The sequence below is a fragment of the Apium graveolens genome, chromosome 4, assembly GCF_009905375.1.
Source record: "Apium graveolens cultivar Ventura chromosome 4, ASM990537v1, whole genome shotgun sequence".
NCBI classification, from domain to species: Eukaryota; Viridiplantae; Streptophyta; class Magnoliopsida; order Apiales; family Apiaceae; genus Apium; species Apium graveolens.
In genome coordinates this window covers 106,195,138-106,267,226 of record NC_133650.1, presented here as the reverse complement: position 1 = coordinate 106,267,226, position 72,089 = coordinate 106,195,138, and the positions used below count along the sequence as shown (strand labels likewise).

The window sequence follows — 72,089 nt, the reverse complement described above, 5'->3', positions numbered from 1 at the left end:
TGGAGAAGAAATACCTCGGACTTGGCACGCTCAAAACCTGAAAGTTTACTACCTATAGATTATACTTACTATAGTGGTAGCAAGGTTCAAAAGCACCTTGAAACTTTTCTTGCTTATGATTTTATATCTCGATTTTAGTTGGATTTACATTTTAGCTTGTGGTTGTTAAGGGTTGAACCCATGTTATGTAAGGTTTTGGAAAACCAGACTATATATTACTGAGTTGAAATTATTTCAATCTTTGGATGTCCAAGTTGTAATAGTACTTTGTTTGATTTTAGCAAAATTCATGCTTTGATCACTAAAGGAATAAAACTTCAAGAATTCTTCCATTATAAGAATGCCATGAGCAGCATTGGCGAGTCTATCATATTCAATGCATGACTCTTAGAACTGAGTAGTTCGAATTATTGATCATCTTCCTTAGAAGTATAACACTTAGAAAGTGCTAAAAAACTTAGAGGGAAGGTTATGAAAAAGGAAATAGCATAAATAAACCCTGAAGGGTAATAAGTTCCAAGTACAATAAGTCAATACATAGAAAGCCATGATGGGCCAATAAGAAAAGGAAACTAATCTAGATCCTTAAACAAATCATCATCATTATTTCCCCCATCAGTAGCAGTAGAAGGGTGAAGAGGCTCGTCTTCCATGGGATTAGCATCCCGAGAAGGAGAAGTTATGGCCTCGACAAACGTAGTCATAATAGGGGAAAGAGGAATATCCTCAAGAAGTGGTCATGGCCCGGGAATAGGAGGCACTTGATAGGATGCAGGGGTCACCTCCGGGATCTTCTTCCCAATCTCCTCCACTATCTGCTCCCAGCAACTGGAAATGGTCTCGGGAAAGTTAGCATCATACTCGGCATTCAGGACTTCCTGAAAGTCTTGAGATGCTTTGTAATCAGCTATCACCTCAGCTCGACCCTCTGAGCATCCAGTTCCATCTTATGAACCTTCTCCTTCTCCTCAGCCAATTCCTTCTCCACCTCACGGAAGCGAGTGAAGTTAGCCTCTGAGGCCTTAAAATACCTGTCCCTATCCCTTTCAACAATGGTCAGGCTAGTCCTCACCTCCTTCAGGTTGTGAAGGGCAGCCTGGAGATATGTATTCATTTGCACAAACATGTTCAAACACAATAAGTATTATATAAAGAACGGAGAAAGATTGTAAAAAGAAAAAGATATGGAAGAGGCTAACTGAAGCTACGGCCTGAGCACCCAGACGCTCGATCTTTCGGTCGTCAGAAGACTATACTATCTTGGCCCTGTCACGAGGCGTAACCACGCTCTCGGACCAAAGAGCAGCAACCTCAGAGCTCCCCACTACCGTGCCCCTCATCTGAAGGCCCCAAGTCACACTAAAAGGAGAAGTATCCTCATCGAGGCTAAGGGGCCTCTCGGATATGAAAGTAGGGACGACCTTCTTAACCGTGACTTAAGGGCCGTCTCCAATCCTTATCCGCTTGTCGCGGTGAGTCTCAACAGCGGAGCCGTTAGCAGCGCGGGCCTCCCTTTTCTTAAAGGTAGACTCCAAAACTGCCTTAGCTGTAGGGAAATATACAAACATTAGAAAAATAATGAAAATATTGAAATGAAAAATGAAATAAAAAGGGGAAAGAAGTACCCTCAGGACCCAGTTCGCTAAGACCTAAATTTTGCAAGTTGCCCTCTAACAGAATGAAAGCAGAGTTCTGCAAATTATCAGCAGTAATGGCCCTGATGGCTGCATCTTCATCTACTCCCAGTTTTAAATATCTTAAAGAGCAGTCTACACTTTTTGAGTAGTTGGTCCGGAAAAAATGGTCCCAACTCTCCTCGGCATCTAGGTATACATAAAACTACTCGTTTTTCCAAGTTGGATACGAGTCAGGATTGGTACCGGAAATGAAGTAAGAACGGGCCAAGGATCTATGAACTATTTTGACCCATCCTTGGTCCTCAAGAGCATTCAAAAATTTAAATAAATTGATAAAAATGCACACATTGGGCTCAAAACCATATTTACGGGATTGGGCATATAGCAGTGAATAAAATGCCACGAGTTGGGGGTAAGTTGGGTTCGACAGACTCAGGCCTCGGCTAAAAGGCGGAAAATAAAAGCGTGTGGAGGAAGATGTAAACCGGCATAAAAGGTTTCCTTATAGACCCGAATGGCCCCAGGCTTTGGGTAACATGCCCTATCATTTGGGCCTGGAGCCACGACCCTATAAGGGTTTGAAATACCAAATATATGGGCTACAGTCTCTAGTTTATTAGAATCAAATCTAGAAGGGTAATTATATGCATATAAGTGTAGCATATTAGGGAAGGCTTGCCCAAATTCGGTTAAAAGATCCCTAAGAGAAATAACTGAAAAATGGACTAGAGATTTTTTTACCTCGGCTGGCCTTAAAAGCACGGGGAGCAGCTTGGAGAACCTGAGAGTGGGATGACTCGGAATCCGCCATGGATGATAAAAGCTTGAAACCCAAAAAACTCTTGAAGATGAGGAAGGAGATGAAGATTTTAAACAGAATCTTCAAAGAAAACCCAGAAAACGGAAAGAACTACGGCAGAAATAGAGGCCGGAAATCTCCTGGCAGTGGCAAATAGGGAGAGAAAATATTGTAGAAGGAAAGAAGCAAGGAGAGAATTTTTGAGAGGTTTAATAGAGTGTGAGAAATGAACTTACACTCCACTCTTTATATAGCCTCCCATAAGGAAGCTCAACCGATTATTAGGCCGAAGGAAATGGGCTTGATAAGGGCGGGAAGCCCATAAAATTTGAAAATTGAAGTATCCTTCCAAATTCGGGAAGGATCCAGAATGTTCTTTGCCAAAAAACCTGAATTCTGTGAAAAATCACAAAAAGAAATATGAAGGGTCAAACCACGTCTAGGAGACTTCATTCCTAGGCGTGGTTAAAAGCATATCTCCTAGGCTAGGGTTACCCACGCCTAGGATATATTGAAGCATAGAATCAAGGGTCAAACCGCGTCTAGGAGACATCATTCCTAGGCGTGGTTCAAACCATGTCTCCTAGGAGGGGGTTACCCATGCCTAGGATTTATTGAGGCATGAAAGCCAACCACGCCTAGGAGACATAATTCCTAGGCGTGGTACAATGGTTGCTTCATAGGTGGGGGTGACCCACGCCTAGGATTTATGGAGGGATGAAACCTAACCACGCCTAGGAGACACAATTTCTAGGCGTGGTAAAATGATTGCTTCCTAGGCGGGGGTAACCCACACCTAGAATTTATGGAAGGAAGAAACACAACCACGCCTAGGAGATACAATTCCTAGGCATGGTAGGCATTCTGTCTCCTAGGCGGGGGTGACCCACGCCTAGGAAGTAGGGGAGGGAACCAATAGTGCCTATGAGACAATGTTCCTGGGCGTTGTTGGTAACATGTCTCCTAGGCGGGGGTGACCCACGCCTAGGATGCATGGCACTCTAGAAGCCCATTACCTGAATTATTTAATTAATCAGAAAATGGGCTAAAATAAGGAAAATTTCTAAAAATTCCCAAAAAATATGGAAAAATACGTAAAAAATCCCAACAAATCAGGAAAATTAAAAAATAATTTTCAAAAATAATTTTTGATAAAAAATTCTTGAGAAATTAAAGGAAAATACCTGTGAGTATCAGAATATTCCTAAAAATTAAGGAAAAATCAATAAAAATACTAGAAGGTACACAGAAAATCCCATAAAATTAGGGTAGCCCGTAGGGATGGATCCCAAAGGGAAAATCGTTGTAAATGTGTAGGTCGCTCCACACTTTACGGTAAAAACGATAACCATGAAAGGTATAAACTTCAAACTTCGGCAAAATCTTCACAAGGATTCGCAAAAGTTGTGGGGCTAATGATATGGTTCTAAAATTAGCCTAGAAATATAATCAATGTTGAATTAATTTGACCTGATACGGTCCAATAACGAAGCCCAATTAACGAGGAATGAAGCTTTGATTATTTATTAATTTCGTTAATAAATAGGGAGGATTACCAGCTCATTAAATGAGTCTTATCAGTGATATAAATCTATAAAAGATAGCGTCAAGGACACTTACACCAACAAGGATTTTGATTCCTTTATTCTAGGACTTCAAAGTCTACCTTAAGTCTGAGAACTTGTTGAACAAGTATCCTAACCCTAGTCTAATTCAAGGACTCCCAATGCCTATATAAGGGGTCTCAGCCCCCAACAAATCAGAACTACGTTTTTTGGCTTGATTCTCTAATTCACAGAGATACGTAGGCACCTCGTAAAGGCAGGGTTAAGCTACCTAACACGAGAGCAACCGTTAAAGGCCTTGAGCTCTCGAACCCTAGCAATAAATATAGCAATTATTATACCCTAGTTTTTTTAGCCATAACACTGTGAGAATTACTTATGACACAACAGACATGTAGAATCTCATATCGGGTCTGTCCAGCACTATGTACATTTACATATGCATGTGTTTTTTGACTTTAGTATCACTATACCTATGATCAATGAGATGTGATCATCAGTAAACAAACACACCAGTCTTAATGCATTATTATTGTCCCTTAATAATAATACTCGACTAGGGACCTTTAGGAATATTGATACTATTCTCATAATCTCATTTCTAAGTCACGTACTTAGAGATATAAATTTGCATATCATATTCCAAGGACATTTATTAATCTAACATTTATATCGGAGTAAATTAAGAATTAATAAATTATAAAGGGAATAATCAATAGAACATAAACATTAATAATCCAAATGTCTTAAACTAAAACATCATAGTGTTGTCTCTAGGGCACAAACACTAACAATCTCCCATTTGCACTAGAGCCAATCACCCATGTATCTAATACTCATGGAACTAGTATGACCAACGTGCCTCTGCTGTGACAAAGCCTTAGTCAGTGGGTCTGCAATATTATCATTACTATGCGCTTTACATTTATATTTCCTTGATCATTAATCTCATTAATAAGGTGATATCGCCTAAGGCCATGCCTAAACAGTCTCCTTGGCAGTTTCAAAAATATCAATATATTCGGATTCAATTATAGAATCATCAATGTTCTTGCTGTGAACTATTCCAACTAACATCACTTATATTAGGCAAAACATAAAATAGACATAAACACGTAATCATCCTTGTCTATGCAGAAATTAGGTTCAGAAACCAGTATTTGTGTAACCCTTTACAACCAGTTCCCTATCTTCTCCGTACACCAAAAATACTTTAAGTACTTAAGAATATTTTTGAAAACTATCCAGTGACACTCACCTAGATTAGACTGGTATCTGATCGTCATGCTCAAAGGATACGAAACATCAGGATAAATACATATCACTATACATATTATAGATCCAATTGCTGACGCATCTTAAACTTTCTCCAATGACCTTTATCATCTAATGATTTAAGGGGAAATTATCTTTTGAGATCACTATACCGTGAGACATCAAAATATATCATTTATTTGTCTCTTGCATCATAAAATGATGTAATACTTTATCAAAGTATGTACTCCGTCTAGCTCGATTAATCTCTCCAGTCTATCTCTATAGATCTTGATCCCTAATATATAGGTAGCATCGCCTAAGTCTTTCATCGATAAACTATTTCTCAACCAAGTCATAACAGCCTTTAGAGAAGGTATGTCATTCCATATCTGGTATATGTCATCTACATATAATACTAGGAATGTCACATGACTCCCACTAACCTTCTTGCAAACACATGGTTCATCTTGGTTTTGAATAGAGCCAAACTCTTTGACTGTTTTATCAAAATAAATATTCATTCTCCTTGGGCTTTCTTCAATCTATAAATAGATAGAAGCAACTTACAAACTATCTTAGAAAATTTTGGATCGATAAAACTCTCAGGTTGTATCATATATACATCCTCTTCAAGGCTCCCATATAAGAAAGCAGTTTTGACATCCATTTGCCAAATCTCATAGTCAAAGTAAGTAACTATTGCTGACAAAATCCTGATGGACCATAGCAACTGGTGAAAAAGTCTCATTATAGATGTTAAGTGGCATTTATATCCACTTAGAACACTTCGTAAAGGCTCGAATTGGTGTTTTGTACTCAAGTTGTTTGTGTATTTGATGTGTTTTTGTAGTGCTTTGCATTTCAGGGCATAATCGGTAGAAGGACTGGAAATTGCATTATTTATGCTTGGAAGAGTGTTAGGATGGACCCTTGGTTGATTGCACAAAGAAACCAGCAATTGAAGTCCAGAAAATAAGAAAAATCAAGTTTTTCCAGAAGCTCAGAGCGGCCGCGCTGGGTTTGGGGCTGCCATGCTAGGTCATTTTCTCAGAATCCTGTTTCTACTAGGATATTGAACGTTTGAAGGCCCAGGTCCTCTAGAAGCCTATATATATAAGTAAAAAGACATTTTCCATAGAACGGAGAGAAAGGAGAACACAGGAAGAAGACCTAATAGCACAAATTCAACGAAGGAGAAGAAGAACTTGTTTTACTTGTGATTCTACCCTTAAGTTATAATCTTGGATGCTTGATTTCTTTATTGTTGAAACTAATACTCTTGGTAACGTACTTTGTCTTAACTCAGTTATTTCAGACTTAGTTTATCTTGATTTATTTACCATGCTTTCATTGGAACCAATGGTGACGATGGTTTCATTTATGAACTAATCATTATCGCGGGGTTCGAACGGATTTACTTATGGATTTCTATAGTTAACTTGTTCAATATCTTGGTGTGTGGTGATTGTATGATATCCTAGTATCGATTGTGCTTATTTGTCTTATGTGCGTCATGAGCATATAAAATAGCGTGTTAATCTTTTTTGAAGCGACAGTGAATATAGAGATTTAGAACTTGCCATGCTAGCATCGGTTCATGTATTTGTTATGCATGAGTCATAAATAATTTTAACCATCTTACTTGCCCTATGTAATCACGATCGATTACTTTTTCATTAAACCTTCATGTTGTCAAATTCTATAGACATATAGGGTCTCAACATATTTGGTGTCTATTCAGCTTCTATCTCTTTTGTGGATGTCTGGTAGTAGGGTATTCGTGCAATGAAAGTTGGCGTTTACTAGTTTCGTATTATCTGATTAGTTGTCATCACCATTGTATGCTAAGGTTAAGAACAATGACTTTGAATGAAGTATTTAATGAAGTTAGAATCCCATGTTTGTCTCATATTGTAATTTAATCAGTTTTAATCTCTTACTTAATTGCATGTAGTTAAATATTAGTTGTAAAATATCTCAATTTGTTATTGTCTTAGCATTCAATGATAGCCATACTATTTTTGCATAAGTGTTTAATCTTAAATTAACCAAAAGAGTCGCTGTGGGTACGAATCTGATTTACATCTTATACTAATTGTGAATGCGTATACTTGCATGAATTTTAGCGCATGTTTTTATCCTAACAAGTATTTGGCGCTGCTGCCGAGGACTCTGTGTTAATTTTTAGTTTATGTGCTTGTCATCAGTGGTCGTTAAAGTTCACTGACTCGGATATTTCACTTACTTGGGTACTTGTTGTGTTTAGAAAGATCTTGTGAGAGGATTGCCAAAGTCAGTATTTGCTCCTGATGGCCTTTGTGATTCTTGTCAGAAGGCCAAACAAAGAAAATCTTCATTCAAGAGCAAGACTGAATCATCAATTCTTGAGCCTTATCATCTACTACATGTTGATCTATTTGGTTCAGTAAATGTCATGTCTATTGCAAAGAAGAAATATGCATTGGTCATAGTGGATGAGTTCACTAGATACACATGGGTGTATTTCTTGCACACAAAAAGTGAAACTGCATCTATCTTGAGTTATCATGTCAAACATCTGGATAAATTGGTCAAAGATTCTGTGAAAACAATAAGGAGTGATAATGGCACTGAGTTCAAGAATTTGATAATGGAAGAGTTCTGCAAAAACCATGGAATTAAGAAGGAATTTTCTGCTCCTGGAACTCCACAGTAAAATGGAGTTGTTGAAAGGAAGAATAGAACTCTCATTGAAGCTGCACGTACAATGCTTGAAGAAGCAAAACTTCCAACCTATTTCTGGGCTGAAGCTGTGCAGACTGCTTGTTTTACTCAAAATGCAACACTCATTAACAAGCAAGGAAAAAACCATATGAGATGGTGAAGAAAAAGAAGCCAAATCTGAAGTACTTTCATGTATTTGGATGCAAGTGTTTTGTTCTCAAGACTCATCCTGAACAGCTATCCAAGTTTGATCTAAAAGCTGATGAAGGAATTTTTGTTGGATATCCACTTTCCACAAAAGCCTTCAGAGTCTATAATTTGAGAACAAAAGTGGTCATGGAATCTATCAATGTCTCTTTTGATGACAAGAAGATTACTGGTCTTGAAGATTTTATTGATCATGATCAGCTGAGATTTGAAAATGAAGACTCAAATTCTGATACTGAAAATACTGACAGTCTAAGTCCTGATACTATAAACTCTGATGGATTAAACTCTGATGTTATTGAAACTATGGTGACTACGCCAAAGGAAGATGCACCTATGCAGGGGGAGCATACTTAAGATCATACCACATCTCAAGAAACATCAGAACATACATCTGGCTCTTCAAGTTCTGATTCGTCAAGTTCTGATAAGCTAAGTTCTGATAGTGCTGAAAATCTAAATTCTGAAGAATCCAACTCAGAGAACATAGTTTCAGGAGGAGCATCAGAAAATGAAAATGAAGACAGCATGGATCATGGGGGAGCATCTAGTTCTAGAGAAAACCTTCCATCTGCAAGGAAGTGGACAAAATCACATACACCTGATTTGATAATTGGAAATCCTGATGCAGGTGTCAGAACTAGAACAGGTTCTTCAAACGAATATCTTTACAATTCTTTTCTCTCTCAGACTGAGCCAAAGAAAGTGGAAGAAGCTCTTCAAGATGCTGATTGGGTGCAAGCAATGCAGGAAGAGTTAAATGAATTTGAAAGAAACAAAGTCTGGACCCTAGTGTAAAGACCAAAGAATAGATCTGTTTTTGGTACAAAGTGGGTATTCAGAAACAAAACTGACAATGATGGCATAATTACAAGGAATAAGGCAAGGCTGGTTGCAAAAGGATATTCTCAACAGGAGGGAATTGATTATGATGAAACATTTGCACCAGTTGCTAGGTTAAAAGCCATAAGGATATTTTTGGCTTATGCTGCTCACAAAAAGTTTACTGTCTTTCAAATGGATGTGAAAAGTGCTTTTCTCAATGGAGAATTAGAGGAGGAAGTATATGTTGAACAACCTCCAGGCTTTGTAGATTCCAAACATCCAGATTATGTATACAGGCTTGATAAAGCACTTTATGGACATGGTATGAGAATTTAGCTCAGTTTCTTCTGGAAAGTGGATTCAACAGAGGAACAATAGACAAAACACTGTTCTACCTCAACCATAGAAAGGACTTACTTCTGGTCCAGATTTATGTTGATGATATCATTTTTGGGTCTACAAATGATAGACTTTGCAAGAAGTTTGCCAAACTGATGCAGTCAAGGTATCAGATGAGTATGATGGGGGAACTTAGCTATTTTCTGGCCCTTCAAGTCAAGCAGAATGAAGAAGGCACTTTTATTTGTCAAACTAAGTACACCAGAAACTTGCTGAAGAAATTTGGAATGCAAGATTGTTCAAGTGCATCCACTCCTATGGCCACTGCAACAAAACTGGATAAGGATACTGGTAAATCAGTAGATGTTACTGATTACAGAGGTATGATTGGCTCTCTACTCTATCTAACTGCTAGTAGACCTGATATCATGTATGCTACCTGTCTTTGTGCAAGATTTCAAGCAGATCCAAGAGAACCTCACTTAACAGCTGTGAAAAGAATTTTCAAGTATCTTAAAGGAACAGCTGATCTGGGATTGTGGTATCCTAGAGAATCAGATTTTAAACTAATAGGTTACTCATATGCAGATTTTGCAGGTTGCAAAATTGACAGGAAAAGCACAAGTGAAAGCTGCCAATTTCTTGGAGGCAGATTGGTTTCTTGGTTCAGCAAGAAACAAAAGTCAATTTCCACATCAACTGCAGAAGCAGAGTATATTGCTGCAGGAAGCTGTTGTGCACAGATTCTTTGGATGAAGAATCAGTTACTGGATTATGGGTTAACATATTTCAAAATCCCTATTTACTGTGATAATCAAAGTGTTATTGCTATGACAGGTAATCCAGTTCAACACTCTATGATAAAGCATATCAACATCAGGTATCACTTCATCAGGGAACATGTGGATGGAGGTACAGTGGAATTGCACTTTGTTCCAACAGATCAACAACTAGCAGATATCTTCACAAAACCATTGTGTGAAGCCACTTTTACAAGATTGGTAAATGAACTTGGAATGATTTCAGGTTCTTTCTCTAAATCTGCTTAGTTTTGTTCTGTTATATCAGACTTTATGATCAGTATTTACAGAATTTAATCTCTTTGTGCATTCTGTGCTTAATTGACAAATGTGTTTAAGTACTGACTGTTGTCTGATATATGTTTCTAAACTCTGATAAGTGATATATCTGTTTAAGTAACTATTCAATCCTATGAGGATAACTGTGCTAGATGCTGACCTAGTAGTCTTCAATAAACAAAGGATCCCATATAAGAAGTAATTATTTCTGTGGAAATCTATTGACACAAGCAAATTCTGATAATTGAGCTTAGTTGAGTTTACTTTGTCTATCTTATTACTAAGTCACAAATTAGAATAATGCTACTCATCTGTTAAGTTCTGATACTAGTAAATCTGCTGAATGCACTAAGTGCTGATAAACCTCACTTATCAAAAGAAAAAGCAAAAGGATCAAAGAATAAAATCAGGTACTCCTTTGAGATCTAGAGTAAAAATGTGGAAGGGACGACCCAAGTGCATTGCTGGTATTAAGTAATATACATCAGAAAAGCAACTAAAATATTTTCTTGGTGACTTTTCACAGTCTATGATTACTGGAGAAATACTCTGATAATAGCATAAATTCTGATAAGCAGTCGTGACTCACTTACACTGAGAAGCCACTGTGAAATGGACTTTAAAAAGATGCATAAAATTAGCACAAAATAGTTGAGGTGGACTCAAGCATGAACTCATTGATCAGTAGGTTTCAGGATAATGACAGCTCTTTAGCAAAGTTTTAGTTATGCCTTATTTCTAAGATGTACTGAAGTGAATCAGACTTTACTCTTTGTCTGATATTTAGCTTAATGCACACACTAATCACTCCATATGAATGATGAAAATTACTGTGGTGATCTATGTTGTTTTAGATGAACAATCATTGTGTTTCATTGCAAAAATTCTGAGGACAAGTTCTGATTACATATTCTGATGATTAAGTTCTGAAGAATATAAATCAGAATTTGTGTGAGGACTTCCTAAGATAGGCATTCCTTTTTTGACTTAAGAAATTATGTTCTGATGACTGTTAAGTTCTGATATAAGTCTAAGTTCTGATATTACAGTCTAATTCTTTACTTGACTTATCTGTGGATAAAATTTAATAACAGTCTCGGTTCAAACTAAAATATGTGAAGTGGAAGATTAATAGTCACTATGGTTAGGGTTAGTGATATTCGTACTTGAACAGTCAACTTTTACTTGCTTCTTGTGCGCATTAAACCATGTTTTCTCTTTCCAATGAATGTTTTTCTTTTTCCAAGTCTGGGGAGACGAGGTAGAATTAATTCTACATGTCAACATTAAATTTCTTTGCGTCTCCTGGAATTCTCCTGCCTATATAAGCAACCACTTCACATCAGCCTTCCCATCAAATATTTTCTCACAAACTTACCTTCATACTTTTTCTATCAAAAACACCATGGTCAGATACAACATGTTTTTGAACTACGAAACCTTCAATATGGAGCTAAGCTGTGCCGATTGGCGGTAGGAATGGCACGTCACTGCCATTCCTGATGAGATATGGGACTCTGTCCCGCAGGAGGTACTCACCCACCTCCTGTTCTTCTATATGGAGGTTAGACCTGACACTAAATGCTGATAAATGCTGACACTAAGAAATCAGTGGTTAGACCTTTACAGATTCCTCAATCTGTAAAACAGATCTTAGTAAATGATGATCCTGATACTTATAGATCTGTTTATTCTGATGTCCAACCAACAACAACCTCCCAAACACCACAACAACCATCAGCACCTACCACCCATTCTACTCAACCAACCCTCAGGCAATATATCAAATCCTATCTCTCCACTTCACAGACAGTTCAACCCTCAACCTCCGTACCTACTGTGAAGCCTTCATCTTCCAAGCCAAAGAGGACAAAGACTGTTCCTCAAACACCTCAAAAGCGAAGGAGGATTGCCTTGAGAGATGAATCTGATACTGAGGACCAGGTTCCTACTTCAGAACCTGTTATTGATGAAGCTGAGAAAGAGACTTCTCAGAAGGATTCTGGAATTGGGGGATCTAGGCTTCTCAAGAGGCTTAGAAGAATGACAGTTCCTGAAACTCCCAAGGAATCCAAATCTACAAAGAGATACAAGAAACAGAGGGCAAATAGGCCAGTTTCAGATGATGAAGAGGAAGCAATTAAGGAAGGGGATCAGGAATCTCTGATCTCACAAGAAAAGGAATTTGCTAAAGTCACTTCTTCTCCATCAACTTCATCTCAGAAAGCTGTTTCTGAAAAGGCCAACACACCATCTGTATCTCCTGTTGATCCAGGCACAAGTGCTGATATTGATGTTCAAAACTTGGTTGTGCCTGAAGTAATTTTCCTAGAAGCTCCAACAGCAAATAATCTATCAACAACACCTGTTACTGATGTTGTTCAAACTCCAGAGTTATCTACTACACCTTCTCTGCATCTAAATGCCGATGATCAGAATATAGGTGAGCATCAGGATATGGCTGTTGATCAGACCTTTGAACCAGATCAGCAATTAGAGGATGCTGAAGCCTCCATTGCTACTCACACTGTTGTCTTATCCGAAGATACTGATTCTGTAAGTTCTGATGCTGCAAATGCTGGAGATATTGGTGATGCTGCTCCAAATGCATATGCTGATACAGCAGGTCCTTCAGGACATGCTCCTCAACAAACTATTCTTTAGTCTGAACTTGTTAAGAAGTTTGTTACCAGAGAAGCACCAGTGCCTTGGAGTGAAACTCCTGCAGGACATGAGTGGACTAAGGAGTGGAACTCAGTTTCCTGTGTTCCAACTGAAAAGCATCTTGCTGAGCACTTGACTAAAGCTGATGAAATGTTAAATTCTGATGATTTCAAAACCCAGCTTAGAGTCACTGCATTGAGTACTAAACATCTACAAGGTCTTCATTCAACTACTCATGTAGAGCTACATAAGATTCAGGAAGAATTCATCAAACAGGAACAAATTCAAAAGATTGATAAGAAAAAGTTCTTCCAACCTACCTTTGACAGGATTGCTTATATTGAGAAGACTCAAGAGAAACAACAAGCTCAGATTAATGATATTCTGACAAATCAAGCTTCTCAGCAATCTCAACTTACTGAAATCCAAGCCTCAGTGGAATTGCTTGTCTCTCTTCTACTTCCCGCTGATGCCAAAAAGGGGGAGAAAGTAATTAAGTCCAAATGCAAGACTGACAAGACACTGAAAGGGAAGGATAATGAAAAGGATGATCAAGGATGCTCTAGAATGGGTAGAGGTCATAGTCAAGGTAGAGGTTTCACATCAAGAAAAGCTGAAATCACAAGTCACAGGACAAGTTCTGATACTGGGAAAATAATAAGTTCTGCTACTGGTAAAAGGATAAGTTCTGATGAACTTTTAGATCTTGATGAGGAAATGTCAAGACATTTATTTCTTCAGGAAAATCCAGGAATGGACTTGGAGAGTTTACTGGAGGAAGAAGCCAGACTTAAATCAGAGAAAGTCACATCTAAATCTGAAGCTTCTGGTAAAAAGCCACTTCCAAAACTCAAAGGCATTGTGATAAAAGAAAGGACAAATGCTGAAGCAACATTGGCTAAATCACAACCGCAGATAGATCCAAGATCCAAGGGTAAAGAAAAGGTTGGAGAACCTATCAAGGTTTATGTGCCTCCCGAGGATGAAGAAATTACTGATGAAAAGGATGATCTTGCTCTGACTTCAAGAAAAGTTCTTAAAACAACCTCTGACATGGCTCAAGTTTTTCAGAGTCAAGATAATGTAAGTTCTGATATTTCAAAGAAGCAAGTAACCTCTGACACAGCTCAAGTTAACTTGATATCAGAAGTTAGACCAAAGACACTCCTACCAGGATTCACTAAAGCAAAACAGACTCAACCTTTGAAGACTGTTGCAAGTGGTTTTGAAGCAAGAGTACTTACTGGAAAGGAAGCAAGAGATAAAACTGGATTGGGAAGTTCTGATGAAAGAAGAATACAGAACACTACCAATGATCCAACTTCCTTGAGTGAACCAGGTATTGGAGCAACTCCTGAGAGATTGAATCAACTAGAATCTGTACAAATGGTTTACCATACCTACTTGAAAGAACACATCTTGTTGTACTTCATGACAGATGGTAGGGTTTATCATATAAGGCAAAATGTCATTCCATTGAAGTATTTTGAAGAACTGGAGCATGTACTATTCTTGCTTCAAGTGGATGACAGATTGACAGGGACTACTGCAAACTATTTGAAGGATCAGATTCAGAGACATAAAAGGCTTTATTCTATTAAGTCTGACATCACATATGTTCCAAAGTACAAAGATCATAAGGATGATATAGTTGAAATGAAGCCCAACACTGCTAAAATTATAACTACCTTTCTAGGTTACAGGGCTGTGGAATTCAATCTTGAGTCTAATAAAGCTTATTTGATCAGACTGGATCAGGATATAAGAAAAGCAAAGATTAATGATCTCCGGGCTGCAATCTTTCAAATTGGTGAAGATACTGCAGAGCTTAAAGATGCTAAAAGGAGGATGATTGATGAACTTAGATATGCTGAGAGATGTTTGTTGAATAACTATCTCAGAACAACTCCTGACATCAGAGAGATCAGAAGATGAAGCCAAGTCGAAGATCTACAACTGCTTAAATTCTGATATTTGTACAGACTGAAGTTGTTATCAGAAGTTAAATATTGGTAAAGCTTTAAGGACTGTAAGTTGTAGCTATCTAGTCTAATTCTCATACATTTGTACTTAATGTTTTTGACATCATCAAATATCTGTTAAACTTGTATATTATGATAATTTACAAGTTGGGGGAGATTGTTAGATATATTTGATGATGTCATGGCTAATATGATTTATGTTTAGTTTTCAGATCTTACTTAACAGGACAAATCAGTACTTAACTGGGAATCAATACTTATACTGGAAGTCAGGACTTAAGGATATCAGTACTTATATTATCAGGAGATAATCATCAGAAGTTGGATATCAGAACTTAAGTGCTAAAGGACAATCAGATAAGGATAATAGCTGATTAAAGGAAAGAAGATCGAGATAAACATTAGAAGAGATATGCATGAAGAAGGAGTTCCGTGAAGAATGGAATACTTGGAAGAAAAGATATCTGATTGATATATTTTAGGAAGCAAAATTATATTCCATATCAATTAGCGATTATCTTGTAACTGTGTAATATATAAACACAGATATAGGGTTTACACTATAAGTGTTATCATATTCGAGAATATTATTCATTATAACCCTAGCAGCTCTCTTGATATTTGTTCATCACTGAGAGGTAACAGTTCCATACTGTAATAGAGTTTATTTTTTCAATAAAGTTTGTTTTCTGTTACTTAAGATATTAAAGTTCGATTTGATTGTATTTTACACTGTATTCACCCCCTCTACAGTGTGTGTGACCTAACATTTATCATCCTTCTGAATTCCAGATGAGGCAGTCCTCTCACTAACCACTTTTCACAAAAGAGTTCCTTGAGTTGATGTTCAAGGGTGAGAGCTTCTCATGCCATAGCTAAACTTTTGTCAGATGAAGCTTTATACTAGAAACCATTGACTTCACCTTTCTAGAGTTTCCAGTCTAGCCATAAGCATATCCTTTTCTTACTATAACAAGAGCAAGCTTCTCAATCTTCCTGCTTCAGATGAGACACTAATCCTTCGTTGAATTGATGTTTTGTCCTTTGATGCAGAACTGTCTGATAAGAGGATTTGTGTTTTGATTCTCCAGCAAGAAGTTGCTTCAATTGTTATCAGTGACTCCAATGATTAGTTGTTATCAGTGATAACAATTGTTAAATCCATGATGACATCCCTTTTCTGTATAGCTTGTCCCGTAATGAAAACCTTTCCTTTCATATCCAAAGATTATTGACGGAATAGCTTTTGTCAATCACATTTATTTGTGAGGCTCTTTCTTTAATCATATGTCTTAAGTATGAATTACCAAGAATACATAAGAATCAATTAGCCTGTTATGTCCTGCACTCACAAATGGATTAACAGTTCTTGGTACCCAACTTATCAGTTTGGGTCCAGTTGGATTAGAGATATTATTATAAACAGAGATAACAACAACTGCAATATTATCATGCTAATTCTTATCTTTGACTGGCCATTTTTTCCATTTTAATACCCTTGACAGATTTGTCTCTAGGCTAGGGGAAAATGGTTCCAACCTTACATAAGGAGGACTAGCATTCTTTTCCCTATTGCATTTCTAAACATGCTTTTTCTACAATTAATGCATGTACTAAGAGATGCATTCATGGTATTGAAATAGGCAGGCATTGTATTAAGAATACATGGCATTCATTCAGAAACATTACACATAAGAATTAAGCAAGATAGGCATGATATGGAACAAACAGAATTAACAAATAAATCACCAATTCTATATAATCAAATCCTGTTGATAAATCTCATCTAGCTATCTCAATCAAATTATAAATTAATACATCTTAACAAACAATCTAGATCGAATGAATAAATCACATTGTATTAGGATACAGGAGATAATCACAAACAAAGGTCTTACATGCTGGAAAATATATACCTCACTAAAGTAATTAATCATGTTCAACAAATATTCAAACACATATTTAAGATCATCTAAAGTAACATGCACAAGTTAAACATCAATCCTAGTTACCAGATGTATAATCTAGTGAACTAGTTCAGCATTATCTAAGTGTGATGATATCATGCTTGTGCGAGTGTTAAACATTTAAACACTAAGATCTTATCATGCATTGAATATTGAGAACAAAATATTGCAATGGTTCAAGAAATTGAAACCTAAGATATGTAAGTTGGACCATCTTCAGAGATTGCTATGAAAGCAAGATATTCATGATTCTCGTCATATGATCCATCCCAACTCTTTCCCGTGCACTATAAGTTTTGACTGGCTAGTTCCCTAAGAAAATATTCCACCTTTGTCTCAACTCTTCAACTGAATCCCTACTCATCCTTGTTTGTCAAGCTTCTTGTTGTAGCAAAACCCCTGATAGTTACTTGACACATATGTCTTGTCAGACCTGTAGCTATCAAATCTTGTTTATGTCCCATTCTCAGTCTTGTAATCACCCCTTGAACTGAATCTGTAAGAATCTCTCCTTCGAAATAGATAGGCTTGATCCTTGGATATAGCTTATGTACTCCTTGTGAATCTGATGCGACTAAACTTCCCTGATAAGTGAAACACTGCCCTGACGTCCAGTCCCTCAAGTACTTCTACCTGAGCTTCTTCTGATTCAGCTATCAGTAACTCTTACATTCTGTCCCGAGGTTCCAACCTTAATGCATGTAACTGAGATATTTGTATGTCCCCGCTATTCTCTCTGACCTCCACAATTCCTGCATTTCTGATCTCTGTGATTCCCGAATAAATATAGCATTGGTACAAACCACTGTGTGACTGTACAATCTGGAATTATTAGAGTTGTCTTGAAATCTCCGAGAAAAACCGTTCCCGTAGAAATTTCAATCATTTCCTGCTTCTGAAAACCCAGTGGTATCCTATGGAGTATGCCTTTGAGGAATATCCACCATTTTCGTCTGTAGGTCTTGAAATCAGTTCCATTGGAGTAAGAAAACGATTATCTTCAATTTCCGTATTCGGGAATTTTCCGTCTGAATAGCACATGGTCTTCGTTTTCTTCAAAAGATTAAAATCCACTTTAAAATCCCGGAGGAATCCTGAGTCTATCAATACTTTGAGTACCCTTAGTTTAATATTTAAGAGAAATTTAAATTTTCAGAATTTTTAATTTTCTTAGAAAATAAATTAATCAAAAATTAAGAATTACGAGAAAATTAATTTTCAAGAACTTAGAATTTTCTTAAAAATTAAATCAAACGTAAATTATTATTTAAGAAAAATTTAAGTTTAAGAATTTTAAATTTTATGGAAAAATAAATTAATCAGAAATAAAAATTATGGCTAGGTCCAAATTATTTAAAACTCAAAAATCTTAAGTGTTGATAATTTTTGAAAATTAAAAAATCTGAAAATATGAGAACTTAATTGTTTGGGCTGACACACCGGATCTGATATGTATATCGATCAACAAGCTCTGATACCAATTGTTAGGTCCCGAATTATCATAGAAGGGGGGTTGAATACGATAATCACTAAATTAAAAATTCTTTCGAATCTTTAGCGGATAAAGATTTAGTGCTCGGTTAGTGGTTTCGTGTTCTTGAGAGGAATAGTGTTTGGAACGATAAAAACAAGGAACACAAGATATTCGGGGAAATATATATTCGTATATAAATCCTCGAGGGTGTTGCTACACTCCGGTAAATAAATTAACCGGCTACAATCTAAGAACAACAAGGTTCCTAGCTTCTACAAAGATTTACAAATCAAATCCTATACAGTATTCTAGCTTTTGTTTGTCTAAGGATTTAATTACCGGGTAACGATTATAATGCCCCTAGGAATATACAAAAGTTAAATCGGGCATTATAACGTTAATCCGGTGAGAAGTTAAACATATATTCAAGGTGCCGGAGCTTCTCTATAATCTCTGCTTCTTGTTTTATCAGCTCTCTTTTTGTTGGAGAAGAAGATAAACAGAATAACTGAACTGATCTGCTGCTTGTGTAGACTTATATCAATTCAACTTGGACATGTGGTAGCTTTCTGTCCACAATTATCCTTGAATTGCTGGTGTATAATTCACTGGAAAATCAACCAAGTGTTTTATGGTGACTGGAGTATCCTTTAGCTTTTCTTCTATGAAGACCAGCATCTGTGTGGCTCTATAGCGACCAATTGAGCTCTATGGCGACCAATTGAGGTCTATGGCGACCACTGGAGCACTATGGCGACCATAGGAGCTCTATGGCAACCACAGGAGCTCTATGGCGACCATAGGAGCTCTATGGCGACCACAGGAGCTCTATGGCGACCACTGGAGCTCTATGGCGACCACAGGAGATCTATGGCGACCACATAAGCTCTATGGCGACCACAGGAGCTCTATGGCCACCACTGGAGCTCTATGGCGACCACAGGAGCTCTATGGCGACCATTGGAGCCTTATGGCAACCACTAGAGCCCTATGGCGACCATAATTATACTTCTAAGGTGACCAGAGTAAAGATTCTTCTGTCTTGAATATTTTGCTTCACTAGAGCTCTATGGCGACCATACTTACACTTCTATGGCGACCAGAGTGAAGAGTCTTATGCCTTAGAATATTTTGCTTCTGTTTTTCCATTCTTCACTATATCAACACTTTCTTCTATAATTTAATTAAAATCTCGTCTTTTATACTGATGTTTGGTGCACTGGTCTGGTTCACAAACAACTAGCACTGAGAGAACCTAATTCAATTTGTCTTGTATTTCTGAGTTGATACAGATTGGTTGAATATCAATTGCTTCTAACACTAACCGTCAATAAATAATTATACTTTCACTGGAATCATTTCTGGTAATTTAAACAACGTCTTCATTGCTACTACAATCTTGAACACTTCATTCACTGTTCATCACCGACGCTTGAACATATAAATAAGCTCCTGTCAGTGAGTATAACTTCATGACTGTATTTGTCTTCTTTAACCTCTGTTTATACCATGTCTTCAATTCTTCATATTCCTATGCTTCATACAATGTCTATCTTCAATCAATGGCAATACACTCAAATCTTCTGGTAGCACTTTATACACTGAATCTTCATCATTTCTAAAACCCTAAAAGTCTTTAACCTTTATTCTTCACTAAGGCATGAACATATTAATGAACTTCTTTCAGTGACCTGTAAATAGACTTCAGGCCTTCTTCTAATCTTCTGATTCTTTGTATTTGTCTTGTCTTCATTCTTCCTGATTTCTTGTGTAGACGTATTATTATTAACCTGTCTTGTTTTAGTGTTGTTATCGTGTTGAGTTATCACGTAACTGTTCATACAGCTACGCAGTCTCACCAAATAGAGTTGAAAGAGTTGAAGAAGTTTTTGAAGAAGTTGAGAAAGTTGAAGAAGAAGCACTCACTATAATGGGAGATCAAGCACCGAATCTGAAGGCTTTGATGGATTATTCTCAGCCAAAGATATATGATATTCAGTGTAGCATTATCAGACCATCCATTACGGCTAACACCTTTGAAATCAAGTCTAGAACGATTCAGATGATACAGAATTCAGTCCAGTTTGGGGGTTCTCTAATAGAAGATCCCAACATGCACATCAGATATTTCATCAAGATCTGCAACACTTTCAAGTTTAATGGAGTTTCTGAAGATGCTATAAAGTTATGGCTTTTCCCATTCTCTCTGAGGAATAAAGCTAAGTGCTGGCTACATTCTCTACCAGCAGGTTCTATCACCAAATGGGAGAATATTTCTCAGAAGTTTCTAACTAAATTCTTCCCTATGGCGAAGAAGGCAACAATCAATGCTCTCACTCAATTTTCGCAGCAATCAGAAGAATCTTTGTATGAGGCTTGGGATCGATATAAGGAGATGCATAGGAAGTGCCCTCATCATGGCATGCCTGATGGGATGATCATAAATTTCTTTTACAATAGTTTGGGAATACAGTCTAGACCCATGCTCGATACATCATCGGGTGGAGCCTTATGGGCTACGAGCTACGATAAAGCTTATGAGTTGATTGAACTGATGGCTTCTAATGAATACCAGAACCCAACTCTGAGAATTCCTCAAGGTAAGGTAGTAGGAGTTCTTGAAATAGATACAACTATTTCTATAGCTACTCAGCTTCAGGCTTTAACGACGAAGGTGGATTCTTTGGCTAATTATGGAGTTAATCAGATCACAAGTGTTTGTGAGCTTTGTACAGGTGCGCATGAAACTGAGTAGTGTTCTATTTCTAGTGAATCAGCTCAGCATGTAAGCAACTTTCAGAGGTCGCAGCAACCGGCTCTAGCCACTTATCATCCCAATAACCGTAATCATCCTAACTTCAGCTGGAGCAATAATCAGAATGCGGTGCAACAGCCTAATCAGCAGTATGCAGCAAAGAAATTCAACCCTCCTAGTTTTTAACAACCGAAATATGCACCAAGACAACAAATCCAACTTCAGCAACTACCTTATGGAAGTACAAGTCAATCTAATGAAAAATCTGAATTAGAGGAGTTGAGGCTCATGTGCAAGAGCCAAGTGGTGTCTATCAAGACTCTAGAGAATCAAATTGGGCATATTGCCAATGCCTTGTTAAATCGACTACCTTGTACACTTCCCAGTGACACAGAAGTTCCAGGAAAGAAAGAAGCTAAAGAGCTGGTTAAGGCAATTACATTGAGGTCTGGAAAGGTTGCGAACCCCGAAAAATCTCAAGTTCCAGAATCTGAAGTAGTGGTTGAAGAAGATGTGCAGAAGGAAACAGAGGTGGAACCAAGGAAGAAAGCTGTTGTCAACACTCCTCCTGATGATTATACATGGGAATAACATGTCTATCCTCCACCTCATTTTCCTAAAAGGTTGCAGAAGCAGAAGTTGGATAAGCAATTTTCTAAGTTCTTGGAAGTCTTCAAAAAACTTCACATCAATATACCTTTCGCTGAATTCCTTGAACAGATGCCTAGCTATGCGAAGTTTATGAAAGGTATTCTCTCTCGGAAAGTGAAACTTGATGACTTAGAGACCGTTGCTCTTACGGAGGAATATTGTGTTATTCTGCAACAAAAATTGCCTCCCAAGCTTAAGGATCCTGAAAGCTTCACTATTTTGTGCACCATCGGAAAATTTTCATATTACAAGTGTTTATGTGATTTGGGAGCTAGCACCAATCTAATGCCTTTGTCTATCCTCAAGAAATTGGGTTTACCTGATCCAAAGCCTACATATATGTCCTTGTAGTTGGCCGATCGTTCTATTACATATCCATGAGGCATTGTGAAGGATGTCTTGGTCGAAGTGGACAAACTCATCTTTCCTGCTGACTTTGTAATTCTAGATTTCGAGGAGGATAAGAAGATTCCCATAATATTGGGAAGACCTTTTTTGGCTACTGGTCACACCTTGATTGATGTGCAAAAAGGTGAAATCACTACACGAGTTCAGGATCAGGATGTGACCTTCAATATTTTTAATGCCATGAAATTCCTTACTGATGAAGAGGAGTGCTTTAAGGTGGAATTGGTCGAATCTGTGGTTACTTCAGAGCTTGATCAAATGCTAAAATCTGATGCCTTAGAGAAAGCCTTGATGGGGGATTCAGATAGTGAAGATGATGAAAGTGATGAGCAATTAGAGTATTTGAATGCTTCTCCTTGGAAGCGAAGGTTGTATATGCCTTTTGAATCTCTTGGATTGGAAGAGGTGAAAAATTCTCCAAAGCGCCTCAAACCATCTATTGAGGAAGCTCCTACACCCGAGCTTAAACCCTTTCTAGAACACTTGAGGTATCCATTTTTAGGTGACGCATCTACTTTTCTTGTTATTATTGCATCTGACCTTTCAGGTAGTGATGAGGAAAAGCTCTTGAGAATTCTGAGAGAGTTCAAATCGACAATTGGATGGACTATAGCAGATATCAAGGGAATCAACCCTTCTTATTGCATGCACAAAATTCTGCTACAGGAAGGAAGCAGGTGGACTGTTGAGCAACAGAAAAGGATAAATCTGATCATGAAGGAGGTGGTAAAGAAGGAAATTCTCAAGTGGTTAGATGCAGGGATCATCTATCCTATTTCTGACAGTTCTTGGGTGAGTCCAGTTCTGTGTGTACCAAAAAAAGGAGGCATCACAGTGGTTGCTAATGAAAAAAATGAGCTCATTCCTACTCGAATAGTCGTGGGGTGGAGAGTTTGCATAGATTACAGGAAGCTGAACAAAGTCACGAGGAAGGATCACTTCCTTATTTCTTTTATTGATCAGATGCTTGGCAGGTTGGCTGAGCATGAGTACTATTATCTTCTGGATGGCTATTCGGGTTATAATCAGAATTGCATAGCTCCATAAGATCAGGAAAAGACTACTTTCACTTGTCTGTTTGGTACTTTTGCCTTCAGAAGAGTTTCTTTTGGGTTTTGTGGTGCACCAGCCACATTTTAGAGATGCATGATGGTTATCTTCTCTTATATGATTGGAAATAAGATTGAAGTGTTCACGAATGACTTCTCTGTCTTTGGAACTTCTTATGATGAATGCTTGCACAATCTTGGTTTAGTGCTGAAAAGGTGTATTGAGACCAATTTAGTTCTCAGTTGGGAGAAATGTCACTTCATGGTACAACAAGGCATTATACATGGGCACAAGGTCTCTAGTAAAGGTCTGGAGGTGGACAAAGCCAAGGTGGGGTCATTGAAAATCTTCTTCCACTAATTTCGGTTAAGGGAATCCACAGTTTTCTTGGTCATGCGGTTTTCTATCGGCGTTTCATCAAGGATTTCTCTAAAATCTCAAAGCCGTTATGCAATCTGCTAGAGAAAGATGTCCCGTTCAAGTTTGATGACGAGTGCCTAGCTACTTTTGAGAGCTTAAAGAAGAGCTTGATCATGGCACCGGTCATAACTGCACCTAATTGAAATGAGCCTTTTAAAATGATAGCGATGTGAGTGATTATGCAGTTGGAGCAGTTCTTGGGCAACGGAAGAATAATACATTTCACGTGGTCTACTATGCTAGTAAGACCCTCAATGGTGCTCAACTAAACTACACTACTACTGAGAAAGAGCTATTGGCCATTGTCTATGGTTTTGAGAAGTTTCGATCTTATTTGTTTGGGACGAAGGTAACAGTTTTCACTGATAATGCTGTGATTCACTATCTTGTCTCGAAGAAGGACTCGAAGCCTAGATTGATTCGATGGGCTCTTTTACTTCAGGAGTTTGAGTTGGAGATCAAGGATAGAAAAGGTACTGAGAATCAAGTTGCTGATTATTTCTCTCGATTGGAAGATCCAAGTATAAATTCACATGATAAGATATTAATAAATAAGTCTTTTCCGGATGATCATTTGTTTGGGGTGCAAGCAGAAGAACCGTGGTTCGCCAACATTGTGAACTACCTTGTGAGCAACGTTATGCCTCCAGACTTAACTTATGCTCAGAGGAAAAAGTTTATTCATGATGTGAAGTGGTACATGTGGGATGAGCCATTTTTATTTCGTCAAGGAGCTTACCGAATCATCAGGAGATGTATTCCATACAGCAAGATGGAGGGTATCTTGCGATACTGTCATTCAACTGGTTATGGAGGCCACTATGGTGGAGAAAAGACAACAGCTCGTATCCTTCAAGCAGGATTTTTTTGGCCTACATTGTTTAAGGATGCGCATCAGTTCGTATTGAAGTGTGATCGATGCCAGCGTGTTGGTAATATGTCCAAGAGGGATAAGATTCCCCTAAATGTGCTTCTCAAGGTTGAGGTCTTCGATGTTTGGGGAATCGACTTCATGGGGCCATTTGTCTCATCGAACAATAATCAGTATATCTTGTTGGGAGTAGATTATGTCTCAAATGGGTGGAAGTTAAAGCTTTGCCGATAAATGATGTGAAGGTAGTGCTCAATTTTCTTCACAAGCAGATATTCACAAGATTTGGAACTCCAAGAGTCATAATCACTATCGAGTGATCGTATTTCTGCAATCGCAAGTTCACTGCTATGATGTAAAAATATAATGTGAATCATCACATTGCTATAGCCTACCATCCTCATACTAATGGTGAAGCTGAGGTCTCTAACAGAGAGATGAAGCGTATTCTAGAGAAAGTTGTATGTCCATCGAGAAAGGATTGGTATTTGAAGCTGGATGAAGATGTTTGGGCATATCGAACAGCATTCAAGACTTCGCTAGGCATGTCACCATTTCAATTGGTTTATGGTAAGGGATGTCATTTTCCTGTGGAGTTAGAGCACAAGGCATATTGGACTTTGAAGAAACTAAACTTTGATCTGACTACAGCTGGTAAGAAAAGGATGCTTCAATTGAATGAACTTTACGAGTTCCGACTTCAAGCGTATGAGAACAATAAAATGTATAAGGAGAAAGTCAAGAGGTGGCATGATAAGGGTCTAGTGCTCAAGTCATTTATGTCGGGGCAATGATTCTTTTGTTCAACTCTTGTCTCCGTCTTTTTCCTAAAAAATTAAAGTCAAGATGGTCAGGGCCGTTTGTTGTCGAAATTGTATTTCCACATGTAGCGGTGGAGATTTTTTAGAATGATCCAGGTCAAGTATTCAAGGTAAATGGACAACGTTTGAAGCATTACTACGGAAATACGGAAAAACATTAAGTGGTTAGTGCCGTTTTATTGGCAACTTGATCTTGGAATTCTACGTCAAGCTAACGACGTAAATCAAGCCCTTCTTGGGAGGCAACCCAAGCTTTTTGTATATTCGTAGGTAAGAAAAGAAGATAGAAGGAAGAATTTAGATGAAAATACAAAAAAAATAAAAAATAGGGTCTTTTCTCCAGTAGCACGGCGCGCCCGCGCTGAGAAGCGTGGCGGCCGCGCTGAAAGTATAGAAGCTGCGCGCGCCCGCGCTAGGATACGGGGCGGCCGTGTTGGAACTCCAGAGATACAGCGCACCGGCGCTCCCAAGAGGGGCGGCCGTGCTTAGCCCCTGAAGAAAAAACAAATAAAACTCTGAAAATGAAAATAAAAAAAAGTATCCCACATCAGTTCTACAATATCTTTTACCCGATTTTTACTCCTAAAAACCCCCATTATCCCCACTAAACCCATAATCATATTCCAATTCTATTATAAACCTAATTCTAATCTATATATACATACACCTCCATACAATCATCTCCATCACTTTACATATTCTCAAAACCTAAATCTCTCTACACACTTCTCTTATATCACTTAATCAATTCCAATGGCACATAAGAGAGCCCGTCATCAAGACAGCTGCAGGACTAACCCCGTCTCTTCCGATACTTTGAGTGTTGGGGGTGCGAGGCCTTGATGTTGTTACCGTGGCAGCTGAAGAGGAGTACACAATATTGTTGTCCAAGCCGATAGAAAAGGAGATGGGTTTTCTACCGTCGGGTAAGGATGGTAAGCTTCTCGAGATGATTTTGGAGATGGGATGGGTTTCATTTTGTGAGGAAACAACGGCAGTGCCTATGAGTATCGTTCGCGAGTTCTATGCGAACGTGAAGGCTGATATGAATGGGTATTCGGTGGTGTGTGGGTTGACTGTGGACTACAACACAGAGGCTATTTGCATGGTCATCAACCAACGTGTGAGGAAGCCAGATGAGGAGGAGTGGGTTAACAAGACGGGGGATGATTTTGATCTGGATCTGATTGTGGCTACGTTGTGTGTCCCGGAGACATATTGGAAGTTTAAGAGGGGATCGAGCTATTATGTCAACTTCCCAGCTTCATGCATGAACATGTTTGCTCGTGCTTGGAATGCTTTCATTTGTGCGACTATCATGCCTTCGTCTCATGTGCATGATGTGACTATGGATCGTGCAAAGTTGTTGTGTGGGATATTGCAGGGAGATTATGTGGATCTCGATTCGGTTATTCATCAGGGTATTCTGCAGTTTTTCCGTGGCAGCACTACGGGGTCTATCCCTTATCGCTCGATTATGACCAAGCTTTGTGTTGCAGTGGGTGTTCATTGGCCCGCACACGAGCAGCTTCGATTACCGAGCGCCCCCATCGACAGTTCTACGATCTTGAGCATGCAGGAGTAGTATTGTGGGAAGGATGGCGAGAAGGGACTTGGGTACACCTATGATCACTTGCTGGGTGGCCAGCCAATCGATTGAATATATGCTGGTGGTTCTTCTCAGGCACGCAGAGCAGCATAGAGGCATCAGATTAGTGAGCCTAGTTCTTCGCAGTAGCAGTAGCAGGAGGCATAGGATAGTTCTGGTTTAGGCTTAGTGCAGTATAGGAGTTTGACGAGGCGTATGGATGCGATGTATGAGTCGCATAGCAGGTTTGCGCAGGATCTTACTCAGGCATTGGGTACAGCTTTTCGAGCCATGGGGGTTGACTTCCAGTGGTGAGTTTTTGGAGAGGATTCTGTGTACCCGCCTCCGGACACTCCACCCACAGAGGGTGATGATGATTCTTCTTCCGAGTAGGTATGCCTTGATTCCTTTCTATTACCTTCACCGAGGACAGTGACATTTTTAAGTTTGGGCGTGATAGTTAAGGAATATTTGTGTGTGAGTCCATATAGATGCATATGCATGATAGTTTAGTTCATATAGTTTGCATAGTTGTCATGTAGTTATTTGTTTTTGTTTTTGTTTTTGTTTTTGTTTTTGTTTTTTTCTTTGTGTATTTGTTATCATGTTAGTATGTTGCATATAGTTGCATTTGCATTATATCATGATCCCTTAGGTTACTGATAGGGATAAATAAATTATGATTGTATAATTAAATACTGCATTAATTGTATAAGCTGTGGGCTGCTAGGCCCAATAAAAAGATATATGATACTCAGACCAGAAAGGTTAAGCCTGATGGACCAGATCAGGCCTGATGGAATAAAAAAGGCCCAAAAGCCCTGATTATTAATTAATTTCGTAATTAATTAATAAGGGAAAAATCAGATGTTGAGAAGAGTCCCGATAAGGATATAAATCTTTAGAGATTAGCCTCAAGGGGACCTAAAAGGATAAGGAATCAGTTTCCTACTATATAGGACTCCAAAGTCCATTCTAATTATGAGACTTGCCCACCAAGTCTCCTATACCAAGTCCAATTCAAGGACTCCCAACATCTATATAAGGGGCCTCACCCCACAGATCAGAACTACGTTTTTTGGCTTGATTCTCTAATTCACAGAGAGGCGTAGGCATCTCGTAAAGGCAGATCGAGCCACGAAACACGAGAGCAGCCATTAAAGGCCTTGAGCTCCCGAATCTTAGTAATAAATACAGAAAATAATAACCTTAGTTTTTTATCCATAACATTTGGCGCCGTCTGTGGGAAACGCAACAACAACCATGGCGAGAACACGGAGAACAATTGGAGCTCTAGAGGAAGGAACACCATCAGAGACAACCCAGGTGATTTCATCAACCGTGGAGGTTCCTCCCCATTCAACATATGCATCTACTCAGGGGGAAGCCCAGACAGGGGCAACTCATCCTCAACCACAAGGGACAACTCCCCCGACTATTCAAGGTACGAATCCTCAAGTTCAACAAGTACATATACCTGTGAATTCTCGACCCGTCGGGTATGAATATTCAACTATTGTTACTACTAACCCCCCTTATGGGATGCCCCTTCACCCTGAGGTTGGAGGAAGTGGATATGCTGGGCGAAGCGAAGCACGAGGGCAGTCGCCCCCCTATATACGAGGTTTGGGTCCTATCCCTGAGGATCGGGAATTTTCTGGTCCTTACAGTGAAAGAGACTCCGAATCTTTGGATGATGAAGTGGCCCCGAGAAGAAGGCATCCTGGAAAAGAGCCAATGGCCGATGGAAGGCAACGCCCTCAAAGCACCCCAGGGGCGAATCCCCAAGAAGTGCAGGAAAGGATCAGGGCTCATGAGGCTGAAATCCAAAGGCTGAGGCGTGATTTGGAGGCTCACAGGCCACCAGACCCCAGATACCTCCTAGGGGGAGAAATCCTCCTCCTGTCATAGACCTGGATGGTCCGGTAAGAAGAAGGGCTGCTGTCCCAAGAACTGATCCAAGCAATCTCCTTCCCCTTGGAGATCCTGATGATCCAACTCCTCCCTTCACAGAAGAGATAATGAATGCCCATATCTCAAGGAAATTCAAGATGCCCACTATCAAAGCCTATGATGGCACGGGAGACCCCGCTAATCATGTTAGGACATTCTCTAATGCACTGCTGCTACAACCCGTGAATGATGCTATAAAGTGTCGGGCCTTCCCTCAAACCCTGTCGGGTATGGCTCAAAGATGGTACAGTCGCCTGCCCCCAAATTCTATTGGATCGTTCAGAGAATTAAGTCAGGCTTTTATTAAGCAATTCATCAGTGGAAGAGTCCATGAGAAAAGTTCAGCATCTCTTATGAGTCTTGTGCAGGGAGCTAAGGAATCCTTGAGAGATTACCTGAATTGTTTTACAAAGGAGGCTTTAAAAGTCCCAGACCTTGATGATAAGGTAGCCATGATAGCACTGCAACAAGGAACCAGTGATGAGTTTTTCAAGATGTCCTTGGCCAAACATCCCCCTGAAAACATGTTGCAACTCCAAGAGAGGGCAGGGAAGTATATTAAGGTTGAAGAAAGCATGAGGAAGACCGTAGTAAGTAATGAGCCCACTGGAGGCAAGAAGCAAAAAACTGATCTGGAGTACATCGCTAAGGACAAATATCCTAGAACCGAACAAAACCCTGATTCAACCCCAAGAAGGGAGGACCTGGGCAAAAGTTCACTGAATACGCTAAGCTGACTGCTCCTAGAAGTCAGATTTTAATGGAGATTGAGAAAGATAGAGATATTCGCTGGCCTAAGCCCTTGAAGGCTGATCCCGCCAAGCTAGATAAGAGCAAGTATTGCAGGTTTCACAAGGATGTTGGCCATGACACCGATGAGTGTAGGCAATTGAAAGATGAAATTGAGTTTTTGATTCGAAAAGGAAGGTTGAACAAGTATACTGGAGATGGAAGGGACAGAAACAATAATGGAAGGAAGAACTTTGAAGATCGTAGGAGGGACCAAGACGATCAGGGGCGAAACCCCCAGCCTAGAGGACCAGTTATAAACACCATTTATGGAGGGCCGAGACCTCGAGGGCCTGTGATAAACACGATCTTTGGTGGTCCAACTGCTGCTGGATTGTCCAAAAATTCCAGAAAGGCATATACTAGAGAGGTTATGCATATTGTTGGAGAAGCCCCGAAGAGGGCCAGGACAGAAGTAACATTGGCTTTTGATGATTCCGACCTAGAGGGTGTGAAGTTTCCCCATGACGACCCGCTGGTCATAACACCAATAATAGGAAATAGCCCGGTTAAGAGGGTCCTTGTGGATAATGGTGCTTCTGTGGATATCTTGCTCCACAACACCTTTCTAAGGATGGGGTATAACGACTCCCAGTTGACACCAACCGACATGCCGATATATGGATTTGCTGGAGTAGAATGCCCTGTGGAAGGGATAATCAAATTGCCAACCACCATAGGTACGGAGCCAAGGCAAGCAATGCAGATGCTGGATTTCGTGGTGGTAAAGGCTAGTTCAAGTTATAATGCTATCATGGGGAGAACGGGGATACATGCCTTCAAGGTAGTACCCTCTTCCTACCATTCAGTCATGAAGTTTCCCACCCGAAACGGGATTGGAGAGAGGAGATCAAAAAATGGCTAGAAGCTGTTATGTGGCCTCTTTGAGGGTAGATGGAGTCGGGGGGCAGGTTCTTCCTATTGAAGATATGGATGTTCGAGAAAATGATGAGAATAGAGGAAGGCTAGCAGAAGAATTGGTTTCGGTTCCTTTAGACCCCGAGAATCCTGAGAGGACGACTTTCATTGGAGCCACATTAGAGGAGCCCCTTAGAGGGAAGTTAGTGAAATTTTTGCAAGAAAATAGTGATGTGTTTGCATGGTCAGCAGCTGATATGCCAGGCATAGACCCGGAGTTAATTACTCACAAGCTAAACGTGGATCCAAGCCGGAAGACAGTGAAACAAAAGAAAAGAAATTTTGCCCCGGAAAGACAAGAGGCTATAAAGCAGGAAGTAGAAAAGCTCTTAGAGGCTGGTTTCATTGAGGAGATTCAATTTCCGGAGTGGTTAGCAAACCCTGTAATGGTGAAGAAGGCTAATGGAAAGTGGAGGATGTGTATAGACTTCACTGATCTGAATGATGCATGCCCCAAAGACTGTTTTCCGCTGCCTAGAATTGATACTTTGATTGATGCCACTGCTGGACATGAGATGCTGAGTTTCATGGATGGATTTAGCGGATACAACCAGATCAAAATGCATAAGGATGACATTCCAAAGGTATCATTTATCACTGACTTTGGTGTTTATTATTATCTTGTTATGGCGTTTGGTCTCAAGAATGCAGGAGCCACCTATCAAAGGTTGGTGAATAGAATTTTTAAGGATCTTATTGGTAAGACTATGGAAGTCTATGTTGATGACATGTTAGTCAAGAGTCTAGTAAAGACTGATCATATAGCCCATTTAAGGGAAGCTTTTGAGGTCCTGAGGTACCACAAGATGATGTTAAATCCTACGAAGTGTGCTTTCGGAGTAGGATCTGGAAAATTCTTGGGACTGATGGTCTCAAAGAGGGGAATTGAGGCTAACCCGGATAAGATAAAGGCGATCCTGGACATGGAACCACCAAAAACTGTTAAGGATGTTCAGAAGCTTACAGGAAGGGTTGCTGCGCTAGGACGATTCATTTCCAAGTCGGGGGACAAGTGTTTGTCATTCTTCAAGTCGCTAAAAAGCATCAAAGACTTTGTATGGAGTGAGGAAAACCAGAAGGCATTTGAAGAGTTAAAGAAGTACATGGCCCAGGCCCCATTATTGGCCAAGCCAGTTCTGAGTGAAATTTTATTCTTGTACTTGGCTGTTTCAGAGAGCGCCTTGAGCGCGGTGTTGGTTAAGGAGGAACTGAAAGTCCAGAAACCCGTATACTATGTCAGCAAAATTTTGCATGGTGCTGAGTTGAATTATTCAACTATTGAGAAATTCGCTTTAGCCTTGGTAATGGCTTCAAGAAAGCTGCGTCCTTATTTTCAAGCTCACCAGATTGAAGTACTAACAAATCAGCCACTGAGAAATATCATTCACAGTCCCAAGGCAAGTGGGAGACTGATTAAGTGGGCAATAGAGTTGGGAGAGTTCGATCTCAAGTATAAGCTACGTACGGCCATAAAAGCCCAGGCACTAGATGACTTCGTGGTGGAATGTACCATACCCAACCAATAAGTCGGGGGGCAGGAAGATACCATACCTCAAGACAAGGGAGTTATACCATACCTCAAGACAAAGGAGTCGACAATGGGGACAAGGAGAAAGAATATTGGGGTCTCTATTTTGATGGAGCATCAAAAACAAATTCCAGCGGAGCAGGGTTGGTTTTGCAAAGCCCTGATGGATTCTTAATTGAGTATGCTATGAAGCTAGACTTCCCAACCACAAACAATGAGGCAGAGTATGAAGCCCTGATTGCTGGCCTTGGTCTAGCTGGGACACTTAGAGTCAAAAACTTAAAGGTCCGTGGAGACTCGAAGCTGATCATATCCCAGGTAAAGGGAGAATTTGAGGCAAGGGATGATACGATGGCTAAGTATGTTCGCCTAGTAAGGGCTGTGATGACCCAATTTAATGAATGCCATGTTGAACACATTCCAAGGGAAGAAAATGCTAAAGCAGATGCGCTATCAAAGTTTGCTTCATCTGAGATTGAAGAGAGTTCAGGAAGTGTGTACTTCCGTGTTTTGAAGACACGAAGCATAGATGTTAAGCTTGTGGCTCCCATAGGCTTGGGGACGTCATGGATTGATCCCATCAAGGCTCACATTCAGACCGGTTGGTTGCCAAGCGATACAACTGAGGCACGGAAGTTAACTATTCGAGCACTAAGGTACTCCTTGATAGATGGAATTCTGTATAAGAGATCTATCGTGGTTCCTTACTTGAGGTGTCTCAGGCCCGATGAGGCACGCTTGGCTCTTGAGGAAGTGCATGAAGGTATTTGTGGGTAACACTTGGGGGGCAGGGCCTTGGCTTATAAGATAACCCGTTTAGGCTTCTATTGGCCAGAAATGATGACTGATGCCAAAGAATATGTAAAGAAGTGTGATCGCTATTAGAAGCATGCACCAGTTGTTAGACAACCCCCCGAGATGCTGACCTCTATCAACTCGCCTATTCCCTTTGCTATGTGGGGGATGGATATTCTAGGACCTTTTCCTATGGCCACGACACAAAGGAAATTTCTGATTGTAGCCATTGATTATTTCACCAAGTGGATCGAAGCCAAACCCTTGGCCAAAATCACAACTAAGCAGGTTGCACAATTCCTGTGGGAAAACATTATGTGTCGATATGGAATTTCCCGTATCCTCGTCACTGACAATGGAACACAATTCAACAATGAGGAATTCAAGAAGTATTGTGAAGAAAATGAAATTGAGTTACGATTCACCTCTGTGGCTCACCTGCAAGCCAATGGGCAAGCAGAGGTAGCAAATCGGATAATCCTGGATGGACTAAAGAAGAGGATCGAGAAGTCAAGGAATAATTGGGTGGATGAGATACTTCCCATATTATGGGCCTATAGGACTACCTGTAGAGTCACGACAGGAGCAACTCCTTTCATGTTGGCATATGGGGCAGAAGCAGTAGTTCCCGTGGAGATATCACATTCCTCTCCAAGGATTCAGGCTTTCAATGCTGTAGAAAATGAGGAAGGGCAGAGGTTAGCCCTGGATCTAATTGATGAAGTGCGAGATGAGGCACATGCAAAGATAGTAGAATATCAGAAAAAGGCTTCATTCTATTACAACCTAAGGGTTAAAGAGAGATTTTTCAAACAAGGAGATCTAGTCTTGAGAAAAATAGAGGCTTCTGGTGTCGGACAGAAAGGAAAGCTTGCCCCGAATTGGGAAGGGCCGTACAGAGTCAAGAGCGTTCAGGGTAGAGGAACCTACAAGCTGGAAACTATGGAAGGTTTTGAAGTCCTGAGGACCTGGCACGCACAAAACCTGAAGGTTTACTACGTGTAAGATAGGTGAAGTACGATTCTCACTTGTCATTGTGACTAGTAGGTTTAAAAGCACCTTGAAGCTTTGCTTGCGTAGGATTTTATATTCCAGTAGAATTTACATTGTCTAGTTATTGTTGATTAGGGTCGAACCCATGCTATGTAAGGTTTTGGAAAACCAGATTTCATATTAAAGAGTTTGAAATTATTTCTATCTAAGGATGTTTAAAGTTCAAATGCGTATTAAGATTGTAAAGTTAAAGCAGAAAGAGGCAAGAAAAGCAACATATAAAATATAACCCCGAAGGGTAACAAGTTTAGATATGAATAAAGTTCAAAAAGAAGATATACAAAAAGTTAGGCCTTGGAAGGCTGAGATTCCTCAGAACCACTATCCGAAGTCTCCTCGGAAGTCTCAGTCGTTTCTTCGGACGTCTCGGTTGTCCCCTCCGAAGTCCCTGTAGAAGTTCCCTCTGCAGGAGATGCTGGCTGTTGAGGCGCTGCTTTTGGAGGCTCTTCCACCCTGGCCTTCTTAGCGACAGGCTCAAACTCCTCCTCGGAAAAATCTTCCTCCTCTCCGTCCTTGATCATAATAGCAAGCTTCTCAGTAACACCTCCAAGCTCTGGAACCCGCACAGGGCAAGGAAAAGGGGACTGTTCAAGGACCTCCGGAAACTCATCCTGGATGGCCTCCACAGCAGCATCCCAGCCCTCTTTATAGTTAACTGGGTGAAGAAGGGCATCATGCTCCACCATCAAGTCCTTGAATTCTTGGGTGTCCATCCATCCATCAAAGGCTTTGTCCTTCTGCGCCTTCAGAATGACATTTTCGGCCCGGGCCGTCTCCAGGTCAGAAGTGGAAAAGGCCAGTTGAGCTTTAAGGGCCTCTATTTTCTGGTTGGCCTCCTCCAACTTCTTGTTGGCATCTTCCAGGCCAACCTTCCAAGCCTTAGCTTGGTGAATTGCCCCTTGGAAATGGGCGTTAGCCTGCAAGAGAAACAACGAAAGTTTAGAAAAGAAACATGGAAAGAGAAGTACGAAGGGCATAAGTAAAGGACGTACCGTCGCCAGAGCCTGGGCTCCAAATAGCTCATTCCCCTCTAAGTCCTGTTGAAGGACAAAATCTTGATAATCCACCGGGGAGATGGAATGCTTAGACCATTCCTTGGACAGCGCCGTTGTAAGTCATATGTCATAGCCTATTTGTATATTCGAGGATTCAACTCAACTCAAATAAGAATGTTATAAGTAAATAGTGGATCGACCGTCAGAGAGATCTCGCAAAGTAATATCTGTCAAAGGATTCAGAAACAAGGTTCATCTACAGACTTGAGGAGGTAATTCACTGGAAGAAGTTCAAGAAGTTGATCATGCCTCAGTGATATAAATCAAGATCGTGGATTTAATCAAGTGACAGAGATCTCGTCAGAGTATCATTAATTACAAGGATTTAATCTGAAGAAAATCAAAGCGTCAAAGTCAAGACATGAAGAAACATCACGGAAGTTAGTCACTCATGAACCAGACAGTACATCGAGTGTCAACGTTGAAGTGGTGGAATTGATTCATAATTTTCAGTGATTTTCAGAAGATTTGCAGAAGGATGGGTGCTGTTGAAGACTAGAATTAATTCTCTATTAATTAATTAAGTCATCTAATTTAATTAAGAAAATAAATTATATCTGCGAAGAATAATTTATTTATTAATTGAATTAATTGATTAATTAATTCTGAATTAATTTTAGGAATTTTCAGAATTTAAATTGGATTAAAATTCATTTAAATTCAGCAAGTCAAACTGATTGTACTAGTATGACAATCGGTATGACAATCAATAGTCATACCGAAAGTCATGCTAGTACAAACAATAGTCTCACCGAAAGTTACACTGGGAGGAGGATTGTCTTGCTAGTTCATTCTGATTGTCATGCTAGTTCATTCTGATTGTCATGCTAGTTCATTCAGATTGTCTTGCTAGTTCAATCCATTGTCCTACCGATTGTCTTGCTGAGCTCAGGATTGTCTTGCCAGTTCAATTCTATTCTGTTGATTAAAAAGAAGCAGACAAGCAGCAGTTCATTTTTTATCCATCCAACACACAAGTCAAGAACACAGCAGCCACAACAAATATTTCATTTTCATCTGCTTTATTCAAGATCAATTTCTAGATTGTAAAGTTAAATCCAATCAACTAGAAATCTTTATCTTGTTCTTGTGTAACAATCTAGCGGATCAAAATCCCTAGAACTTAATCTCAAATCGCGTTTAGCATTTGATTCTAATTATTGCAAAAATAGAAAAAGTTCATGTCGAATTTATTCTAAATTTGTGATAATTAATTTGAGATTAATTCCTTGTAATCGATACAGTTGTTGTAACACCTTTCAAGTTTAATAATATTCTTATTTAACTTGAATTTTGTTTCACATTTTTTATTCCGCATTTATTCGATTATTCGGTACCGTTTGTATTCAACCCCCCCTTCTACAAACACATTGGGACCTAACAATTGGTATCAGAGCCTTCTGATTAACGAACAAATCAAGATCCTAGACTTTTGTGATTTTTCAACTCCTTGAATTTTTATTTATTCAAAAATTCATAATGACTTCACATAAAGTTGGAACCGTTAAAATTCCCACAATTTGATAAAGAGAATTATATCATGTGGAAGAAGAAGATGCTATTATTTTTACAAGTTGCAAATCCCAAATATTCAAACTTGTTAAAGAAGGGTATAAAAACTCCGATGGTTATTGAACCGGAGGTAATAATAGATGGTGTGGTGACTACTGAAGCTAGAACCTATCCAAAAGAGCCTGAAGATTTTACTCCTGCTGAGAAGGAAGAAGCCTCCTTGGATGCCAGCCTTCAATTAATATTAATTGATTCCCTTGATCCCTTGATGAACAGACATGTGATGAACTTTAAAAATTCTAAACACATGTGGGAAACTATTGAGGTAATTAATGAAGGCACAGAGGAAGTTAGGGAGAACAAGTTGGAAATCCTAACCTCTGAATATGAACATTTCAAATCAAATCCAGGAGAAGGAATTACTGAAGTGTTTGAGAGGTACAATGCGTTGATCAACAACCTGAACATCAATGGAAAGTATTATTCAATCAGGGAGGTCAACAAAAAGTTCCTTTTAACACTGCCAGCTCATCTTGAACATAGAATCACTGCCATTAGAGAAGCTAGAGATCTGAGTGAGATTTCTTTGGACAGGCTCTATGGAGTGTTAAAAACCTATGAGTTGGAGCAGATTCAACAGAAGGAAGTCTACGGGAAGGATAGAATGGTCAGCACATCTACTGCACTTGTAGCTGAAGGTCAACAACAACATCAATCTCAACAGTTAGAAAGAATGGTACAGTTTTCCAAGGGTGAGGAAAATGAGTTAGTAGCAGAATATGATCCTCCTACTACAAGTCAATTAAGTGATGATTTTTATTCCTTGGAAGAGCTGGAGCAATTGGAAGACGAGTCAATGGCCCAAATTGTCAAGAGATTCTCCCATGTCAGATTCAAGAGGAATCCCAAGCTTAAGTACAAGTCCAACTACAACAAATTCCAGAAAGGTGGATCTTCATCCTCTAACACCGGCAGTGGTGGATACAAAATAGGGATGGTTGATCGGAGCACCATTAGATGCTATAAATGTAATGAGTTGGGACACTTTGCCACAGAATGTAGGAAGCCAAAGCAAGTAAGAAAGAACTCTGAAAGGGCTTATCTGGCAAAGGGAAGAAGCTGGGATGATACTGACAGTGAAGATGAAGATGAAGGAAATCTTGCTCTTATGGCTATTGATGGAAAAGCTTCATCGTCAAGAATAGAGGTAAAACTTTCTGATGCTGAAATGGTTTATCATCTAAGAGGTAACTTAGATTATGCACGTCGTGATAATGAACTGTTAAGTTTACAGATCACAGACCTTGAGAAAGAGGTCAATGAATTAAGACTTGTGCACATTAATCAAGACAAATTAAAAGAACAGGTATCTTTTCTAGAGAATAGAGTTGACTGTTATAAAAAACTCGAAACTATTCTCAAAGACAAGATCACCGGTCTTGAGACTAAGGTTAGAGCCTACTTCAATTCTTGTTCGAAGGCTAAAGAGTTCTACAGTAAGCAAGCTGTTAATCAAACATCTGGAATAGGTTATGATTACAATGCTGCTATTGGAGAATTAGGCATAAACTCCCCTCCTCATGTCTGTGCTAAAGGGAGGGAAGTACCACATATGCTTAAGGGTGTTGATGAACCCCTCTATAAAGCACCAATTGCTGAACCATTTGATGCGACCTCTTCTGTTATTCAAGAAGAAATACGTGCTGAGGATCATGCTAATGAGAAGATTGTTTCCAAGTCAAGTGAGTCGAAAGTTCCAGTCAAAATTGTGAAAGCAACTGAGACTAACTCAGACACACATGAGTTGGATAACAATAATGCCATGTCTACCATGCATAAATTGCCTGCTGTTAATCACTCTCATAAAGCATGTGGTGTTGCTAATTGTATGTCTTGTGCTTTTAATATGATGTATGCTTATTTTAATGGTAAGCATGTGTCTAATGATAAGACTACTCCTCGTCAGCATTTGAATAACAAGAAGCATGATAGGTCTAAGACTGCCAGTCCTTCTAAGGCTAGAAAGGAGACATTTGTGCCTAAGCTTAAACATAAATTTGTTAAGGCTGTTTACAAGGTCAAATGTTCAGTCATTGAGAAAGTTGAGACAATTAAAATTAAAAATGTTGTTTTGCCTGACAAAGGACAGTTCTACAAGTATGCCGGGCCCAACCAAGTTTGGGTTCCGAAGAAGGTCTAATCCATTTGTAGTGCAGGGCATTAAATAGGTGTAACTGGTAGTGTGGAGTCTTGACAGTGGATCATCAAGACATATGACCGGAGATAGAGCCCTGCTATCAAATGTGGATTGAGAAAGCTGGCCCCCTGGTTACCTTTGGAGATAACAGTAAAGGTTTATCTGAGGGATATGGCTGTTTGCAAGCTGGGAATGTTATCATTGTAATTTTGTATATTGTGCTAGGTTATTATCAGGAAGCAGTATCTAACATATAGCATCAGTGACGAGACTTGAGAATATTACGACATATCAAGCACCTGCTGCACATTACACTTGGAATTGAACTCTAGTAAGATGTGTACAAGTGTCCTCCTGTTTGGTGAGTAAAAAGAGGAAGTCAGTGCACCACAGTTCATGGACTTTGCAGCTGCAGATCTATTGGACTATGCAATCTCTTCTTCACAATCTCACTTTAGGTTGGTATGAACTAGTATACTGCTCAAGCAATCGTCAAGGACATGGTATGGCACTCTAACAGAAGTTATAATTTTATATGAATAAGTAGAGTCGTCATATTAATAACTATTTTATCACTAAGCATAATCATATTGTTTTATATGTGCAGTGGTATATTGATTATGCAACATAACAATTAGTATCTAAAGTACTTGACAAGTATCGGTCAATGATATGTTGTTAACATTATGTTGCAGATATTTGTAAGCTTTTGACATGAATGAGAATTACTTAGACTTTACCCTAAGTGATCAATGTTTTATCAAAAACTCATTCATTTTGAAAAACAAAAATTAAACTTCTTTCTACATTAGTGATTTCTTATTTCATGTAAAATCTTTTGAAATCACTATTGTAAATCATTTTCTCTCTATTATCATATGTTCTATGATACAGGTTCAGTCTCCAATGACTTTCTTTCATTGACAGTCATGAGGTTGAAAACCCACAACGTCTATCCCAAACTGTAAAGACAAACACAAAAACAGAACCAACCAACACTCTTTTACCACTAAAAGTAGTATGAATGAGCGTGAGGGAGATAGTGCCTAGTGCACCACATAAGGAAGGTTCTGTAGTCAACCCAGTAGCTCTGTCTCCTACATAGATGAGTAGTATTTAAACCGAGACAACTGCTAGCCCCCATACATCTTCTCAAAAAGATGTAATGGCTGAAAAGGCACAAATACAGTTACTAGATTCATTCTCTCAACAGGGTGAGTCTATTGAATTTTACCTGTCGGCCAAGGTATCCGATGTAGTGTCACCACTTCAAACATAAACAATTCTTGATGCACAAGGAGAGGTTACACACACAAAGGATGAGTTGACGAAAACAAGAGTTTCGACCATTTTAAGGTCAGATTCGATTGTTCAAGGTTCGTTAGTGGACCAATTGCCTTTACAGGTGTTAGGAGAGGATACTGATCCAAAAGCCATATGTCAGTGGTCAGTGTCTACCTCCCCAGGCTTAAATCCCCTGGATGCATCTGCGGATAGTGGATCTGACATAGGTGCAGATCGGCAACTTGTTGACAATGATTCAGATATTACCTGATAAGTCACAAGGAAATGTCTTCACAGACATTAGAAGGGAACTTTGATCTTTATGCTAAATTCGTTGGATCATTGTTTACCTTCCCAGAATTCAAATCTGGAACCCTAAAAGGGAAACTAGCAACTTGTAAATTATGACTCAGATTCATCTGACGAGTTTAACAAGGATGGGGATTTGTGAACTCCCATTGCACCACCTGTGACCTCCTTAAGGATGGCTAAGGTGATTTTCCTTGCAGGTACAGCTGATTTTTGGAGCTATGAGAGAAGAGTGATACACTTGTGAGAATGAGTGTAAACACGAGTGGAGAGAAGAGTGAAGCACATGTGAGGTACACTAAACAGAATCACACACTCACAGTGAGGTAGAAAAAGAAACTACTTGTTATTTCTTTTCCAACCAAGTGAAATATGAGAACTCCTTCAGACGACGGCATACATTCCTTCTTTAAGGGGGAGATAAAAGCTTAAGTAATAGTTTGGAGGATTCCTCAACTAAGGGGGAGAAATAGCAGGGAGGAAGAAAAAGATCCTATATTCACAGTACACCACACCATTGTTGTTTGTAACTACGGATCCTATTGTACGGGAGAGGTGGTAAACACAAGGTGATTTTCTAGTAAGGGAAGAAGCTGTTAGGGGAGTACCATTGGTTTTTATCTGCGGATCCTATTGTACGGGAGAGGTGGTAAAACGAAGGTGATCTTCTTTAATCAGTTGATTCTCATAGAGGGAGAAGCAAGAGATATGGGCTTCTCAACAGGAAATGTGGTTGTACAAATGAAGATGGAACTACTTGAAGATATGTTCAGTCTAAAGGAACATCTACTTGGAATCTGGAAAATGTTAAATCTCATCCAGAACTTTTCTGCTATTTACTTTACATGTATGTTTATATCTTTTTCTTATTTGTTAGTTGAGTTATCCTCTAGGTATTTGTGTGTTATTGTCTACCAAACAAATAGGGGGAGATTGTAAGTCATATGTCATAGCCTATTTGTATATTCGAGGATTCAACTCAACTCAAATAAGAATGTAATAAGTAAATAGTGGATCGACCGTCAGAGAGATCTCGCAAAGTAATATCTGTCAAAGGATTCAGAAACAAGGTTCATCTACAGACTTGAGGAGGTAATTCACTGGAAGAAGTTCAAGAAGTTGATCATGCCTCAGTGATATAAATCAAGATCGTGGATTTAATCAAGTGACAGAGATCTCGTCAGAATATCATTAATTACAAGGATTTAATCTGAAGAAAATCAAAGCGTCAAAGTCAAGACATGAAGAAACATCACGAAAGTTAGTCACTCATGAACCAGACAGTACATCGAGTGTCAACGTTGAAGTGGTGGAATTGATTCATAATTTTCAGTGATTTTCAGAAGATTTGCAGAAGGATGGGTGCTGTTGAAGACTAGAATTAATTCTCTATTAATTAATTAAGTCATCTAATTTAATTAAGAAAATAAATTATATCTGCGAAGAATAATTTATTTATTAATTGAATTAATTGATTAATTAATTCTGAATTAATTTTAGGAATTTTCAGAATTTAAATTGGATTAAAATTCATTTAAATTCAGCAAGTCAAACTGATTGTACTAGTATGACAATCGGTATGACAATCAATAGTCATACCGAAAGTCATGCTAGTACAGACAATAGTCTCACCGAAAGTTACACTGGGATGAGGATTGTCTTGCTAGTTCATTCTGATTGTCATGCTAGTTCATTCTGATTGTCATGCTAGTTCATTCAGATTGTCTTGCTAGTTCAATCCATTGTCCTACCGATTGTCTTGCTGAGCTCAGGATTGTCTTGCCAGTTCAATTCTATTCTGTTGATTAAAAAGAAGCAGACAAGCAGCAGTTCATTTTTTATCCATCCAACACACAAGTCAAGAACACAGCAGCCGCAGCAAATATTTCATTTTCATCTGCTTTATTCAAGATCAATTTCTAGATTGTAAAGTTAAATCCAATCAACTAGAAATCTTTATCTTGTTCTTGTGTAACAATCTAGCGGATCAAAATCCCTAGAACTTAATCTCAAATCGCGTTTAGCATTTGATTCTAATTATTGCAAAAATAGAAAAAGTTCATGTCGAATTTATTCTAAATTTGTGATAATTAATTTGAGATTAATTCCTTGTAATCGATACAGTTGTTGTAACACCTTTCAAGTTTAATAATATTCTTATTTAACTTGAATTTTGTTTCACATTTTTTATTCCGCATTTATTCGATTATTCGGTACCGTTTGTATTCAACCCCCCCTTCTACAAACACATTGGAACCTAACAGCCGTGCTGCCCACGATTGAGTCCTTACCCCGGATCCCCCAGGCAGGTTGAAAATAGGCCCCTGGCCTCTGCTTGGTGCGCAAAACTTGGCTGGGGCCTTCCTCGCTTGGCTCCATTGCCTGAAGGAGGAACTCGGGGAAGCGATCACCAAGTCGAGGGTCTTTAAAGACCTTCCCAGCCCTCTTCATCCTGGTTGTCTCCAGGTCCTTCGGCTTGGTAGCCTCCTCAATCTTCTCAGCCACTGCAACAAACAAAGTCAGTTGAAAACCAATGAAATAAAAGTGCAGGAAATAAAGGAGGTAAGAAAGGGAACTTACTTTTCTTATTAACGGGCGAAAGGCCGCGTTCTACCAGGACGGTCTCCCGAATTAGGTCCCATGAATGGGAAGTACCGTTGTCTTGCGTAAGGAGGTTGAAACCTCTAGCCTCCTCCTCAGACAAAGTTATGTCATTTGGGCTCCCGTCCACGGCCAGCCCAAAGGATGATCGAAACAGGGAGCCCCAATCTCCACCTTCCCAAATAACAAACAAAAAATCTTTCTTCCACCCCAAGTTATTGTCAGGGATGGACTTCCCATTCACGATATGGGGGATAGTGGGGCGCTGGTTGATAGAAACCCAACCCGGACTTTTATCAGGGCTGTTTTTGAACTGAAAAATCTTCCTGAAGACAGCAACAGATGTGGGGACGTTGTGCTTGGCGCATTGCGACAGATAGCACAGAATCAACCTCCAGGAATTAGGGGGAAGTTGGCAAGGGCTGATGCCCACATCAGCCAGTAGCAAAGGAATGAATGGATGAAAAGGGAGTCTAATACCTGCCCTTAGAGTGTCCCTATAGACGCATAACGCGTCCTTCTTCCACTGACAGGCCCTGTCGGCCGGACCCGCAAGAACCAGCTTAAAAGGCTCCTTGATTTTGAAGCAGCTGCTCAAGTTTTCCAGCTCCTTGGGATCCCGTAAAGCACTGATATGATCGTGCGCGTCCAGATGCGCATCAGACGGATACTCGTCCCCTCGAGTGTTGATCATGTCGATTAAGGAAGTATACCTCGATCGAATAGGAAAATCGTTGGACTTTCTAGCCACGTTCATCTTGGCCAAGCGAGTCATTCTTTTGTTAGCCATCTAAAAAAAGTAAGGGGCACGTAAATATGCTATCTTAAAATGGCACACAATGGAAAAATAGACACGAAAAGCAAAGGGAGGAATCTTACCTGAAGAAGCGCTCCTGAGAAAGGCTTTGAGCTCCGACTTGCTGTTATTCCTCTGATAATCTTAGCAGGAAGATAAAGAAGAAAACTAAGAAATGAGAAAGTGAGGAGTAATAGCCTTTCCTCATTCCTTTATATAAGAGGAAAAAGAAGTTGAAGGGACGAAAAGCCCATTGAGAACAAAAGCCCATAGGAAAAAGCCCAGAAAAAAGAATATTCCAGAATATTCCTAGGAATTCTAGAGCATTCTAAACAGGGTGTATTAAGCCCAGATCAATAAAAGAGGCCTAATAAGATTTGAAAAGGCCCAATAAAATAGGCCCGATAAGATTTGGAAAAGCCCAATAATAGAGGCTCAGTAAAATTTAATAAGGCCCAACAAAAAAGGCCAGGCCCAAATCCAATTAGGATTTGGAAAATACAATACCCTAAATTAAAGCTAAATAAAGAAGGCTAGTGGAAGACCAGGAAACAGGTCGAAATCCAGGTCGTGAATCCTGCCTGAAATCTTTCGAGCAGACACCCGAAAATAGCTGGAATAACGGGACTGATTTGAGGTCGAAGCTTCGACCAGGAATGAGGTCGAATAAACCAAGCATCTTTCAAAAAATGGGGATTAAAAACCCAGGTCGAAGTTCGACTAGGATCCTGGTCGAATTCCAGGTCGTGGATCCTAGTCGAAATCCTTCGACCAGGAAGCAAGAAAACCAAAGAATATTCGAACAGGATTCAGGTCGAAATATCGACTAGAATCCTAGTCAAAATCCTAGTCGATAGGCTCATGACAAGAAGCTAAAAAAGGTGGAATTTTCGACCTAGATCCAGGTCGAATTTTCGACTAGGATCCTGGTCGAATTCCAGGTCCTAGATCCAGGTCGAAATTTCGACTAGGATCCTGGTCGAATTCCAGGTCGTGGATCCTAGTCGAATTCCTTCGACCAGGATGGCAAGGCTGACCCCTATTTTCGACTAGGATCCAGGTCGAAATTTCGACTAGGATCCTGGTCGAAAAAGGGCTTGTAATCCAAGAAAATTAGGGAAAAATCCCGGAAATTAGGGAAAATCCCAGAAAATTAGGGAAAATCCCAGAAAATTAGGGAAAATCCCAGAAAATAAGGGAAAAATCCAGAAAATAAGGGAAAAATCCCGGAAATAAGGGAAAAATCCCAGAAAATTAGGGAAAATCACAGAAAATAAGGGAAAAATCCAGAAAATAAGGGAAAAATCCCGGAAATAAGGGAAAAATTCTTGGAAATTAAGATAATTCCTGAATAAAAGGAAAAATTCATTGTAAATGTGTAGGTCGCTCCACACTTTACGGAAAAACGAAACCCTGTAAGGGAACGAATAGACTTAACTTCTGCGAAACCTAATCAATGTTTCCCAAAAGTTGGGGGGCAAATGATAGGGATAAATAAATTATGATTGTATAATTAAATACTGCATTAATTGTACAAGCTGTGGGCTGCTAGGCCCAATAAAAAGATATATGATACTCAGACCAGAAAGGTTAATCCTGATGGACCAGATCAGGCCTGATGGAATAAAAAAGGCCCAAAAGCCCTGATTATTAATTAATTTCGTAATTAATTAATAAGGGAAAAATCAGATGTTGAGAAGAGTCCCGATAAGGATATAAATCCTTAGAGATTAGCCTCAAGGGGACCTAAAAGGATAAGGAATCAATTTCCTACTATCTAGGACTCCAAAGTCCATTTTAATTATGAGACTTGCCCACCAAGTCTCCTATACCAAGTCCAATTCAAGGACTCCCAACATCTATATAAGGGGCCTCACCCCACAGATCAGAACTACGTTTTTTGGCTTGATTCTCTAATTCACAGAGATACGTAGGCATCTCGTAAAGGCAGATCGAGCCACGAAACACGAGAGCAGCCATTAAAGGCCTTAAGCTCCCGAATCTTAGTAATAAATACAACAAATAATAACCTTAGTTTTTTATCCATAACAGTTACTTTTTTGATTGATTTGCAAGCTAGAAACAAGAAATTTTCACTAAGTCTTATAGGTTGCTTGAGCGCTAGATCATTGTTGGGAATATGTTGTGAACTTGATGATTAGATTAACAAAACATCTAAGTAGATTTAACCTAGTGAAAATTGTAGCACTCGAGGGATGATCAAATATAGTCCCGACGGATGATTCAATATAGTCCCGACGGATGATGATTTGACATCCATCGAGTGAGTAGCTTATGTAATAATAAGTAGTGTAGCACATTTCTGCAAACAACTTTGTATAGCATCTGTAGTAGCATATGAGTCATGTTGACTACTGTTAGATATGTAGAATAGGTTGATTAATTGTAAATATGAGATGTCTTGTAATTCTGCATAAGTGAAAAGAAGTCAAGTGTCAAATAGCTACCGGATGGATGATGAACAAAGCTACCCGACAGATGATGAACAAAGCTACCCGACGGATGACAAGCATGTACCCGACGGATGATCAATTTAAATATCTGTTGACAGTGACAATACAGTCATATGCATTGGGTGTTTGCAAAAGGAATGTGGAAGCCTGTTTAACAGGAAATTGAGAACAAAGAAGCATTACCATTTCCTTGCAAGTTATGAAGATTTTCAAAGATGCTGGAATAAGAGTAGTGAAGCAGCATGGAGTTTGACTTGATAGATTTTGTTTTATTATCTTGTCTTATTACCATGTAAACTTGGTGATATATAAACCAAGTGTAGCTAGTAGAACAAATAACTAAGCAAACACTTTTAGAAGAGAAATAGAAAAAGCTGTAACTGTTAATAATTTCTCTGTAGTTTGTTTGTTCACTTGTAAAGTAGATGTGAGCCAATTTGAGCTTCACAGAGTTCTCAAATCGATATATATATATATATATATATATATCTGGTGGATACTTTCAAATCCACCAGAAAGTTTTAAGGACTTGTGTTTTTATTACTTTGTGTTTGATTTACTTAATTCATTATTCCGCACTCTGCAAATCAAAACACTTATATATATTTTGAGTTAAAACATCTTTGTAATTCAGAAAAAGATACTAGAATTACATTCAACCCCCCTTCTGTAATTCTTGTTGCATTGTTAGGGACTAACAATTGGTATCAGAGCAAGCTCTTGAAGAACAAAGAGTGTAAAGATCAAAAGAAACAGCAAGATGAACAAGAAGGATGTTGGAGTCAAGATTCCTAATCTGGACAAAGATAATTACCACCACTGGAAGGTAAAGATGCATCTTCATTTACTTTCTCAAGATGAGGCCATGTGGATTGCATAGAGAGAGGTCCTCATGTACCAATGAGAGTTGCAACTGGAAATGAGACATCAGTTCCTAAACCAAGGCATGAATGGTCAGATCCTGATATTGAACAAGTCAGGAAACACAAGAAGGCCATGAACATTCTATTCAATGGAGTTGATGCTGACATGTTTGATAACATCATTAATTGCTAATTGCTAATGCTAAAACAGAGGCATCATATACATACAAAATCCACCAAACACATCACAAAACACCCACCAAGATTGAACCAGCAAAAGGAATCCAAAACCGGGTCTCCAAAATCAAGTATTTCACATACAAACCCACCAAGAAAATTACGAAAAAATATTACAAGAATTCAATTTGAAAGCAAGTAGACATAAAAAACAGATTAGTTAAGATAATAGTTTAGTAAATAAAATGGGATTTAGGAATTTAAGGATTTGGAGATATGAGAGGTAGATAAATAGATAAAGAGAGAATGTCGATTAAGATTTCTGCTAATAGAAATTTTGATAATTGGATTCGATCAATAAAGGTTAATTTTTTTATCTGAGCTGCTTGGCTACGGCTCGAACTCGGCTCGGTTCGTTTTTGTTCGCGAACAAACTCGTGTTCGGCTCGTTAGTTAACGAGTTCGAGTTTGAACACGATTTTCTGTTCGATAAGAAAACTTGGCTCAGAAGTCCGGGACACCATTCAAATAATCAGTGATGGCACTGAACAAGTTAGAGAAAATAAGATGCAATTACTAATTCAGCAATATGAGCATTTCTACTGTGAAGAAGGTGAAACTCTCACTGATATCTTTAGTAGATTTCAAAAGCTACTAAATGCTCTGAAGCTGCATGGAAGAGTCTACCAAACCGAAGACTCTAACCTCAAATTCCTGAGATCCCTTCCAAAAGAATGAAAACCAATGACAGTTTCCTTGAGAAACTCACAAGAATATAAGGAGTTTACACTAGAGAGACTGTATGGCATTCTGAAGACATATGAGCTTGAAATAGAGCAAGATGAAAGGATGAAGAAAGGGAGGAAGGGAGGAAGAAAGGAGGGTCCATTACACTGGTTTCTGAGTCAGAGAAAGAGAAGGAGATGAAGATAGAAGCTTTTGAATCTACATCAAAGGTCTGTCAAAGCAAGGGCAAAGGGTTGGTAACTGATAATGAAGATCCATTGAGTCAAGATGACATGGATGATATTGATGAACACTTAGGATTCTTATCCAGAAGGTTTGCCAAGCTCAAGTTCAAAAAGAACTTTGGAGCTACTAAGCCAAATAGAAACATGGTGGATAAATCAAAATTCAAATGTTTCAAATGTGGCTTAACTGGTCAGTTTGCAAATGAATGCAGAAAGTCTGATTCCAAGAAAAAGTTTGAGCCTGTTGATTATAAACATAAGTACTTTAAGTTGCTCAAGCAAAAGGAAAGGGCTTTCATAACACAAGAAAATGACTGGGCAGCTTCTGGACGAGATGAAGATGAAGATACAAGCTATGTCAACCTAGCCCTGATGGCCAAGTCTGATGAGACAGAAACAAGTTCTACAAGTAATCAGGTAATCACCACAAACCTAGCACATTTAACTAAAGATGAGTGTAATGATGCAATTAATGATATGTCCACAGAATTATATCACTTGCGTGTTACTCTTAAGTCTCTCATCAAAGAAAATGCTAAAATTAAAGAAAACAATCTATTTTTAAATGAGAGAAACAATGTGCTAGAGTCTTAGTTCATTGAATTTGAGAAATTAAGAATTGAGTGTAAGATTGCTAAGGAGGAATTAACTGAGTCCTTGAAGAAAGAAGAAATTTTGAAGAAGCGGCTTGATCATGAATAAGTGTTAGGTCTTAATGTGTTTGTAGAAGGGGGTTGAATACAAACAATACCGAATAATCGAATTTAGTGCGGAATAAAAATTGAAACAAAATTCAAGTTAAATAAAATTATTATTAAACTTGAAAGGTGTTACAACAACGGTATCGATTACAAGGGATTAATCTCAAATTAATGATCACAAATCTAGAATAAATTTGACATAAACTTTTTCTATTTTTGCAATAAAAAAAATCAAATGCTAAACACAATTTGAGATTAAGTTCTAGGGATTTTGATCCGCTAGATAGTTACACAAGAACAAGAGAATGATTTCTAGTGGTTTGGATTTAACTTTAATACCTAGAAATTATGATCTTGAATTCCGTAGAGAAGAGATGATATGTTTTTCAGCTTCTGCTTTTCTTTTTGTTCTTGAAAGGTTGACTTGTGTTCTGTTGGATGATTGTGTTTTCTGCTCCTTCTGTCTTTTTAAATCAATCAACAAAATCACTTGAACCGAAATGACGATCGGTTAAACTAGCAAGACAATCTGCTGAACCAGTAGAACTTTCGGTATGACAATCAGTTTAAGCTAGTATGACTTTTGGCAAGACTATCTGTTGAACTAGCAAGACTATCAAACTGAACTAGCAAGACTATCTCCCTCCAGTAGAACTTTCGGTGAGACAATTGAAATGACTTGGCATGACAATCTAGATTGTCATGCTAGTTCAATTTCAATTGTCTTGCTGAATTAAAACTGATTTTAATCCAATTATAATTCTGAAAATTCTTAATATTAATATAGAATTAATTAATCAATTAATCAATAAATTAATCTTTGCAAGTATAATTTATTTTCTTAATTAAACTATATGATTTAATTAATTAATAGAGAATTAATACTAATCTTGAACATCAACCATTCTTCTGAAAATCTTCTGAAAATCACTGTCAATTATGAATCAATTCCACCACTTCAATGTTAACACTCGATGTACTATCTGGTTCATGAGTGACTAACTTTCGTGACGTTTCTTCATGTCTTGACTTTGATAACTTGATTTTCTTCAGATTAAATCCTTGTAATTCTATGATACCCTAACAAGATCTCTGTCACTTGATTAAATCCACAATCTTGATTTTGAAAGGAATATGTCCTAAGTCCAATCATGTATAAGGATTTAGGAATAACTTTTATGTAATCTGTTTTGATTTCATTGATATTAATAAAGACTTGTTTTGTTTTTATTACGGGCTTTATCTATTTAAGTGTTTAATAAGATATACCATAGTTTAGAGTAAAGCTTTTTATGGATTATGATGAGATCATAATAGTGAGACCTAAAAAGATAATAACTCTAAACTTAAATAGTTCCTGGTCATAGGATTACTAACTGGTAATTAATAATCCGCAAAGATCGGTACATACTATGCTTGCTTCATCATGAAGGATGTCTGTTCTCATAGACATTTGTGTGGTGACACTATAGCTAGTATGTAGGTGCTTATTATAGAATAAGTTCACTGAACATGACTCGCCTAGCTGAACAACTGATGGAGTTCACTCACGTGTCAGCAGTTGTTCGCTTAGTGATAGTTGTACAAGTATCCTTAGACTTGAGGTCATCATAGTCATCTTGTGTACACTGAAATATGCTTTGGTTTAGTTCTTAGTCTCCAGGGACAATTATTAGGGCTCTTCTGGGTATAGGAATTTGTACACGAAGATAGTGTATGATCAATAAAGGATCTACCCCTTCCAGTGAAGGAAGCGAATGTTCATGGCTGATCCACTTATGCTAGTTCAGGAATCTCTGGCCAGAGTAAATGAAATTAGAAAGGAGTTTCTAATTTGCATAGAACTACGCATAGTAAATGGTCAGCAAGTGATTGAATTAGATAGGCTTGACACGAGATCCATGCCTTGTATTTAATCGGGACATTGTAGGGTAGAAGGAGTTTATTGTACAGTAACTATTCACTGACAGGTTCTTGGTATTCTAAGCAGTGAATTCATATTATCCAGATAGTCGCGATATGTTGAGAAGCATCACTCACGATGTAGAATAAATGTGATTAATTAATTAATCATATTTAATAAATTAGAGAATTTATATAAATAATGATAAAATAGTTTAATTATTATTTATTTCTACTACCGGCTTAATATTGAACCTACAGGGTCACACCATAAAAAGAGAATGATTTAATGGTGGAGAAATTAATTAATAATGGCTAATAATTATTTATTTGTGAAATAAATAATTAATTGGAAAATTTAATAATTGATTAAATGAGATTTAATTGATTATAAATTAATTAAGAAAAGTTCTTAATATTATTAACTAAAGGATTTAATTTTTGGAAATTAAATCAAGAGAGAGAATTATTTCTAAAGTGTTTAGAAAAAAGATTAATGATTAAAAGTTGTTTTAATTATTAATGATAATAATAAATGGGATAATAATAATAATATTTATGAAAAAATTTCAGCTGAAAATTTTGCCTATAAATACACTATTATAGACCCTATTTTATTCGAACCCACATCGAACCCGAAAACCCAAAAAGTTTGGAAAACCCAATTCTCTCCACCTCCTTCCTCCTCCTTAACATCGTTTTCTTGGTGGATATCGGTGGAGTGCTTCACACTTGAGGAGCAACTGCTAAGGATCTCTGATCGTTGTCTCCGAATTATATTAAAAGGTTAGATTCGATCCCTCGAATTTTTATTCACGATTTATATGCTTTTATTTGGATTTTGTATGTGTAAAAGTGTTTTGCCATGCCCCCGCTACGTTAAAAATCCAATAATGGTATCAGAGCATAGGTTGTATGCATATAGATCTGTGGTAAAAATTTCAGAATTTTATGTGCTTGTATGAATTAATTATGATTTTTATAAGTTATATCATGGATTAATTTTGTCTGATAAGAAATCGTTTCTCAGAATAGTTTTGAATGTTGATCTGGGTTCTAGAAGTGTTGTAGATCGTCTGGGTATTTTTTTCATAATTTTATGATGTATAGATTTTTTATTATGAATTTTTGAAGTTGTTTCAATTAAATTCTTAATTAAATAAAGATATATAAATAATTATATATATATATTTGAATTGTATGTATGTATATATCTGTCATCTACTTGTTGTACTGCTGCTGTGAGTTGCACGGAGAAAGACAGGAACAGGACTAACAGGTGCGGAAATCGATGCGAGAAAAAAAAAATTCTATCGGCTGCTGCAAAAAAAATATATATATATAGGGGTGTAACGCATTCCGGTAATGCGTTACACACCTGTGGCGCATTCACGGAATGCGTTACACCCTTTAATGGCTTAAAAGGGGTGTAACGCATCACCAGAATGCGTTACAGGGCTTGTAACGCGTTCCTGTAATGCGTTACAGCCCTTCTGTTGATTTTAAAATTGGTTTTCTGGGAGTTTCGTAACTCCGTTTTAGGCGTGCAATATACCGTTGGATTCGTTTTTTCGAGACGGATCTAATGGAGTGATCAATTTTAGTTTCTATAAAAGTTTTGAACTTTTTATATTTCCATGAAGTGTTTTAAAGTTGTTTTTTACTATTTTAATTGATTTTAAATGCTTCATGTGATACATAGAGATGTATAATGTTTAGACTAATGTGCTAGATGATGTAACATGCCTACCTTGATGTTTATTCATGTTGATATATGTGATATATGCTTAGTTTATCATGCGATGATAGATTTAGGTGAACTTAAATAAACATAAGGCGTTTGTTAGACAACCTAGTATAGTGAAATTATTTCATAACCTTAAGAATAATATTATGAATACAATCATGAGATTCTTGTGTTTGTGAAACACGTAATTGAATATGAATTTTCGATATGAGAGAAAGGATGATTCTGTCAACAACAGATTTCTATCTGTAAGAAAGGGTTATTAAGTGACGCCTCTTGATAATGCTCCACCCAATCTGGGAATCGTCTGATTATTGATTATTGATTTAAAATATTTAATTTAAAAGGAAGAATCTCTTTATAATATGATTATGATTGTAACATAATATAATCCCTCTAAAATTAAATAATATCAAGTAGTAATTGGCCAATGATACAACGGGCTTGTGTCGGTCATAGCCTTCCAACATGGTAGAAAGTAGTTCTTATTTTTGAATCATTGTCGTTTCGTGCCACAGCCGAGGGCTTTGATTTCGAAATAAGAAATACTTGTCTGTTATATAGAGATGTGTACATTGAATAAGAATCTAAAGGTCGTTACGTGCCACAGCCGTGGGCCTTTGGGGACTGATTCAATTGTACGAAATGTTGGGTTAGACTTGACTTAGAATATTGAGTTTGTCATGCCACAGCCGTGACTCAATTATTTAAGAGGCTAAAGTTTGATTAGGGAATAACATTAGATGTAATTGAGAAGAGTTGTCTGCCTATTGAACATTACATGGCGTTTCGTGCCACAGCCGGGGTTGTGTAATGGAATGTAGGATCCCTATTCCCACTAGCATTATGAATGCTTAATTTTTCATGTAGGGGGTTGAATAAATTAGGAAAACTAGTGGGAGCCACTTATGAATAAAGACCCGATTCATATAGCATTTTGAAATGAAATCGAATATTTGCTAAGTGTTGTTATGTGTTTATCATTTACAAATTTACTTTGTACGTTATGTATTCTGCACTATCACTCAGGAGCATACTAGATGCTCACAAATTGATTGGTCCTAATTATGCTGACTGGCTTCGAAACTTGAGAATTGTTCTCAGGATTGAAAAGCTGGAATACGTGATTCACTCACCTAAGCCTACTGAACCTGCTAGTGATGCACATAATGATGAACATGTTGTGTATCGTAAGTGGATAGATGATGCAAATGTTGTTCAATGCATCATGCTAGCTTCCATGAACATTGAGCTACAGAAGCAACATGAGCATATGGATGCTCACACTATCCTCATGCATCTACAAGAGTTGTATGATGTGGCGGGGAGGATAGCTCGATATGAGATATCGAAGGAGCTGTTCTGTTGTAGGATGTCTGAGGGATCATCTGTGAATGACCATGTACTTAAGATGATCAATTTGATTGAACGTCTTGGACAACTTGGTTTTGCCATGGATGGGCAGCTGAGCCAAGACTTGGTCTTGCAATCGCTTCCGAGTTCGTTCTCACAGTTTGTTGTGAACTTTCACATGAATAAGTTGGATGTCAGCCTGCCTGAACTCCATAACATGTTGAAGACTGCGGAATCGAATTTCCCCCCTAAGAAGAGTTCTGTTCTTCTAATTGGTGAAGGTTCCAATCCTAAGAAAAGGAAGAGGAACCCTTCCAAGAAGAAGAAAGTGGGTGAGAAAACGCCGGTTCCACCAAAAGCTGAAGACCCCAAGAGCAAAGTTGTTTGCTTTTACTGTAACAAGGTGGGGCACTGGAAGAGGAACTGCAAGGTTTACCTTACAGAAATGAAGAAGAAGAAGGGTAGTGAGACTACCGCTTCTGATTCAGGTATGTTCATGAAAGAAGTGAATATGTCATTAAATCAAATTTCTACTTGGGTATTAGATACCGCCTATGGTTCTGACATCTGCAATTTGTTACAGGGACCAAGGAGAAGTAGGACTCTTGAGGAAGAGGAGGTGATTCTACTGATGGAAATATCGAAGGAGCTGTTGGGTTGTAGGATGTATGAGGGATCATCTGTGAATGTCCATGTACTTAAGATGATCAATTTGATTGAATGTCTTGGACAACTTAGTTTTGCCATGGATGGGGAGCTGAGCCAAGACTTGGTCTTGCAATCGCTTCCGGGTTCGTTCTCGCAGTTTGTTGTGAACTTTCACATGAATAAGTTGGATGTCAGCCTGCCTGAACTCCACAACATGTTGAAGACTGCGGAATCGAATTTTCCCCCTAAGAAGAGTTCTGTTCTTCTAATTGGTGAAGGTTCCAATCCTAAGAAAAGGAAGAGGAACCCTTCCAAGAAGAAGAAAGTAGGTGAGAAAACGCCGGTTCCACCAAAAGCTGAAGACCCCAAGAGCAAAGTTGTTTGCTTTTACTGTAACAAGGTGGGGCACTGGAAGAGGAACTGTAAGGTTTACCTTGCAGAAATGAAGAATAAGAAGGGTAGTGAGACTACCGCTTCTGATTCAGGTATGTTCATGAAAGAAGTGAATATGTCATTAAATCAAATTTCTACTTGGGTATTAGATACCGCCTATGGTTCTGACATCTACAATTTGTTGCAGGGACTAAGGAGAAGTAGGACTCTTGAGGAAGAGGAGGTGATTCTACTGATGGAAATGGAGCAAGAGTTGCTGCTGAAGATGTAGAATCATTTCATTTACATATGCCTACGGTCAAGACTATTGTTTTAAATAATTGTTATTTTGTTCCCTCGATTGTGAGGAATATTATTCCCATGTTAGACTTGGCTGGATTTTCATTTATTATTGAGAATAATGAATGTTCTATTCTTAGAGATAATATTCTTTATGAACGTGGTGCTTTAAATAATGGTCTGTATATATGTGACATAATTTACTTCAGATTGAACAAATTAATAAAAGAAAAGGGATGATGAAAATCTCACTTCATTGTGGCACTGCAGTCTCCATTTAGTAGACATGGAGAGAGGGCTGCAAATTTGCTAGGAATGGTACACACAGATGTATGTGGACCAATGTCTACGCAAGCCATGGGTGGATTTTCATACTTCATTACTTTCATAGATGATAGATCTGGATTCGGATATGTGTTTGATGAAACACAAGTCTGAGGCCTTTGAAAAGTTCAAAGAATATAAGTATGAAGTGGAGAAACAAACCAAACATAGTATCATAATTCTTCGATTAGATCGAGATGGTGAATACTTGAATGGAGAGTTTCTGGATTATCTCAAAGTAAATGGTATAGTCTCCCGGTGGACTCCTCCAGATTGGTATCTGAAAGGAGAAATCGAACTTTGTTAGACATAGTTCGGTCGATGATGAGCTATGCAAATCTTCCAGTATTCCTATGGGGTTATGCATTGGAAACCTCAGCATATTTACTGAATAAGGTGCCTTCCAAATCTGTTCCTCAAACTTCATATGAGATATGGAAAGAAAGGAAACCGAGTCTTAAACACGTTAAGATTTGGGGATGTCCAGCTTATGTCAAGAAAGTTGACCCAGATAAGCTGGAATATCGATCCGGAAAATATAGTTTTGTGGGATATCCTAAAGAGACTTTAGGGTATTACTTTTACACCGATCATCGGGTGTTTGTCTCCAGACATGCTACCTTCTTGGAAAAGGAGTTTATCCTTGAAGGAAACAGTGGGAGCAAAATTAAACTTGATGAAGTTCAAGAAGCACAAACTACTACGGATCAAGTGGAAACACCTGTTCTGACTGAAAAACCTTTTGTGGAACAGCCCATTCATAGATCAGGGAGAGTGTCTCGCCAACCTGAGAGGTAATATGGCCTTGTCATTGAGAATGACAATAAGTTGTCGATCATTGATGATGACGACCCTGTGACCTATAATGAGGCTATGAGTAGTGTTGACTCAGAGAAATGGCATAGTGCCATGAAATCCAGAATGGAATTGATAAGTGGCATTTTATACCACTTAGAACGTCTTAAAATGGCTTAAATTGGTGTCTTGAAATCAAGTATTTTGTGTATTTGATGCGTTTTTCTAGTGTTTATGCATTTCAGGGTATTAGTTGCATTTCGGAGGAGGAATCATCAAGAGTAAGCCTTGGCATGTGTTCACCATTGCGAGAGGAAAAGAACGGGCAGATTACGGTGAAGAAATGGAGCAAACCTGGAAATTTTCCAGTAGGGTCCTGCGCGACTGCGCAGCAATGCTGAGCGGCCGCGCAGCAGCCTTGCGCGCCCGCGCAGAAAGGCTGAGCGGCCGCGCAGGGTCCGGGAAAATAATATATTGTTTTAGACTTCTGCTTCTGTTTGGCTTCCAACTTCTATGTAATCTGAGTTTTATGGGACTATTATATAAGTAGATTTGAGACGTTTTTCACAGAGTATTAAGAGGGGATTATGTTTTAGATTGTGTTTTGCATGAAGCGAAGGAGATAAGGAAGAAGACCGATTTAGCACACAGCAATGAAGAGAGAGCATATATTCTTGTGATTCTTGTTTCGTTGTAACGTTGGATGCTAGTTTTCTTGCTTTGACTTATTTACTCTTGTGACGTACTCTGTTTTAATATAATTAGTTTAGTTGTTATTTTCTTGTGTTCGTTTATCATGATTTCATATGAACCCATGATGGCGATAAGTTCTATTATGGGCTAATCGTGATCATGGGGTTGCAACGGATTTACTATGGAATTCTTTAGTTAATTGCTTAATACTTTAGTGTGTGATGATTGCATGATATCTAGTATTGGTTGTGCGTATTCATCTTATGTGCGTCGCGAACATATAAGATAGGGTGTTAATCTCTTGTGAAGCGACGGTGGATCTTGAGATTTAGAACTTGCCATGCTAGCATAGGTTCATGTACGTTGTGCATGATTAGTGGGTAACTCTAACAGTTTTATTTGCCCTATGTAATCAAAAGGAATAACTTGTGCTTAAATCGTTGTGTTGTCAATTTCTGTAGACATATAGGAACTCAACATAATTGATGACTATTCAATTTCTATCTTAATTGTGGATGTTTGGTAGAATGGTATTAGTACAATGAAAGTTGGCTTTTATCAGTTTCGTGTTATTCGATTAATATCATCACTGTCACATGCTAAAGGTAATAACTATGGCTATAGAAGGAAGTAATAATGAAGTTGTGATCTCATGAGTGTTTTATTATTGATAAATTGAAGTGTTAGTTAAGTGGTTAATTAAGTAGTTAATTATAGTTAATATTTAATCAACAATTTTAAGTGTTATCTTAACATTGAGAAGTAATCATACATTGGTGAGTGAGTTAAATTAGACAATAAATTAGTCTGAGTCTCCGAGGGAACGAACTAGAAAGTATTCTATATTACTTGCGAACGCGTATACTTGCGTGAATATTAGTGCGTGATTTCGCCCTAACAAGTTTTTGGCGCCGCTGCCGGGGACTCGGCGTATTTGTTTAGTTTATGTACTTACCATCATTGGTCATTAGGACTCAGTGATTAGGACGTAGTAGTTAATTACTCTTTTCGGTTGTGTTTCAGGTACTTGAGCAAACGTTTATGCAAACTCGTTCTCGTGCTCGCAAGAGGACCTTAGATACAGCTGAGGAGAAAGACGAAGTTCTTGATACACCGGAGAAGTTAGATTTTGAGGATTCGGATTCAGGAACTGAGCAGAAAGAACCAGTAAACATGGGAGATCATATTGTTCAAGCTGATCCAGCTCTTATGGATTTTTCTCGGCCTAAAATTGATGACATTCAGTCAAGCATCCTTCATCCGGCTATTCAAGCTAACACCTTTGAAATCAAGCCGGGCACTATTCAGATGGTGCAGAATTCTATTTCTTTTGGAGGAGCGGCAACTGAAGACCCCAACATGCACATAAGGAATTTTGTCGAGATCTGCAGCACTTTTAAGTATAATGGCGTGACTGATGAGGCTATCAAGTTGAGGCTTTTCCCATTCTCACTGAGGGATAAGGCTAAAGACTGGTTACATTCTGAACCAGCTGGGTCAATCACTATGTGGCAAGATCTTGCACAAAAGTTTCTGGTGAAGTTTTATCCAATGGCAAAGACTGCTGCTATGAGGAGTGCTCTTACTCAGTTTGCGCAGCAACCTACAGAATCTATGTGCGAGGCTTGGGAACGCTACAAGGAAATGCTGAGAAAATGTCCACATCATGGAATGCCGGATTGGATGGTAATCACTGGTTTTTATAATGGTTTGGGGGCTCAATCTCGGCCCATGCTCGATGCAGCAGCTGGAGGCGCCTTATGGGCTAAAAGCTATACTGAGGCGTACAATCTTATTGAGATGATGGCTGCAAATGAGCATCAAAACCCAACTCAGAGGATGACATCAGGCAAGGTAGCAGGTATTCTGGAAGTTGATGCAGCCACCGCTATTGCAGCCCAGCTCCAAGCGCTATCAATGAAGGTTGATTCTTTGGCTACGTATGGAGTTAATCAAATAGCTATGGTTTGTGAGCTTTGTGCAGGTTCTCATGCTACGGATCAGTGTTCTCTTGTCAACGAATCTGTTCAGTATGTGAATAATTATCAGCAACAACAGCAGCCTGTGCCAGCGACCTATCATCCTAACAACAGAAATCATCCAAATTTCAGCAACCACAGCAGTATGCTACAAGACAATCATATCCTCAACAGGGAAGTGCAGCTGCACCGACTAGTGCTGATTTTGAGGAACTTAAGCTGTTGTGTAAGAGTCAGGCAGTTTCTATCAAGACCTTGGAAAATCAATTCGGTCAATTAGCCAATGCAGTGCTCAATCGTCAACCTGGCACTCTTCCCAGTGACACGGAAGTACCAGGCAGGAAGGAAGCTAAAGAGCAAGTCAAGGCTATTACCTTAAGGTCTGGAAAAGTAGCTGATGCTGAAAAGGCAAAAGAAGTCGAAGCTGAAGTTCGAGATGAAGAATCTAAGCAAAGGGAGAAAGCGGCGGAACCAAGGAAGACTACTGTTGAACACACTCTGCCTGAGGCTAATACAGGGGAGAAACAGCTCTATCCTCCACCACCTTTTCCTAAGAGATTGTAGCAACAAAAGCTGGATAGACAGTTCGGGAAGTTTCTGGAGGTGTTCAAGAAACTTCACATCAATATACCTTTCGCTGAGGCGCTGGAACAAATGCCTAGTTATGCGAAGTTTATGAAGACTATTCTTTCAAGGAAGGTGAAACTGGATGACCTTGAAACCGTTGCTCTCACGGAAGAATGCAGCGCGGTTCCGCAACAAAAGTTACCACCAAAACTGAAAGATCCAGGAAGCTTCACCATTCCTTGCACCATTGGCAATCTAACTTTTGACAAGTGCCTTTGTGATTGGGAGCAAGCATTAATCTGATGCCGTTGTCGATCTTTAAAAAGCTGGACCTACCTGATCCAAAACCCACATACATGTCGCTACAATTGGCGGACCGTTCCATTACTTACCCAAGGGGCATAGTTGAGGATGTGCTCGTCAAGGTGGATAAGCTCTTCTTTCCTGCTGATTTTCTTATTCTGGATTTTGAGGAAGATAAAAAGATTCCCATAATCTTGGGGAGACCTTTCTTGGCGACTGGTCGTACCTTGATAGATGTGCAAAAAGGAGAACTTACTATGCGGTTTCAAGATCAGGATGTGACCTTCAACGTATTCAAGGCAATGAAATTCCCTACAGAAGATGAGGAGTGCTTAAAAGTGGATGTGATTGATTCTGCGGTTACTTCGGAACTCGATCACATGCTAATGTCTGATGCATTGGAAAAGGCCTTAGTGGGGGAATTTGACAGTGATGATGAAGATAGCAACGAGCAATTACAATATCTGAACGCTTCTCCCTGGAAGCGAAAGCTAGATATACCATTTGAATCTCTTGGTACTTCTGACCTCAAGAACGCTGAAGGGAAGCTCAAACCATCAATAGAGGAAGCGCCTACCTTAGAGCTCAAACCATTACCTGAACACTTGAGGTATGCCTTTTTAGGTGATTCATCTACGTTACCTGTTATTATTTCAGCTGACCTTTCAGGTAGTGAGGAAGACAAGCTCTTAAGGATTTTGAGAGAATTCAAATCGGCTATAGGATGGACTATATCAGACATCAAGGGGATAAGTCCCTCATATTGTATGCATAAAATTCTGTTAGAGGAAGGTAGTAAGCCAACTGTGGAACAGCAGCGAAGACTGAACCCAATCATGAAGGAGGTGGTGAAGAAAGAAATTCTGAAATGGCTAGATGCAGGCATCATTTATCCTATTTCTGACAGCTCGTGGGTGAGCCCTGCACAATATGTTCCTAAGAAGGGAGGTATCACCGTGGTCGCAAATGAAAAGAATGAGCTCATCCCTACTCGAACAGTTACAGGATGGAGAGTATGCATGGATTATAGAAAATTGAACAAAGCCACAAGAAAGGATCACTTCCCTCTCCCATTCATTGATCAAATGCTTGACAGATTGGTGGGACATGAGTATTTTTGTCTTCTGGATGGGTATTCCGGGTATAATCAGATTTGTATTGCACCAGAGGATCAGGAAAAGACTACCTTCACTTGTCCATTTGGCACATTTGCTTTTCGTAGAGTTTCGTTTGGGTTATGTGGCGCCCCGACCACCTTTCAGAGATGTATGATGGCTATATTCTCTGACATGATTGGAAATAATGTCGAAGTGTTCATGGATGACTTCTCCATCTTAGGACACTCATATGATGAATGCTTGAATAATCTGTGCGCCGTACTCAAAAGATGTGTGGAAACTAATTTGGTGCTTAATTGGGAGAAATGTCATTTTATGGTGCGTGAAGGCATTATCCTTGGGCATAAGGTCTCTGGAAAAGGTCTGGAGGTGGACAAGGCCAAGGTGGGAGTCATTGAAAATCTTCCCCCACCTAATTCAGTGAAAGGAATCCGTAGTTTTCTCGATCATGCGGGTTTTTATCGGCGATTCATCAAGGACTTTTCAAAGATATCTAAGCCGTTGTGCAATTTACTTGAGAAAGATGTGCCTTTCAAATTTGATGATGAATGTTTGGCAGCATTCGAGACTCTCAAGGAGAGTTTGATCACGGCACCAGTTATTACAGCACCAGATTGGACAGAACCGTTTGAGATGATGTGTGATGCGAGTGACTATGCGGTAGGTGCAGTTCTGGGACAGCGCAAGAAAAATCTCTTCCATGTGGTCTACTATGCGAGTAAGACTTTAAATGGGGCCCAATTGAACTACACAACTACTGAGAAGGAGCTTTTGGCTATAGTCTTTGGCTTTGAGAAATTTCGATCTTATCTGCTTGGTACGAAAGTGACAGTATTCACTGATCATGCAGCTATTCGCTATCTGGTTTCTAAGAAGGATTCGAAGCCGAGACTCATTCGTTGGGTGCTTTTACTTCAGGAATTTGAGTTAGAGATCAAAGATAGAAAAGGTACTGAGAATCAAGTAGCTGACCATCTCTCTAGGTTGGAGAATCCCGATTCTACTTCACAAGATAGGACGTTAATCAATGAATCTTTTCCGGATGAGCAGTTGTTTGCAATTCAGGAGGAAGAACCATGGTTTGCAGATATTGTAAACTATCTTGTCAGCAATATAATGCCTCCCAATTTGACATCCGCGCAAAAGAAGAAGTTTCTGCATGAGGTGAAGTGGTATATGTGGGATGAACCATATTTGTTTAGACAGGGAGCTGACCAGATCATCAGGAGATGTATCCCGTTCTGTGAGACGGAGGGGATATTACGAGACTGCCATTCCACGGTTTATGGTGGACACTATGGAGGTGAGAAAACGGCAGCTCGTATTCTGCAAGCAGGTTTTTTCTGGCCCACCTTGTTCAAGGATGCTCATCAGTTTGTTTTAAGGTGTGATCGTTGCCAAAGAGTGGGAAATTTGTCAAGGAAGGATGAGATGCCATTAAATGTGATGCTTGAAGTCGAGGTCTTTGATGTATGGGGAATCGATTTCATGGGGCCTTTTATCTCGTCTTGCAATAATCAGTACATTTTGCTGGCAGTCGATTATGTCTCAAAATGGGTCGAAGTTAAAGCTTTACCGACAAATGATGCAAAGGCAGTGCTAAATTTTCTTCATAAGCAAATTTTCACAAGGTTTGGAACACCTCGGGTAATCATAAGTGATGAAGGATCGCATTTTTGCAACCGTAAGTTCACTTCTATGATGCAACGTTATAATGTGAATCATCGAGTAGCTACTGCCTATCATCCGCAAACAAATGGTCAAGCGGAAGTGTCTGACAGAGAGATAAAGCGCATTCTAGAGAAGGTTGTTTGTCCATCAAGGAAGGATTGGTCTTTAAAGCTCGATGAAGCTGTTTGGGCTTATAGAACAGCATACAAAACTCCACTTGGGATGTCACCGTTTCAGTTGGTGTACGGTAAGGGATGTCATCTACCGGCGGAGCTTGAGCATAAGGCCTACTAGGCATTGAAGAAATTGAACCTGGATTTAGATGCAGCTGGTAAGAAAAGAATGCTTCAGCTTAATAAACTTGATAAATTTCGACTTCAAGCATACGAGAATAACAAAATGTATAAGGAAAAGGTGAAAAGGTGGCACGATAGGAAGCTACATCCTAAGTTGTTTGTGCCAGGGCAACAAGTTCTGTTATTCAACTCTCGGCTCCGACTTTTTCCTGGGAAGTTGAAATCAAGGTGGTCTGGACCTTTTATTGTCAAAACTGTGTTTCCACATGGAGCGGTGGAAATTTTTGAGAATGATTCGGACCAAGCATTCAAGGTTAACGGTCAGCGGTTGAAGCACTACTATGGGGACATGGCACACCGAGAGGTGGTTAGTGCCATTTTGTTGACTACGTGAGAAAGGAACGGAACGTGAAGCTAATGACGAAAAAGAAGCGCTGCGTGGGAGGCAACCCATGAATTGTTGTTACAGGAACCCTTAGAAGTTAATAACCTATCCAAAAACACAAAAAAATCAGAAAACAGGGGCTGAAAAAAAAAAATTCCAGAGACCCTCTGCGCGCCCGCGCAGCTATGCTGAGCGGCCGCGCAGCTTGCTGCGCGCCCGCGCAGAAATGCTGAGCGGCCGCGCAGGGGTCGAGTTCCAGAATTTTTTTTTACAGTTCAGAAAAAAAAACAAAAAAAACAAAAACACAAAAACCCATTACAGCCCATAAACCCACGAACGCGAAGGCTGAAAAGAATGGGTTTTCTGTAGTTCGGGGGCTGACGGTTGATTATCATCCTGCGGCGATTCGCCGAGTGATTGGACAGCGAGAGAGGAAGCCCGAGGAGGAGAACTGGAATGAAAAGACTGCTGAGGATTTTGACTTGGATTTGATTTGTGCGACTCTCTGTCGACCGAGCACAGTTTGGAACCGCAGTCCAGCCAATAATGAGTATCGTCACTTTCCGGCGATCGCCATGAACAGGTATGCCCGTGCATGGAACGCATTTATATGTGCTAATATTTTGCCTTCTTCACATGCACACGAGGTCACAGTTGAGAGAGCACAGTTGTTGTGGGGAATTCTGAATGAGGAATACTATGTGGACCTTGGTGAGTTTATCTACCAAGGAATTCTGAAGTTTTTGAGGGGAGCAAAGCATATGAACATCCCTTATACATCCACCGTTACAAAGCTATGCCGTGCAGTAGGAGTGAACTGGCCGGCTCATGAGCAGTTGCAGTTGCCAGCAGCTCCTATAGATTCTGGCACTCTGAATGGGATGCAGGAGTGGACCGGTGGTGAGCCTGAGGAGCATGGGCTGGGTTATCGTCTTCCAGGAGGGCGTCCAGCACGAGGTGCTACTATGGTCAGGCCAGGGCGTGGTGAGGCTAGTTCTTCGAGAGCTCAGGAGGGTGCTGGGATGGGTGATGCCCAGTATAGGAGGCTTTCACGGCGGATGGATGCCATGTATGAGACGCAGAGCAGGTTTGCTCAGGAGCTCACCCTTGCGTTAGGGACTGCTTTTCGAGGCCTTGGAGCTGATATCCAGTGGCCAGTTTTTGGTGAGGACTCTGCATACCCGCCGCCTGATACTCCACCCACTGAGGGTGATGATGATGATGACTTCGAGTAGGTATACCCTGTGTTCCTTTCTACTACCTTCACTGGGGACAGTGAAAATTTTAAGTTTCGGGGTGGTAGTTAAGGAATATTTTGTGTGTGTCATATAGTTGCATATTCATGATAGTTAGTTCATATAGTTGCATAATTTTTGCCATATAGTTTTTATATATAGCTTTATTTGTTTGTCATATCATATAGCTCATGCATATACCATGATCCCTTTTGCAATGATTTATCGACTGAATTGTGATATTAATGCGAGTGTAGTGATAGTATTAAAGTGATATTAAGTTGTGTAGGTTGATATGCATGCTAGAAGCACTTGTATTATCACTAAGTCTTAGAGAATGCTGAAGGACTAGATTGTTGTTATGATCTGATTATTTTCGAGGATAATCTATTTATTATGCTTAGAATTTGATAATAGGTTCTTAGTGGTAAAGGCATGAAAAAGAAAAAAAAATGGAGTAAAAATGGAATTTGTTGCTAGTTGTGGCTAGGCGTCAAATGGCTAGTAGCCGGCTCGCATGTTATGCGAGTAGTCTAGGGTTGAGCAAGATGGAGCGAAACACACTTGCTCAGAGTTAAAAAAAAATAAATAAAAATAATAAAAAAAAATAATAATAATTTTGCGTAATTGATCAAGAGTGGGCTCTTTGGTATTCGAGTTATTAAGTTCTTAGGGGACTTTGTGCCTAGTGACCTAAGGCTTTTAGAGTCTGGGATCCGCTAACCTAACGCTCATTACATGGATAACATTGTATAAGTCTTTTGTGGACCTCACTCATTGCACGGTCAAATAAGCATTTGAGTTGTAAATAAAAAGCACGATTCCGTAGTAAGCTCCAAAGTTCTTGTAGTGTTGTATATCACTTTGTGCCTAGAATTTTTATTCTTTGTATAATCGTAGGATTGCCTTGAGGATAGTCTAGTCATAGTAATTGGTCTAGCTCCGAAGCATATCTGTTAAGCATTTGCACACACCACGTTTCTGGCGGTATGTCCGTTTGCATGAGTTTCTTGATCTTCAGTGTCTAACTGCATTCGTTGAGACGTGACAATTTGGTTGGTTAATTGTAGTAAGGGGGATCGTTGCATTTTCATATAGATTGCATTCATGCATATTTTTATTTGTTTTTGAGTCTGTGACGCTTGAGGACAAGCATCGATTTAAGTTTGGGGGTGTGATAAGTGGCATTTTATACCACTTAGAACGTCTTAAAATGGCTTAAATTGGTGTCTTGAAATCAAGTATTTTGTGTATTTGATGCGTTTTTCTAGTGTTTATGCATTTCAGGGTATTAGTTGCATTTCGGAGGAGGAATCATCAAGAATAAGCCTTGGCATGTGTTCACCATTGCGAGAGGAAAAGAACGGGCAGATTACGGTGAAGAAACGGAGCAAACCTGGAAATTTTCCAGTAGGGTCCTGCGCGCCCGCGCAGCGGCCTTGCGCGCCCGCGCAGAAAGGCTGAGCGGCCGCGCAGGGTCGGGGAAAATAATATATTGTTTTAGACTTCTGCTTCTGTTTGGCTTCCAACTTCTATGTAATCTGAGTTTTATGGGACTATTATATAAGTAGATTTGAGACGTTTTTCACAGAGTATTAAGAGGGGATTATGTTTTAGATTGTGTTTTGTAAGAAGCGAAGGAGATAAGGAAGAAGACCGATTTAGCACACAGCAACGAAGAGGGAGTATATATTCTTGTGATTCTTGTTTCGTTGTAACGTTGGATGCTAGTTTTCTTGCTTTGACTTATTTACTCTTGTGACGTACTCTGTTTTAATATAATTAGTTTAGTTGTTATTTTCTTGTGTTCGTTTATCATGATTTCATATGAACCCATGATGGCGATAAGTTCTATTATGGGCTAATCGTGATCATGGGGTTGCAACGGATTTACTATGGAATTCTTTAGTTAATTGTTTAATACTTTAGTGTGTGATGATTGCATGATATCTAGTATTGGTTGTGCGTATTCGTCTTATGTGCGTCGCGAACATATAAGATAGGGTGTTAATCTCTTGTGAAGCGACGGTGGATCTTGAGATTTAGAACTTGCCATGCTAGCATAGGTTCATGTACGTTGTGCATGATTAGTGGGTAACTCTAACAGTTTTATTTGCCCTATGTAATCAAAAGGAATAACTTGTGCTTAAATCGTTGTGTTGTCAATTTCTGTAGACATATAGGAACTCAACATAATTGATGACTATTCAATTTCTATCTTAATTGTGGATGTTTGGTAGAATGGTATTAGTACAATGAAAGTTGGCTTTTATCAGTTTCGTGTTATTCGATTAATATCATCACTGCCACATGCTAAAGGTAATAACTATGGCTATAGAAGGAAGTAATAATGAAGTTATGATCTCATGAGTGTTTTATTATTGATAAATTGCAGTGTTAGTTAAGTGGTTAATTAAGTAGTTAATTATAGTTAATATTTAATCAACAATTTTAAGTGTTATCTTAACATTGAGAAGTAATCATATATTGGTGAGTGAGTTAAATTAGACAATAAATTAGTCTGAGTCTCTGAGGGAACGAACTAGAAAGTATTCTATATTACTTGCGAACGCGTATACTTGCGTGAATATTAGTGCATGATTTCGCCCTAACAGGAATCTATGTATACGGTATACAAAAGATAGATTATAGCAGATGGCCAGGTGGAGACCTTTAAGGCCAGGCTTTTGGAAAAAGGATTCAAACAAAGGCAATGGATTGACTTTGATGAAACTTTTTGCCTGTAGCCCTGTTAAAATCAGTTCGGATTTTGCTTGCGATTGCTGCTTACTACGACTATGAGATATGGCATATAGCCAGATGGTTTTCCTTCCAAGAGAAATGAAAACCTAGTGTGTAAGCTGCTGCGAACCATATGTGGTTTAAAGTAGGCTTCTCGAAAGATGGAACATTTGTTTTGATGAGACAATCAAAGAGTTTGATTTTATCAAAAACGAAGATGAACCATGCGTCTACAAAAGGGTTAGTGGGAGCGCGGTAACATTTCTTGTATTGTATTGAATTAGAGTTGACACACATAACAACATAGCAGACCCACTCACAAAGCTACTTTTTGAATGTCACTTTGATCGTCATAAAGATGAGATGGGTATTAGATACCAGAGTGATTGGCTTTAGTACAAGTGGGATATTGAAAGGAATATGTCCTAAGTCCAATCATGTATAAGGATTTAGGAATAACTTTTATGTAATCTGTTTTGATTTCATTGATATTAATAAAGACTTGTTTTGTTTTTATTACGGGCTTTATCTATTTAAGTGTTTAAATAAGATATACCATAGTTTAGAGTAAAGCTTTTTATGGATTATGATGAGATCATAATAGTGAGACCTAAAAAGATGATAACTCTAAACTTAAATAGTTCCTGGTCATAGGATTACTAACTGGTAATTAATAATCCGCAAAGATCGGTACATACTATGCTTGCTTCATTATGAAGGATGTCTGTTCTCATAGACATTTGTGTGGTGACACTATAGCTAGTATGTAGGTGCTTATTATAGAATAAGTTCACTGAACATGACTCGCCTAGCTGAACAACTGATGAAGTTCACTCACGTGTCAGCAGTTGTTCGCTTAGTGATAGTTGTACAAGTATCCTTAGACTTGAGGTCATCATAGTCATCTGTGTACACTGAACTATGCTTTGGTTTAGTTCTTAGTCTCCAGGGACAATTATTAGGGCTCTTCTGGGTATAGGAATGTAATAACCCCAATTTTTGGAAAATTTTTGAAACCCTTATGAATAGTGTTTTTGCTGAATGAGAAAACTTTTCATGCCACACTAGGTAGGGGTTCTTTTATGGATATTCTGAGATTTTATTGGCACTCTATATGGTATATAAGTGTATGTAAAGATCGTCAGAATCCAATTCCGAACACTTTGATTTTTCCCGGAAATCCACTAGATACGGAAAGAATTGAGTATAAGGTAACATGATAAAAAGGATTTAAATTAAAGGATTATAAGAGAGGATCATAAAAGGAATACAATATATTGAGAAAGGTTTAGAGAACCTAAGTAATAAGATCCCGGGTATGATCCCTCAAACGATAAACGAAAACGAAAGTTAAGCGAACCGTATAACAAATCAGCGGTCATTAGGCAAACAATTAGAAGCTAATCAAAGAGATTGGAAGGGATGATGACATAGCAATGTGACATAAACATGACATAAGGGGAAGGAGATGTGGTTGATTTAAAACCACACAAAGTCAAGGCTAGAAAGGTAATTAACCAAAAAACAAGACAAAAAGCAACCAACCAAGCCAAAACATTTCATTTTCATCAAAAAACACAAACCCCCCATTTTCTTCATGAAGCTCTCGGCTTCTTTTCTTAAAAAATGAAGATCCAAGCTCCACCACTTACTATTTAGCAAGGTAATTATCTAAGCTTCCCCATGGATAGTTACATACTTCCTATAAGTTTAAGCTTCTAATTCCAAGCCAATCTTTTTTTATAAATCATGGAAGAAGATGGTGAATAGTACTTTCTTGAAATTAATTTTTGTGTTCTTGATTTCTTTGAAAGAACAAGCTTGTAGGAGGTTAGATTAAGGCTTCCATGGGCATTTCAAGGATCTTTCATGGATTAAAAGCTCCAAGGAAGGTATAAACTCCAAACCCTAGCTTTGGTTTTGAGTAATTAGGAATGAATATGATTGATATAGTATATGTGAAGCATAAGGCTTGTTTGTTTAAAGTTTGGTTGAGTTTGTAGAGATTAGTTGGTTTTGTGGTGTTTTTGGAGTTGTAAATCTTGTTAATTAGTTAATGAACTCAAGTATAGCTTTTAGTTCATGTTTGAGGGTAGTATAAAGTTGATAATATTGAGTTGTTGGGGCTGTTGGAGTGTGTTTTGGATGGATGTTGGTTGTATGATTGATTTGGGGTTGATTGGTGGTTGTTTTGGAATGGTTTAAATTTGGGAAATCGCGTAAACATAGCCGCCATAATGCCCGATTTACCATAGACTGTTTTTGTTCTTAACATCAGAACCCTTGAACTCACTGCTAGGTTTTGACCATGGCCATGTTTAGATAGTTCATGTTATGAGCTTCGTTTTGATATGTGGTTCGGTTGATTCCGATGAACGGTTTAGGAGAAACGGCCGTTTTAAGTAACGACGTTTCGCGAACGAACCCTTACCCCTCGCCTTACTTTGAAACATAGGTTAAAGACCTAAAAGGACTAATTGAAGTATGAAACATTTATGTAGGGTGTAATAGGAAGTTGGTAAGACACTCGCGAAGGAATCGCCTTAAAACTCGTAATGGTTAAATTATTAAAAATGGTGGAGCCGAGGGGACTCGAGTGACTTAAGAGAATCAGTAAGTGCAAAACGAGCGTTAGAGTCTGAGTTGGTTAGAGTATAGATTTACAAGTGACTTTGGTTTAATTCCAACTTACTTGTTGCTTATAGGTTACCAGACTCGTCCCGAGCCATTCGTAACCCCCAGTCGCTCAGGCAAGTTTTCTACCCGTTATACTGTTGTTGTGATGTATATGTGTATATGCATGATCCTGCGAAAAATGCATATTTGTTATTAGCAAATTCTTGCGATATATTGTAGCATGTGATATGGTATATATGCATGCCTGTTTCATATTCTTGGATTATATATCTATTGGTTAAAATGCTTACAGTTGCATAGTACCTATGCTAGAGATAAGCAGTAGTTGCGTGTACCCTTAGTATAGGGGACCCAAAGGTGAACATTTTCTAAACCGGGATTCGATGTTCCCGAGTATAATATATATATATATATATATTAATATATATATATATTGATATAGTTTTCAAAACTATTAATCGAATAAGGTTTATTCGATAACTTTATTTTATTTAATGAATATTATTTTGAATATTCATTCGAGGACTTATGACTCCGCTTACTTTATTTAATGATTATTATTTTTGAATATTCATTCGAGGACTTATGACTCAATTTATTTTATTTAATGAATATTATTTTTGAATATTCATTCGAGGACTTATGACTCCGTTTATTTTATTTAATAAATATTATTTTGAATATTCATTCGAGGGTTTATGACTCCGCTTATTTTGTTAAATAATATTCTTTATTTTATTAAAGAATAATGTTTCGATAATCAAACTTATTTTTGATTATTCAAATAAAGATCGTACTTTCGTATAAGTATATCTTTGGTTATTTATTATTCATTTCAAGTATGAGTTTTAAAACTTCTACCTCAATTATTTTTATAAGGATTATCCTTATGGGAATATTATTTAAATAATAATATTCAGATATTTTCTAACATATCGGGACTGATTTATTTTATTAAATCAGCATTACTGTAAACATTCTTAAAAATGTTTTCGAGTCTTCAAAATGATTTTAAAAGTTAGAGCGGATCCCAAAACTCATTTTTATATTTAAGATCTTCCTTTCAAAAGGGGATTTAAATACTCGCTCAAAACCTGAGGGATCCGGCTCTGTGGTGTATTTTATATTCGTAACAAGGTTGCTGTTTTGATAAATGAATTGATTACTTACCCAACGTTCGGGAAGTAAGTCCATCTATTGAGTCGGCATAAGCAACATGGGCTCAGTGGGCGTCCATGAAAGTGTAAGTGGCTCAGTGGGAGTCCATCAAATGCGTAATTGGCTGAGTGGCAGTCCAGCATAAGGTCCTATTACGGCCAGGGTGATGACCAGTGGGGAATTCGTCCATCTACTAGTAGAAAAGGTTACTTATTGGTATCTTTGCCTGATCAGCAAGAAATCGGGTTTATGCCACAATTCTTTTTCCCTTCCAAAAATTCATTGGATGTTACAAACTCTGTTCATACTTTACATGACAGAGGTTTTCAGGGACTATATAAGGAAGATGTATATGTGGATATATATATCGGAACTTAATGAAGTATATCATAACTTCATTTCCTTCAATACTACTTCAAAGATTTAATCTATTCAAATATGTCTTGTAGTCTCATCTATGTGATGAACTGTTGAAAGCTCGTTATACTTTGAACAGTGGTAGTTCAAGTAACTTTATAATTGATATAAGTATATTGGAGTATCTTGTAACTTCATCTTTTAAACTTATATCTAGTAAATCGTTGTCTTATGAATGACAAAGACTTTCAGAAAACGTTGAGACAAGGTTAGATATATGAGATCACCTTGCAACGATATTTTTATACAGTTATAAACTGGAACTTTGTGTATATTATTCATGGAAGAGGACTTCCCATATTTTGAAAAGTATATATATATATACTAAATATTTTGCGACTTCATCGCATTAAGATATCAACTTGGTTCATTTCTTTTGACCAAGACTTTCATGAGTACTATGAGAAGG

General features: G+C 38.7%; 2 non-coding genes across 2 annotated transcripts; both read right to left on the bottom strand.

Annotated features, from left to right (window-relative positions):
- Nucleotides 1–20,818: 20,818 nt before the first annotated feature.
- LOC141721966 (small nucleolar RNA R71) lies at nucleotides 20,819–20,922 on the bottom strand. The gene has a single exon (XR_012575006.1). It is a non-coding gene; the product is annotated as a small nucleolar RNA R71 (small nucleolar RNA).
- Nucleotides 20,923–58,738: 37,816 nt separating this feature from the next.
- LOC141722453 (small nucleolar RNA R71) lies at nucleotides 58,739–58,845 on the bottom strand. The gene has a single exon (XR_012575471.1). It is a non-coding gene; the product is annotated as a small nucleolar RNA R71 (small nucleolar RNA).
- Nucleotides 58,846–72,089: the final 13,244 nt, after the last annotated feature.